This window comes from Oncorhynchus keta, chromosome 14 (assembly GCF_023373465.1).
Source record: "Oncorhynchus keta strain PuntledgeMale-10-30-2019 chromosome 14, Oket_V2, whole genome shotgun sequence".
Taxonomy (NCBI): Eukaryota; Metazoa; Chordata; class Actinopteri; order Salmoniformes; family Salmonidae; genus Oncorhynchus; species Oncorhynchus keta.
The window spans coordinates 4,492,975-4,565,063 of NC_068434.1; the positions used below are offsets into that span (position 1 = coordinate 4,492,975).

Here is a 72,089-nt window from a genome sequence, read left to right on the forward strand (position 1 = left end):
AGCGTAGTGGTTACTCATGACTTTAATGGAAAAAGTGACACATGAAATAACTATACAAAATACAAAACAACAAACGGAACGTGAAACCTAATAACAGCCTATCTGGTGAAACTACACAGAGACAGGAACAATCACCCACGAAATACAAAGCGAAACCCAGGCTACCTAAATACGGTTCCCAATCAGAGACAACGAGAATCACCTGACTCTGATTGAGAACCGCCTCAGGCAGCCAAGCCCATACAACACCCCTACTCAGCCGCAATCCCAATAATACAAAAACCCCAATATGAAATACAACAACATAAACCCATGTCACACCCTGGCCTGACCAAATTATTAACGAAAACACAAAATACTAAGACCAAGGCGTGACAAGAACGGAATGTTTTTAAATAACTTTCTTAGAATGTTCTTTGAACATTACTAATGTTTTCTTCCTTGTGCTTTTTATGGAAAGTTTTCTTAATGTTCTGAGAACGGAATAGATGTGTTTTTGCATAATATTTTTCTCTGAACGCTACAGAAGTTTTCTGAACATTTGTTTCATAACGTTCAATGAACAATTTGAGAAAATAACTATAAATACATGTAGAATCAAGAGAAATTCTGTAGAAGTACTGACATGGAGGGAGGGAGGGAGGGAGGGGGATGGAGGGGGGATGGAGGGAGGGATGGAGGGAAGGGAGGGAGGGAGGGGGAGGGAGGGAGGGAGGGAGGGAGGGAGGGAGGGATGGAGGGAGGGGAGGGGGAGGGAGGGAGGGGGAGGGAGGGAGGGAGGGATGGAGGAGGGAGGGAGGGAGGAGGGAGGGATGGAGGGAGGGAGGGAGGGAGGGAGGGAGGGGAGGGAGGGAGGGAGGGAGGGAGGGAGGGAGGGAGGGAGGGAGGGAGGGAGGGAGGGAGGGAGGGATGGATGGGGAGGGAGGGGGAGGGGGGGGAGGGAGGGAGGGAGGGAGGGAGGGAGGGAGGGAGGGAGGGAGGGAGGGATGGAGGGAGGGAGGGAGGGAGGGAGGGGAGGGAGGGAGGGGAGGGATGGATGGAGGGAGGGAGGGAGGGAGGGAGGGAGGAGGGAGGGGGGGGGGAGGGAGGGGGATGGATGGAGGGAGGGGAGGGAGGGAGGGAGGGAGGGGAGGGAGGGGGGATGGAGGGAGGGAGGGAGGGAGGGAGGGATGGGGAGGGATGGAGATGGAGGAGGAAGGGAGGGGGAGGGAGGGAGGGGAGGGAGGGGGGAGGGGAGGGAGGGAGGGAGGGAGGGAGGGAGGGGGGGAGGGATGGATGGAGGGAGGGAGGGAGGGATGGAGGGGGAGGGAGGGAGGGAGGGAGGGAGGGAGGGATGGGGAGGGAGGGAGGGAGGGAGGGAGGGAGGGAGGGATGGATGGAGGGAGGGAGGGAGGGAGGGGGATGGAGGGAAGGAGGGAGGGAGGGAGGGAGGGAGGGAGGGAGGGAGGGAGGGAGGGATGGAGGGAGGGAGGGGAGGGAGGGAGGGAGGGGGAGGGGGAGGGGGAGGGAGGGAGGGAGGGGGAGGGAGGGAGGGATGGAGGGAGGGGGAGGGAGGGAGGGAGGGAGGGAGGGAGGGAGGGAGGGATGGAGGGGGTGGAGGGATGGGAGGGATGGGGGAGGGAGGGGAGGGAGGGAGGGATGGAGGGAGGGGAGGGAGGGAGGGATGGAGGGAGGGAGGGAGGGAGGGAGGGATGGAGGGAGGGAGGGAGGGGAGGGAGGGAGGGAGGGAGGGAGGGAGGGAGGGGGAGGGAGGGAGGGAGGGATGGAGGGAGGGAGGGATGGAGGAGAGGGAGGGAGGGAGGGAGGGAGGGAGGGAGGGAGGGGGAGGGATGGAGGACTGATGGAGGGAGGAGGGAGGGGAGGGGATGGAGGGAGGGAGGGAGGGATGGAGGGAGGGAGGGGGAGGGAGGGAGGGAGGGAGGGAGGGGAGGGAGGGAGGGAGGGGGAGGGAGGGAGGGAGGGAGGGAGGGAGGGATGGAGGGAGGGATGGAGGGCTGAGGGAGGGAGGGAGTTATGTATCTTCCTATTGAACATAGGGAGGGAGGGATGGTCTTAAATATTATAGTTTATTTAGATATTAGTATAATTATATAATATTATATATATATTTAGATATTAGTATAATTATATAATATTATATATATATTTAGATATTAGTATAATTATATAGGGATATTATATATATATTTAGATATTAGTATAATTATATAATATTATATATATATTTAGATATTAGTATAATTATATAATATTATATATATATTTAGATATTAGTATAATTATATAATATTATATATATATTTAGATATTAGTATAATTATATAATATTATATATATATTTAGATATTAGTATAATTATATAATATTATATATATATTTAGATATTAGTATAATTATATAATATTATATATATATTTAGATATTAGTATAATTATATAATATTATATATATATTTAGATATTAGTATAATTATATAATATTATATATATATTTAGATATTAGTATAATTATATAATATTATATATATATTCAGATATTAGTATAATTATATAATATTATATATATATTTAGATATTAGTATAATTATATAATATTATATATATATTTAGATATTTGTATAATTATATCATATTATACATATATTTAGATATTAGTATAATTATATAATATTATATATATATTTAGATATTAGATCCTTATATATATATAATCCTTAGGATTAATTAAAAACATTGTTTGACTTGTTTGAACAAACTTTACCGGTAACTTTTTGGATTTGTTTATATGCATGTTGAACAAGTGGATTACTGAGATCGTTGGCACCAACTAAACAGACTTTTTTGGATATAAAGAAGGACATTATCAAACAAAACAACCATTCATTGTGTTCTGGGACCCTTGGGATTGCGAAAAGAGGAGCATCTTCAAAGGTAAGTGATTTATTTATTCACTATTTGTGATTTTGTGACGCCTGTGCTGGTTGAAAAAGTATTTTGATGTGGGGAGCTGTCCTCAGATAATCGCATGTTATGCTTTCGCCGTAAAGCCCATTTGAGATCTGACAACGCGGTTAGATTAACAAGAAGTTAAGCTTTTAAATTATGTCTGACACCTGTATAGTCATGAATGTTTAAAATTAGGATTTTTGTATTTTGAATTTCGCACTCTGCAATTTCACCAGATGATGTCGTAGGTTTCCCGCTAGCAGCCCAAACAGGTTTTAAACCAGTGGTTCTTAACCTGGGTTCGATCGAACCCCAGGGGTTCGGTGAGTCAGTCTCAGGGGTTCGGCGGAGGTCAAGACACACATCCGACTCATATGATTCATGATGACACGCCTCGCTTGGCCATCGTTGGCTGCAGGTGATCACGCTACATCGCTTGGCCTATCTGTGCTGCAGGGAATTTGGTACGCTCAGTAGTCGACTTGTGACTGTCGTGATGGTACGTCTTGTGATTTCTTTCTTAATATTTTAATCCCTTCATACTTACTATGTCGAGCAAAAAAAGAAAGTGGTCGGACGAATATGTACAATATGGATTCACATGTATAACGGAACGTGATGGGAGTCAGTGTCCTAACTGCATGATTTACAATGCTAAGTTGAGCAATTATAATCTAGCACCGGCAAAACTAAGAGAACACTTCCTTAAGCTGCGTGGAGATGGAAAATACAAGAACACAACGCTCGCTGAATTCAAGGTGAAGAGAGCCAGATTCGATGAAAAGGCTACTCTGCCTGTTCTCGGCTTTGTACCCATCAACAAACCGATCCTCACAGCATCGTACGAAGTTGCTTTACCTGATCGCAAAGCAGGGCAAACCACACACCATTGGTGAAACACTCATAAAACCAGCTGTGTTGAAGATGGCGAATATCATGCTGGGAAAAGAGGCTGAAGTTAAGTTATCACAAATTCCTCTTTCAAATTACACCATCAGCGACAGAATAAAGGACAAGACATCTTGGCTCAAGTAGCTGCAGATCTGGCAAAATTCAGCCTTCAACTCGACGAGACCAAATCAAATCAAATCAAATGTATTTATATAGCCCTTTGTACATCAGCTGATATCTCAAAGTGCTGTACAGAAACCCAGCTTAAAAGAGACCACAGACGTTTCCAATCTCAGCTTGCTGTATTCGTGCTCTATGTGAAAGACGAGGTGATAAAGGGAGATGTTTTATTTTGTAAGCATCTTACAACAACAACTAAGGCAGCCGATGTGAAGAAACTTGTGGATGACTTCTTCAAAGACAACAAATCTTTAGCCCAAGCTCTGGAGATTTTCATACCGTTTGTTACAACATATCTTTGCGAGCAATCCTTTTTGAGGTTGCTGGACATAAAAACTAAGAAAAGGAAGAGACTGTTGCGAAAATGACATGAGTGGCACTTGCCAAAGTGAAGCTGCGCATTTCTGAACTGGTCTCTGAAAGGAAACAGCAGAAGTCACACTGATTTGCAGTAAATATTAATTATTATGTTTTTGTTTTTGTGTGAAAATCATGTTTTGATTATTTTGTTCTTTGAACACAGTGATGTTGATGCACGGTTCATTTTGTGCACCAGTAAAATATATACCTATGTTTTGAATTTTAAAAAAAATCACATTTTATTTTTCCAATTAAGAAGGGTTCGGTGAATGCGCATATGAAACTGGTGGGGTTCAGTACCTCCAACAAGGTTAAGAACCACTGGTTTAAACCCTACTACTGTCAGCAGCAGCCCTAACTAACACATTAAACCCTACTACTGTCAGCAGCAGCCCTAACTAACACCTTAAACCCTACTACTGTCAGCAGCCCTAACTAACACCTTAAACCCTACTACTGTCAGCAGCCCTAACTAACACCTTAAACCCTACTACTGTCAGCAGCAGCCCTAACTAACACCTTAAACCCTACTACTGTCAGCAGCCCTAACTAACACCTTAAACCCTACTACTGTCAGCAGCCCTAACTAACACCTTAAACCCTACTACTGTCAGCAGCCCTAACTAACACCTTAAACCCTACTACTGTCAGCAGCAGCCCTAACTAACACCTTAAACCCTACTACTGTCAGCAGCAGCCCTAACTAACACCTTAAACCCTACTACTGTCAGCAGCCCTAACTAACACCTTAAACCCTACTACTGTCAGCAGCAGCCCTAACTAACACCTTAAACCCTACTACTGTCAGCAGCCCTAACTAACACCTTAAACCCTGTCAGTCAGCAGCCCTAACTAACACCTTAAACCCTACTACTGTCAGCAGCAGCCCTAACTAACACCTTAAACCCCCTACTACTGTCAGCAGCCCTAACTAACACATTAAACCCTACTACTGTCAGCAGCAGCCCAGCCCTAACTAACACCTTAAACCCTACTACTGTCAGCAGCAGCCCTAACTAACACCTTAAACCCTACTACTGTCAGCAGCAGCCCTAACTAACACCTTAAACCCTACTACTGTCAGCAGCCCTAACTAACACCTTAAACCCTACTACTGTCAGCAGCAGCCCTAACTAACACCTTAAACCCTACTACTGTCAGCAGCAGCCCTAACTAACACCTTAAACCCTACTACTGTCAGCAGCCCTAACTAACACCTTAAACCCTACTACTGTCAGCAGCAGCCCTAACTAACACCTTAAACCCTACTACTGTCAGCAGCAGCCCTAACTAACACCTTAAACCCTACTACTGTCAGCAGCAGCCCTAACTAACACCTTAAACTCTATTTCTGTCAGCAGCCCTAACTAACACCTTAAACTCTATTTCTGTCAGCAGCCCTAACTAACACCTTAAACTCTATTTCTGTCAGCAGCCCTAACTAACACCTTAAACTCTACTACTGTCAGCAGCACTAACTAACACCTTAAACCCTACTACTGTCAGCAGCCCTAACTAACAGCTTAAACTCTATTTCTAGCAGCAGCACTAACTAACACCTTAAACTCTATTTCTAGCAGCAGCCCTAACTAACACCTTAAACTCTATTTCTGTCAGCAACCCTAACTAACAGCTTAAACTCTATTTCTAGCAGCAGCACTAACTAACACCTTAAACTCTATTTCTAGCAGCAGCACTAACTAACACCTTAAACTCTATTTCTATCAGCAGCACTAACCAACACCTTAAACTCTATTTCTAGCAGCAGCACTAACTAACACCTTAAACTCTATTTCTAGCAGCAGCACTAACTAACTAACACCTTAAACTCTATTTCTAGCAGCAGCACTAACTAACACCTTAAACTCTATTTCTAGCAGCAGCACTAACTAACACCTTAAACTCTATTTCTATCAGCAGCACTAACTAACACCTTAAACTCTATTTCTAGCAGCAGCACTAACTAACACCTTAAACTCTATTTCTAGCAGCAGCCCTAACTAACACCTTAAACTCTATTTCTGTCAGCAGCCCTAACTAACACCTTAAACTCTATTTCTGTCAGCAGCCCTAAGGAACACCTTAAACTCTATTTCTGTCAGCAGCCCTAACTAACAGCTTAAACTCTACTTCTAGCAGCAGCACTAACTAACACCTTAAACCCTACTACTGTCAACAGCCCTAACTAACACCTTAAACCCTACTACTGTCAGCAGCCCTAACTAACAGCTTAAACTCTATTTCTAGCAGCAGCACTAACTTCTCTCTTTCTCTTTGACATTAAATGTTTTTTGATCAGAGCTCCTCAAGCTGCCATCAGAGATGTGTCGTCATCAGAGATGCTTGCCTCTGTAAACTGTTTGTTTTCCAAGAAGGGATCCACCTTCAGAGACTGGCTTTGAGCCGACACAGCAAACAGCAAACACAAATAACTCTGGTTTAGAGGGAGATTTAATGGGACAAATATATATTTACAGTCATAATTAACGATTGATTCATTATCTGTGGTTTGTTTCCTTGCGTACATTGCCACGCCACATTAGATCTAGAGATAGAGTTAGTTACTATGGAGAGAGATAGACAGAAGGACGGAGGGAGGGAGGGAGGGAGGGAGGGAGGGAGGGAGGGAGGGAGGGAGGGAGGGAGGGAGGGAGGGAGGGAGGGAGGGAGGGAGGGAGGGAGGGAGGGAGAGGAAGAGCCAGGACCTCCGTAACATAGTCTTATCCTGAAGTTATTTTGAAATTATACTGAACTTAAATATAAACACAACATGCAACAATTTCATTGATGTTGCTAGGAGACAGCTCATATGAGGAAATCAGTTCATTGCCATAAGTGCATCAAGCCGATCACATGACTGAGAATACAGATAAAGCATCTGTTGGTCACAGACCATTGGTCACGGTATTTTTGTGCCATCAAAATGCCAACGATAAAATGCAAATTTGTTCGTTGTCCGTAGCTTATGCCTTGCCCCATACTATAACCCCACCGCCACCACAGGGCACTCTGTTTACAACGCTGACATCAGCAAACCCGCTCGCCCACATGACGCAGTACACGTGGTCTGAGGTTGTAAGGCCGGTTGGACGTACTGACAAATTCTCTAAGACAACGTTTCAGATGGCTTATGGTAGAGAAATTATCATTAAATTATCTGGCAACAGCACAAGTGGTTATTCCAGCAGTCAGCATGCCAATTGCAAGCTCCCTCAAAACTTGAGATGGCTGTGGCATTGTGTGTAGTGTGACATATTTTAGGGTGGCCCTCATCATATCAAGTGCACCTTGTGCTGGGGACAATAAAGGGCCACCCTAAAATATGTCACACAACACACAATGCCACAGCCATCTCAAGTTTTCAGGGAGCTTGCAATTGGCATGCTGACTGCTGCAACCCTAAAATGTGCCACACCTGTCAAGTGGATGGATTATCTTGGCAAAGGAGAAATGCTCACTAACAGGGATGTAAACAGATTTGTGCGAAACATTTGAGAGAAATAAGTTTTTTTTTGTGTGTATAGAAACATTCTGGGATCTTATATTTCAGCTCATGAAATACGGGACCGACACTTTACACTTTACAGCGTTTAAATTAGATATAAATAGATAGTATGCCTCGCTGCCTTTTCACATTGCCACAGACTGTTACGTCTGGCTGTAACGAAACTCCTTTCTCAGAGACTGATCTGGCTTGCTGAGCCAGGCGGGGCTGGCTACCACGGGAACCCTTTCTCAAGGGGCTACAGAGAGCGGGGCTGGCTACCACGGGAACCCTTTCTCAAGGGGCTACAGAGAGCGGGGCTGGCTACCACGGGAACCCTTTCTCAAGGGGCTACAGAGAGCGGGGCTGGCTACCACGGGACCCCTTTCTCAAGGGGCCATAGAGAGCCGGGCTGGCTACCATGGGACCCCTTTCTCAAGGGGCTACAGAGAGCGGGGCTGGCTACCACGGGACCCCTTTCTCAAGGGGCCATAGAGAGCCGGGCTGGCTACCACGGGACCCCTTTCTCAAGGGGCCATAGAGAGCCGGGCTGGCTACCACGGGACCCCTTTCTCAAGGGGCCATAGAGAGCCGGGCTGGCTACCACGGGACCCCTTTCTTCCTTTAGATGATACAGGACAGACTTCCTTTAGATGATACAGGACAGACACAGACTTCCTTTAGATGATACAGGACAGACTTCCTTTAGATGATACAGGACAGACTTCCTTTAGATGATACAGGACAGACTTCCTTTAGATTATACAGGACAGACTTCCTTTAGATGATACAGGACAGACTTCCTTTAGATGATACAGACACTGACTTCCTTTAGATGATACAGGACAGACACTGACTTCCTTTAGATGATACAGGACAGACTTCCTTTAGATGATACAGGACAGACTTCCTTTAGATGATACAGGACAGACACTGACTTCCTTTAGATGATACAGGACAGACACTGACTTCCTTTAGATGATACAGGACAGACTTCCTTTAGATGATACAGGACAGACTTCCTTTAGATGATACAGGACAGACACTGACTTCCTTTAGATGATACAGGACAGACTTCCTTTAGATGATACAGGACAGACTTCCTTTAGATGATACAGGACAGACACTGACTTCCTTTAGATGATACAGGACAGAATTCCTTTAGATGATACAGGACAGACTTCCTTTAGATGATACAGGACAGACACTGACTTCCTTTAGATGATACAGGACAGACTTCCTTTAGATGATACAGGACAGACTTCCTTTAGATGATACAGGACAGACACTGACTTCCTTTAGATGATACAGGACAGACTTCCTTTAGATGATACAGGACAGACTTCCTTTAGATGATACAGGACAGACACTGACTTCCTTTAGATGATACAGGACAGACTTCCTTTAGATGATACAGGACAGACTTCCTTTAGATGATACAGGACAGACACTGACTTCCTTTAGATGATACAGGACAGACTTCCTTTAGATGATACAGGACAGACTTCCTTTAGATGTTACAGGACAGACACTGACTTCCTTTAGATGATACAGGACAGACACTGACTTCCTTTAGATGATACAGGACAGACTTCCTTTAGATGATACAGGACAGACTTCATTTAGATGATACAGGACAGACTTCCTTTAGATGATACAGGACAGACTTCCTTTAGATGATACAGGACAGACTTCCTTTAGATGTTACAGGACAGACACTGACTTCCTTTAGATGATACAGGACAGACACTGACTTCATTTAGATGATACAGGACAGACTTCCTTTAAATGATACAGGACAGACTTCCTTTAGATGATACAGGACAGACACTGACTTCCTTTAGATGATACAGGACAGACACTGACTTCCTTTAGATGATACAGGACAGACTTCCTTTAGATGATACAGGACAGACTTCATTTAGATGATACAGGACAGACTTCCTTTAGATGATACAGGACAGACTTCCTTTAGATGATACAGGACAGACTTCCTTTAGATGATACAGGACAGACACTGACTTCCTTTAGATGATACAGGACAGACTTCCTTTAGATGATACAGGACAGACTTCCTTTAGATGATACAGGACAGACACTGACTTCCTTTAGATGATACAGGACAGACTTCCTTTAGATGATACAGGACAGACTTCCTTTAGATGATACAGGACAGACACTGACTTCCTTTAGATGATACAGGACAGACTTCCTTTAGATGATACAGGACAGACTTCCTTTAGATGATACAGGACAGACACTGACTTCCTTTAGATGATACAGGACAGACTTCCTTTAGATGATACAGGACAGACTTCCTTTAGATGTTACAGGACAGACACTGACTTCCTTTAGATGATACAGGACAGACACTGACTTCCTTTAGATGATACAGGACAGACTTCCTTTAGATGATACAGGACAGACTTCCTTTAGATGATACAGGACAGACTTCCTTTAGATGATACAGGACAGACTTCCTATAGATGTTACAGGACAGACACTGACTTCCTTTAGATGATACAGGACAGACACTGACTTCATTTAGATGATACAGGACAGACTTCCTTTAAATGATACAGGACAGACTTCCTTTAGATGATACAGGACAGACTTCCTTTAGATGATACAGGACAGACTTCCTTTAGATGATACAGGACAGACTTCCTTTAGATGATACAGGACAGACTTCATTTAGATGATACAGGACAGACTTCCTTTAGATGATACAGGACAGACTTCCTTTAGATGATACAGGACAGACACTGACTTCCTTTAGATGTGTATTATGTCTATCTTTTTCTCCCTGCACAAATATTTTATTGAATTTGTTTTCTATGGGCTAAATAGCCATAAGGCCAAATTCAATGTTTCGTCAAATAATTGTTTTATATATTTGGTTTATACTTACAGGGATTCTAAAAATTCAGAATCAAATAACTAAACAATCCTTGGTTTAACCGTGTTAAAACAATTCCGCATGTTAGCTTGATAGAAACCCAAACCCCGGGCCCTCAGAATTCGATGTCTTGGTCTTGACTGACATGTTCTGTTGTCATTGCCATGGGACGGAGCAGCTGGATGGCGATAGGGAGAGGAGATTCCTTCCCCTAACCTCCCCCTGGGAAAACAAATACAGTGAGTGATGTTTGTCTGAAACAGAGATCTGGCTTCCTAGTGTTTTGATGAGTTGACGTCCTGGGGTGAGAGAGGGGGAGGGGCTTGGTGGGCGGTTGGGCGGGTAGGCGGGGCAGGTGGGCGGGTGGGCGGGTGACAAGTGGTATGTTGACAAACGTGGACATTAATATATACACTTTTGGTCCTCGGTCATTTTGAGATGCTTTGAAGAAGTGCTTTTTCCATTGTTATACACTCAATAGGCAAATAATGTACGTGCCTTCAGAACGTATTCAAGACCCCTTGACTTGATCCACATTTTGTTGTAAATTTAAAATAGGTTCAATTGAAGAAAAAAAATGTGTCACTGATCTAATACAAAATATCCAATAATGTCAAAGTGGAATTATGTTGTTCTACTTTTAAAAAAAAAAAAAATTTTTTTACAAACTAATTAAAAATGAAAAGCTGAAATGTCTTGACTCAGTAAGTATTCAACCCCTTTGTTATGGGACGCTTAAATAAAGGCAGGAGTAGAAATGTGCTTCACATAATAAGTTGCATGGACTCACTGTGTGCTATAATAGTGCTAAACATGATGGTTGAATGACTACCTCACCTCTGTGCCCCCACACATACAATTATCTGTAAGGTCCCTCATCTCTGTGCCCCCACACATACAATTATCTGTAAGGTCCCTCATCTCTGTGCCCCCACACATACAATTATCTGTAAGGTCCCTCATCTCTGTACCCCACACATACAATTATCTGTAAGGTCCCTCATCTCTGTGACCCCACACATACAATTATCTGTAAGGTCCCTCATCTCTGTGCCCCCACACATACAATTATCTGTAAGGTCCCTCATCTCTGTACCCCACACATACAATTATCTGTAAGGTCCCTCATCTCTGTGCCCCCACACATACAATTATCTGTAAGGTCCCTCATCTCTGTACCCCCACACATACAATTATCTGTAAGGTCCCTCATCTCTGTGCCCCACACATACAATTATCTGTAAGGTCCCTCATCTCTGTGCCCCCACACATACAATTATCTGTAAGGTCCCTCATCTCTGTACCCCCACACATACAATTATCTGTAAGGTCCCTCATCTCTGTACCCCCACACATACAATTATCTGTAAGGTCCCTCATCTCTGTGCCCCCACACATACAATTATCTGTAAGGTCCCTCTTCTCTGTACCCCCACACATACAATTATCTGTAAGGTCCCTCATCTCTGTACCCCACACATACAATTATCTGTAAGGTCCCTCACCTCTGTGCCCCCACATATACAATTATCTGTAAGGTCCCTCATCTCTGTGCCCCCACACATACAATTATCTGTAAGGTCCCTCATCTCTGTGCCCCCACACATACAATTATCTGTAAGGTCCCTCATCTCTGTACCCCCACACATACAATTATCTGTAAGGTCCCTCATCTCTGTACCCCACACATACAATTATCTGTAAGGTCCCTCATCTCTGTACCCCACACATACAATTATCTGTAAGGTCCCTCATCTCTGTACCCCCACACATACAATTATCTGTAAGGTCCCTCATCTCTGTACCCCACACATACAATTATCTGTAAGGTCCCTCATCTCTGTACCCCACACATACAATTATCTGTAAGGTCCCTCATCTCTGTACCCCACACATACAATTATCTGTAAGGTCCCTCATCTCTGTACCCCACACATACAATTATCTGTAAGGTCCCTCATCTCTGTACTCCACACATACAATTATCTGTAAGGTCCCTCATCTCTGTACCCCACACATACAATTATCTGTAAGGTCCCTCATCTCTGTACTCCACACATACAATTATCTGTAAGGTCCCTCATCTCTGTACCCCACACATACAATTATCTGTAAATTCCCTCAGTCGAGCAGTGAATTTAAACACAGAATCAACCATAAAGACCAGGAAGGTTTACCAACGCCTTGCAAAAAAGGTCACCTATTGCTAGATGGGTAAAACATTATGACAGCAGACATTGAATATCCCTTGGAGCATGATGAAGTTATTAATTACACTTCGGATAGTGCAAAAATACTACACCCAGTCACTACAAAGATTCAGGCATACTTAGGACTAGGACTTAACATTCGGCACAGTCTAAATTCATTAAGATAAAGTCAAGAATGAGCTGTTCTGGCTTCACACCTCTAACACAACTCCCTGCCACCTCTACCACAACTCCCTGCCACCTCTACCACAACTCCCTGCCACCTCTACCACAACTCCCTGCCACCTCTACCACAACTCCCTGCCACAGACACCTCTACCAGAACTCCCTGCCACCTCTACCACAACTCCCTGCCACAGACACCTCTACCAGAACTCCCTGCCACAGACACCTCTACCACAACTCCCTGCCACAGACACCTCTACCACAACTCCCTGCCACAGACACCTCTACCACAACTCCCTGCCACAGACACCTCTACCAGAACTCCCTGCCACAGACACCTCTACCACAACTCCCTGCCACAGACACCTCTACCACAACTCCCTGCCACCTCTACCACAACTCCCTGCCACAGACACCTCTACCACAACTCCCTGCCACCTCTACCACAACTCCCTGCCACAGACACCTCTACCACAACTCCTTGCCACAGACAGCTATGAAAGGCTCATGGAATCTCTCCATCATGAATCATCAGTCGGTCAGACATAAAGGGATCCCCGAGGGCAACTTTGTGTGCATGTGTGTGTGTGTGTGTGTGTGTGTGTGTGTGTGTGTGTGTGTGTGTGTGTGTGTGTGTGTGTGTGTGTGTGTGTGTGTGTGTGTGTGTGTGTGTGTGTGTGTGTGTGTGTGTGTGTGTGTGTGTGTGTGTTAGACAACGCAGTGCTGGCAGCGACAGCGTAAATAAATGATTCATTATAAATGTTTTGCTATGAAACAGGAACCACCTAATTCCTCATCCGCCACTGATCTGGTATTTAGGGACTCTCTAAACACTATTTTGTTACGTTTGGCCTCAGATCCTTCCTAACCGGGGGTAGAGCTAGGGATGGATACAGTATCAGGAGCATCACAACATCAATCTAAAAGTGTTATTTAGCTAAGCGATGTGGAGATGCTACGTGGAGAAGCTATGAGGAGATGCTACGTGGAGAAGCTACGTGGAGATGCTATGTGGAGAAGCTACGTGGAGATGCTACGTGGTGATGCTACGTGGAAATGCTATGTGGAGATGCTATGTGGAGATGCTACGTGGAGAAGCTACGTGGAGATGCTATGTGGAGATGCTACGTGGAAATGCTATGTGGAGATGCTATGTGGAGATACTATGTGGAGAAGCTATGTGGAGATGCTATGAGCAGAAGCTATGAGGAGATGCAATGTGGAGAAGCTATGTGGAGATGCTATGAGCAGAAGCTATGAGGAGATGCAATGTGGAGAAGCTATGTGGAGATGCTATGAGCAGAAGCTATGAGGAGATGCTATGTGGAGAAGCTACGTGGAGAAGCTACGTGGAGATGCTATGTGGAGATACTATGTGGAGATGCTACGTGGAGAAGCTATGTGGAGATGCTATGAGCAGAAGCTATGAGGAGATGCAATGTGGAGAAGCTATGTGGAGAAGCTATGTGGAGATGCTATGAGCAGAAGCTATGAGGAGATGCAATGTGGAGAAGCTATGTGGAGATGCTATGAGCAGAAGCTACGTGGAGATGCTATGTGGAGATACTATGTGGAGAAGCTATGTGGAGATGCTATGAGCAGAAGCTACGTGGAGATGCTATGTGGAGATACTATGTGGAGAAGCTATGTGGAGATGCTATGAGCAGAAGCTATGAGGAGATGCAATGTGGAGAAGCTATGTGGAGAAGCTATGTGGAGATGCTATGAGCAGAAGCTATGAGGAGATGCTATGTGGAGAAGCTATGTGGAGATGCAATGTGGTCCTTCTGTGGCTCAGTTGGTAGAGCATGGCGCTTGTAACGCCAGGGTAGTGGGTTCGATTCCCGGGACCACCCATACGTAGAATGTATGCACACATGACTGTAAGTCGCTTTGGATAAAAGCGTCAGCTAAATGGCATATATTAATGTGGAGATGCTACGTGGAGATGCTACGTGGAGATGCTATGTGGAGATGCTATGTGGAGATGCTACGTGGAGATGCTATGTGGAGATGCTATGTGGAGATGCTACGTGGAGATGCTATGTGGAGATGCTACGTGGAGATGCTACGTGGAGATGCTACGTGGAAATGCTAAGTGGAGATGCTATGTGGAGAAGCTACGTGGAGATGCTACGTGGTGATGCTACGTGGAAATGCTATGTGGAGATGCTACGTGGAGATGCTATGTGGAGATGCTACGTGGAAATGCTATGTGGAGATGCTATGTGGAGATGCTACGTGGAGAAGCTACGTGGAGATGCTATGTGGAGATGCTACGTGGAGAAGCTATGTGGAGATGCTATGTGGAGATACTATGTGGAGAAGCTATGTGGAGATACTATGTGGAGAAGCTATGTGGAGATGCTATGTGGAGAAGCTATGTGGAGATGCTATGAGCAGAAGCTATGAGCAGAAGCAATGTGGAGAATTTGTAAGTCGCTCTGGATAAGAGCGTCTGCTAAATGACTTAAATGTAAATGTAAATGAGAAGCTATGTGGAGATGCTACGTGGAGATGCTACGTGGAGATGCTACGTGGAGATGCTACGTGGAGATGCTATGTGGAGATGCTATGTGGAGATGCTATGTGGAGAAGCTACGTGGAGATGCTACGTGGAGATGCTACGTGGAGAAGCTACGTGGAGATGCTACGTGGAGATGCTACGTGGAGATGCTATGTGGAGATGCTATGAGCAGAAGCTACGTGAGAAGCTACGTGGAGATGCTATGTGGAGATGCTACGTGGAGAAGCTACGTGGAGATGCTATGTGGAGATACTATTTGGAGAAGCTATGTGGAGAAGCTATGTGGAGAAGCTATGAGCAGAAGCTATGAGGAGATGCTATGTGGAGATGCTATGTGGAGAAGCTATGTGGAGAAGCTATGTGGAGAAGCTATGTGGAGATGCTATGTGGAGATGCTATGTGGAGATGCTATGTGGAGATGCTACGTGGAGAAGCTACGTGGAGATGCTATGTGGAGATGCTATGAGCAGAAGCTATGAGGAGATGCTATGTGGAGATGCTATGTGGAGATGCTATGTGGAGATGCTATGTGGAGATGCTATGTGGAGATGCTACGTGGAGATGCTACGTGGAGATGCTATGTGGAGAAGCTATGTGGAGATGCTATGAGCAGAAGCTATGAGGAGATGCTATGTGGAGATGCAATGTGGTCCTTCTGTGGCTCAGTTGGTAGAGCATGGCGCTTGTAACGCCAGGGTAGTGGGTTCGATTCCCGGGACCACCCATACGTAGAATGTATGCACACATGACTGTAAGTCGCTTTGGATAAAAGCGTCAGCTAAATGGCATATATTAATGTGGAGATGCTACGTGGAGATGCTATGTGGAGATGCTATGTGGAGATGCTATGTGGAGATGCTACGTGGAGATGCTATGTGGAGATGCTATGTGGAGATGCTACGTGGAGATGCTACGTGGAGATGCTACGTGGAGATGCTACGTGGAGATGCTATGTGGAGATGCTACGTGGAGATGCTACGTGGTGATGCTACGTGGAAATGCTATGTGGAGATGCTACGTGGAGATGCTATGTGGAGATGCTACGTGGAAATGCTATGTGGAGATGCTATGTGGAGATGCTACGTGGAGAAGCTACGTGGAGATGCTATGTGGAGATGCTACGTGGAGAAGCTATGTGGAGATGCTATGTGGAGATACTATGTGGAGAAGCTATGTGGAGAAGCTATGTGGAGATGCTATGAGCAGAAGCTATGAGGAGAAGCTATGTGGAGATGCTATGAGCAGAAGCTACGTGGAGATACTATGTGGAGAAGCTATGTGGAGATGCTATGAGCAGAAGCAATGTGGAGAAGCTATGTGGAGATGCTATGTGGAGATGCTACGTGGAGATGCTACGTGGAGATGCTACGTGGAAATGCTAAGTGGAGATGCTATGTGGAGAAGCTATGTGGAGATGCTACGTGGAGATGCTACGTGGAGATGCTATGAGCAGAAGCTACGTGGAGATGCTACGTGGAGATGCTACGTGGAGATGCTACGTGGAGATGCTACGTGGAAATGCTATGTGGAGATGCTATGTGGAGAAGCTACGTGGAGATGCTATGTGGAGATGCTACGTGGAGATGCTACGTGGAGATGCTACGTGGAGATGCTATGTGGAGAAGCTATGTGGAGATGCTATGAGCAGAAGCTATGAGGAGATGCTATGTGGAGATGCTATGTGGAGAAGCTATGTGGAGAAGCTATGTGGAGATGCTATGTGGAGATGCTATGTGGAGATGCTATGTGGAGATGCTACGTGGAGAAGCTACGTGGAGATGCTACGTGGAGATGCTATGTGGAGATGCTATGAGCAGAAGCTACGTGGAGATGCTACGTGGAGATGCTACGTGGAGATGCTACGTGGAGATGCTATGTGGAGATGCTACGTGGAGATGCTACATGGAAATGCTATGTTGAGATACTATGTGGAGATGCTACGTGGAGAAGCTACGTGGAGATGCTATGTGGAGATACTATGTGGAGAAGCTACATGGAAATGCTATGTGGAGATACTATGTGGAGATGCTACGTGGAGATGCTACGTGGAGAAGCTACGTGGAGATGCTATGTGGAGATACTATGTGGAGATGCTACGTGGAGAAGCTACGTGGAGATGCTATGTGGAGATACTATGTGGAGATACTATGTGGAGAAGCTATGTGGAGATGCTACGTGGAGATGCTATGTGGAGATACTATGTGGAGAAGCTATGTGGAGATGCTATGAGCAGAAGCTATGAGGAGATGCAATGTGGAGAAGCTATGTGGAGAAGCTATGTGGAGATGCTATGTGGAGATGCTAAGTGGAGATGCTATGTGGAGATGCTATGTGGAGATGCTACGTGGAGAAGCTACGTGGAGATGCTACGTGGAGATGCTATGTGGAGAAGCTACGTGGAGATGCTACGTGGAGATGCTACATGGAAATGCTATGTTGAGATACTATGTGGAGATGCTACGTGGAGAAGCTACGTGGAGATGCTATGTGGAGATACTATGTGGAGAAGCTACATGGAAATGCTATGTGGAGATACTATGTGGAGATGCTACGTGGAGATCCTACGTGGAGATGCTATGTGGAGATGCTATGTGGAGAAGCTACGTGGAGATGCTACGTGGAGATGCTACATGGAAATGCTATGTGGAGATACTATGTGGAGAAGCTATGTGGAGATGCTATGAGCAGAAGCTACGTGGAGATGCTATGTGGAGATGCTACGTGGAGATGCTATGTGGAGATGCTATGTGGAGAAGCTACGTGGAGATGCTATGTGGAGATGCTACATGGAGATGCTATGTGGAGATGCTATGTGGAGATGCTATGTGGAGATGCTATGTGGAGATGCTATGTGGAGAAGCTACGTGGAGATGCTACATGGAAATGCTATGTGGAGATGCTATGTGGAGATGCTACGTGGAGAAGCTACGTGGAGATGCTATGTGGACATACTATGTGGAGAAGCTATGTGGAGATGCTATGAGCAGAAGCTACGTGGAGATGCTATGTGGAGATGCTATGTGGAGAAGCTACGTGGAGATGCTACATGGAGATGCTATGTGGAGATGCTATGTGGAGATGCTATGTGGAGATGCTATGTGGAGATGCTATGTGGAGAAGCTACATGGAGATGCTACATGGAAATGCTATGTGGAGATGCTATGTGGAGAAGCTATGTGGAGATGCTATGAGCAGAAGCTATGAGGAGATGCAATGTGGAGAAGCTATGTGGAGATGCTATGAGCAGAAGCTACGTGGAGATGCTATGTGGAGATGCTATGTGGAGAAGCTACATGGAGATGCTACATGGAGATGCTATGTGGAGATGCTATGTGGAGATGCTATGTGGAGATGCTATGTGGAGATGCTACGTGGAGATCCTACGTGGAGATGCTATGTGGAGATGCTATGTGGAGAAGCTACGTGGAGATGCTACGTGGAGATGCTACATGGAAATGCTATGTGGAGATACTATGTGGAGGAGCTATGTGGAGATGCTATGAGCAGAAGCTACGTGGAGATGCTACGTGGAGAAGCTACGTGGAGATGCTATGTGGAGAAGCTACGTGGAGATGCTACGTGGAGATGCTACATGGAAATGCTATGTGGAGATACTATGTGGAGATGCTACGCGGAGAAGCTACGTGGAGATGCTATGTGGAGATACTATGTGGAGAAGCTATGTGGAGATGCTATGTGGAGAAGCTACGTGGAGATGCTATGTGGAGATGCTACGTGGAGATGCTATGTGGAGATGCTATGTGGAAGACGTGGAGATGCTACGTGGAGATGCTACATGGAAATGCTATGTGGAGATACTATGTGGAGATGCTACGTGGAGAAGCTACGTGGAGATGCTATGTGGAGATACTATGTGGAGAAGCTATGTGGAGATGCTATGTGGAGAAGCTATGTGGAGATGCTATGTGGAGATGCTACGTGGAGATGCTATGTGGAGATGCTATGTGGAGATGCTACGTGGAGAAGCTACGTGGAGATGCTACGTGGAGATGCTATGTGGAGATGCTATGTGGAGATGCTACATGGAGATGCTATGTGGAGATGCTATGTGGAGATGCTATGTGGAGATGCTATGTGGAGATGCTATGTGGAGAAGCTACGTGGAGATGCTACGTGGAGATGCTACATGGAAATGCTATGTGGAGATACTATGTGGAGATGCTACGCGGAGAAGCTACGTGGAGATGCTATGTGGAGATACTATGTGAGAAGCTATGTGGAGATGCTATGTGGAGAAGCTATGTGGAGATGCTATGTGGAGATGCTATGTGGAGATACTATGTGGAGAAGCTATGTGGAGATGCTATGTGGAGAAGCTATGTGGAGATGCTATGTGGAGATGCTACGTGGAGATGCTATGTGGAGATGCTACATGGAGATGCTATGTGGAGATGCTATGTGGAGATGCTATGTGGAGATGCTATGTGGAGATGCTATGTGGAGAAGCTACGTGGAGATGCTACATGGAAATGCTATGTGGAGATGCTATGTGGAGATGCTACGTGGAGAAGCTACGTGGTGATGCTATGTGGAGATACTATGTGGAGATGCTACGTGGAGAAGCTACGTGGAGATGCTATGTGGAGATACTATGTGAGAAGCTATGTGGAGATGCTATGAGCAGAAGCTACGTGGAGATGCTATGTGGAGATACTATGTGGAGAAGCTATGTGGAGATGCTATGAGCAGAAGCTACGTGGAGATGCTATGTGGAGATGCTATGTGGAGAAGCTACGTGGAGATGCTATGTGGAGATGCTACGTGGAGATGCTATGTGGAGATGCTATGTGGAGATGCTACGTGGAGAAGCACGTGGAGATGCTACGTGGAGATGCTATGTGGAGATGCTATGTGGAGATGCTACATGGAGATGCTATGTGGAGATGCTATGTGGAGATGCTATGTGGAGATGCTATGTGGAGATGCTATGTGGAGAAGCTACGTGGAGATGCTACATGGAAATGCTATGTGGAGATGCTATGTGGAGATGCTACGTGGAGAAGCTACGTGGTGATGCTATGTGGAGATACTATGTGGAGATGCTACGTGGAGAAGCTACGTGGAGATGCTATGTGGAGATACTATGTGGAGAAGCTATGTGGAGATGCTATGAGCAGAAGCTACGTGGAGATGCTATGTGGAGATGCTATGTGGAGAAGCCACGTGGAGATGCTACGTGGAGATGCTACATGGAAATGCTATGTGGAGATGCTATGTGGAGATGCTACGTGGAGAAGCTACGTGGAGATTCTATGTGGAGATACTATGTGGAGATGCTACGTGGAGAAGCTAAGTGGAGATGCTATGTGGAGATACTATGTGGAGAAGCTATGTGGAGATGCTATGTGGAGAAGCTATGTGGAGATGCTATGTGGAGATGCTACGTGGAGATGCTATGTGGAGATGCTATGTGGAGATGCTACGTGGAGAAGACGTGGAGATGCTACGTGGAGATGCTATGTGGAGATGCTATGTGGAGATGCTACATGGAGATGCTATGTGGAGATGCTATGTGGAGATGCTATGTGGAGATGCTATGTGGAGATGCTATGTGGAGAAGCTACGTGGAGATGCTACGTGGAGATGCTACATGGAAATGCTATGTGGAGATACTATGTGGAGATGCTACGCGGAGAAGCTACGTGGAGATGCTATGTGGAGATACTATGTGGAGAAGCTATGTGGAGATGCTATGTGGAGAAGCTATGTGGAGATGCTATGTGGAGATGCTACGTGGAGATGCTATGTGGAGATGCTATGTGGAGATGCTACGTGGAGAAGCTACGTGGAGATGCTACGTGGAGATGCTACGTGGAGATGCTATGTGGAGATGCTACGTGGAGATGCTATGTGGAGATGCTATGTGGAGATGCTATGTGGAGATGCTATGTGGAGATGCTATGTGGAGATGCTATGTGGAGATACTATGTGGAGAAGCTATGTGGAGATGCTATGTGGAGAAGCTATGTGGAGATGCTATGTGGAGATGCTATGTGGAGATGCTATGTGGAGATGCTACGTGGAGATGCTACGTGGAGAAGCTACGTGGAGATGCTACGTGGAGATGCTATGTGGAGATGCTATGTGGAGATGCTACGTGGAGAAGCTACGTGGAGATGCTACGTGGAGATGCTATGTGGAGATGCTATGTGGAGATGCTATGTGGAGAAGCTACGTGGAGATGCTACGTGGAGATGCTACATGGAAATGCTACGTGGAGATGCTATGTGGAGATGCTACGTGGAGAAGCTACGTGGAGATGCTATGTGGAGATACTATGTGGAGAAGCTATGTGGAGATGCTATGTGGAGAAGCTATGTGGAGATGCTATGTGGAGATGCTACGTGGAGATGCTATGTGGAGATGCTATGTGGAGATGCTACGTGGAGAAGCTACGTGGAGATGCTACGTGGAGATGCTATGTGGAGATGCTACGTGGAGATGCTACATGGAGATGCTATGTGGAGATGCTATGTGGAGATGCTATGTGGAGATGCTATGTGGAGATGCTATGTGGAGAAGCTACGTGGAGATGCTACATGGAAATGCTATGTGGAGATGCTATGTGGAGATGCTACGTGGAGAAGCTACGTGGTGATGCTATGTGGAGATACTATGTGGAGATGCTACGTGGAGAAGCTACGTGGAGATGCTATGTGGAGATACTATGTGGAGAAGCTATGTGGAGATGCTATGAGCAGAAGCTACGTGGAGATGCTATGTGGAGATACTATGTGGAGAAGCTATGTGGAGATGCTATGAGCAGAAGCTACGTGGAGATGCTATGTGGAGATGCTATGTGGAGAAGCTACGTGGAGATGCTACGTGGAGATGCTACATGGAAATGCTATGTGGAGATGCTATGTGGAGATGCTACGTGGAGAAGCTACGTGGAGATGCTATGTGGAGATACTATGTGGAGATGCTACGTGGAGAAGCTAAGTGGAGATGCTATGTGGAGATACTATGTGGAGAAGCTATGTGGAGATGCTATGAGTAGAAGCTATGAGGAGATGCAATGTGGAGATGCTATGTGGAGAAGCTATGAGCAGAAGCTATGAGGAGATGCTATGTGGAGAAGCTATGAGCAGAAGCTATGAGGAGATGCTATGTGGAGAAGCTATGAGCAGAAGCTATGTGGAGATGCTACGTGGAGAAGCTATGAGCAGAAGCTATGTGGATATACTATGTGGAGAAGCTATGTGGAGATGCTATGAGTAGAAGCTATGAGGAGATGCAATGTGGAGATGCTATGTGGAGAAGCTATGAGCAGAAGCTATGAGGAGATGCTATGTGGAGAAGCTATGAGCAGAAGCTATGTGGAGAAGCTATGTGGAGAAGCTATGAGCAGAAGCTATGTGGAGAAGCTATGTGGAGAAGCTATGTGGAGATGCTATGTGGAGAAGCTACATGGAGATGCTATGTGGAGAAGCTACATGGAGAAGCTATGTAGAGAAGTGCTTGGACAATCATTTGGTTAATGATTTGGTCTGTTTACATTTTTCTCAAGCTTTCAACATTGTGTTTGTTTTACAAAGGGGTGTGTGTGTTTGCGTGGGAAGGTGGTGCTGGGTTTTGACATGCGTAGAGAGGAAACTCCTCTGTTTTAACCCCGGGTCTCTTTTTGGTTTCCCGGTATATCAACCCGACAACCCGACACCACGTCACCCGAGACAACAACAACAGAACAGCTGTGGCTAATAGCTGTGATACGGTGGTCTGTCGGCCGGCCGGCTAGTGTTTACGTTGTGATGCCTCACCTCAGTGTGTTGGGGTTTGGTGTTTGTAGAGAGTCACCTCAGTGTGTTGGGGTTGGTGTGTGTAGAGAGTCACCTCAGTGTGTTGGGGTTGGTGTTTGTAGAGAGTCACCTCAGTGTGTTGGGGTTGGTGTGTGTAGAGAGTCACCTCAGTGTGTTGGGGTTGGTGTGTGTAGAGAGTCACCTCAGTGTGTTGGGGTTGGTGTTTGTAGAGAGTCACCTCAGTGTGTTGGGGTTGGTGTGTGTAGAGAGTCACCTCAGTGTGTTGGGGTTGGTGTGTGTAGAGTCACCTCAGTGTGTTGGGGTTGGTGTTTGTAGAGAGTCACCTCAGTGTGTTGGGGTTGGTGTGTGTAGAGAGTCACCTCAGTGTGTTGGGGTTGGTGTGTGTAGAGAGTCACCTCAGTGTGTTGGGGTTGGTGTGTGTAGAGAGTCACCTCAGTGTGTTGGGGTTGGTGTGTGTAGAGAGTCACCTCAGTGTGTTGGGGTTGGTGTTTGTAGAGAGTCACCTCAGTGTGTTGGGGTTGGTGTGTGTAGAGAGTCACCTCAGTGTGTTGGGGGTGGTGTATGTAGAGAGTCACCTCAGTGTGTTGGGGTTGGTGTTTGTAGAGAGTCACCTCAGTGTGTTGGGGTTGGTGTGTGTAGAGAGTCACCTCAGTGTGTTGGGGTTGGTGTGTGTAGAGAGTCACCTCAGTGTGTTGGGGTTGGTGTTTGTAGAGTCACCTCAGTGTGTTGGGGGTGGTGTGTGTAGAGAGTCACCTCAGTGTGTTGGGGTTGGTGTGTGTAGAGAGTCACCTCAGTGTGTTGGGGTTGGTGTGTGTAGAGAGTCACCTCAGTGTGTTGGGGTTGGTGTGTGTAGAGTCACCTCAGTGTGTTGGGGTTGGTGTGTGTAGAGAGTCACCTCAGTGTGTTGGGGTGGTGTTTGTAGAGTCACCTCAGTGTGTTGGGGTTGGTGTGTGTAGAGAGTCACCTCAGTGTGTTGGGGTTGGTGTTTGTAGAGAGTCACCTCAGTGTGTTGGGGTTGGTGTGTGTAGAGAGTCACCTCAGTGTGTTGGGGTTGGTGTGTGTAGAGAGTCACCTCAGTGTGTTGGGGTTGGTGTGTGTAGAGAGTCACCTCAGTGTGTTGGGGTTGGTGTTTGTAGAGTCACCTCAGTGTGTTGGGGTTGGTGTGTGTAGAGAGTCACCTCAGTGTGTTGGGGTTGGTGTTTGTAGAGTCACCTCAGTGTGTTGGGGTTGGTGTGTGTAGAGTCACCTCAGTGTGTTGGGGTTGGTGTGTGTAGAGAGTCACCTCAGTGTGTTGGGGTTGGTGTGTGTAGAGAGTCACCTCAGTGTGTTGGGGGTGGTGTTTGTAGAGTCACCTCAGTGTGTTGGGGTTGGTGTTTGTAGAGAGTCACCTCAGTGTGTTGGGGTTGGTGTATGTAGAGAGTCACCTCAGTGTGTTGGGGTTGGTGTGTGTAGAGAGTCACCTCAGTGTGTTGGGGTTGGTGTGTGTAGAGAGTCACCTCAGTGTGTTGGGGTTGGTGTGTGTAGAGAGTCACCTCAGTGTGTTGGGGTTGGTGTGTGTAGAGAGTCACCTCAGTGTGTTGGGGTTGGTGTGTGTAGAGAGTCACCTCAGTGTGTTGGGGTTGGTGTGTGTAGAGAGTCACCTCAGTGTGTTGGGGTTGGTGTTTGTATGTAGAGAGTCACCTCAGTGTGTTGGGGTTGGTGTTTGTAGAGAGTCACCTCAGTGTGTTGGGGTGGTGTGTGTAGAGAGTCACCTCAGTGTGTTGGGGTTGGTGTGTGTAGAGAGTCACCTCAGTGTGTTGGGGTGGTGTTTGTAGAGAGTCACCTCAGTGTGTTGGGGTTGGTGTGTGTAGAAAGTCACCTCAGTGTGTTGGGGTTGGTGTTTGTAGAGTGTCACTTGAGCAGCAGGTTCCACTTGGGGAGCCAGGTCGCTCTGTTTATCTTTAATCTCGTGCATGCCGAAATCAAGGCCGGGAAAAGCTCTATTATCAGTGGATGGAAAGGAGTCTGTAGGGGGGCTGCCTCACTCTGGGGGGGTGGGAATTTGTGGAATTGAAGGAGTTAGAGGCGTTACAGTGTAGCCTCCCCAGGGTAGATCAGGAAGGACAGTAACCTAAAGTGCACTCTCGACAACCACGTGATTATTATTATTTGACCATGCTGGTCATCTATGAACATTTGAACATCTTGGCCATGTTCTGTTATAATCTCCACCTGGCAGAGCCAGAAGAGGACTGGCCAACCCTCATAGCCTGGTTCCTCACTAGGTTTCTTCCTAGGTTTTGGCCTTTCTAGGGAGTTTTTCCTAGCTACTGTGCTTCTACACCTGCATTGCTTGCTGTTTCGGGTTTTAGGCTGGGTTTCTGTACAGCACTTTGTGACATCAGCTGATGTAAGAAGGGCTTTATAAATACATTTGATTAATTAGAGCATCCCATGCCCCTGGGCAGTTCAGGAAGGGGTCGCAGGACCACATGGATGTCCAGTGAAATATGGGTTGCAAATGTATTAAACTTTTATCAAAACTTTTTATTTTATTTTTTACTTTCACCCAGCCTATCAATCAGCCAGAGTATGTGGTAGGTTGAGGGGTCAGGAGTACGGTGGGGGTAGGTTGGGGGTCCTGGGGATCCTGGGTTGTCAGACAGGGAGGGGTCTTCACAGACAGACAGTTGGAAGGCATTAGGCTGGCGTGCAGGACAGAACCGTGTCAGACGCAGCTGTCGCCCACAGTGATTGATAGAGTTTTTATAAATCCCACCCCACCACGTTGTCTGTCGGACTGCCATCCATGATTCATATTTTGACCCTGGCTAAAGACTCAAGCTCAAAGTACTTTATCTGAAAGAAAGAAAGAAAGAAAGAAAGAAAGAAAGAAAGAAAGAAAGAAAAAAAGAAAGAAAGAAAGAAAGAACATCAAAAATAAAGGGAGGACTGGAGGTTTTTGTCATGGCAACTTGTGTGTTTGCAAATTGGGTAGTTCTGACTAACAAGTGTGTACATTTGAGTGTTATGTGTTGATAGATTTGGCAGGGAGATTCCTGTTTAGATGGTCTGTTGATGCATCAGGAAGGGCAGTAGCCTAAAGGAGGCAGAGGCGGTAACCCCCACATGCAAAGACACCACATCAATTAGTTTTCCATGCACGATAGTAACTAATCTTCACAAAATAGCTGAGAAAGCCAAGAGGACCCTCCTTTAAACTCAAATCAACTCCAACAGTTTAAAATCCTGCCTGAGAGCTCAGCAGCCACAAAGCAACAATCCTCCCCAAGAATATTATTTTTTCAGATGTCCGGGGACAACGAGTAATACGGATTGTTGGCGTGGGCCTGGCTGTTTGTATGTGTTGATTATCAGGATCCTATATTCACTGGCTGTCTGTATGTGTTGATTATCAGGATCCTATATTCACTGGCTGTCTGTATGTGTTGATTATCAGGATCCTATGTCTGATTGGCTGTTTGTATGTATTGATTATCAGGATCCTATGTCTGATTGGCTGTTTGTATGTGTTGATTATCAGGATCCTATATTCACTGGCTGTTTGTATGTGTTGATTATCAGGATCCTATGTCTGATTGGCTGTTTGTATGTATTGATTATCAGGATCCTATGTCTGATTGGCTGTTTGTATGTGTTGATTATCAGGATCCTATGTCTGATTGGCTGTTTGTATGTATTGATTATCAGGATCCTATATTCACTGGCTGTTTGTATGTGTTGATTATCAGGATCCTATGTCTGATTGGCTGTTTGTATGTGTTGATTATCAGGATCCTATATTCACTGGCTGTTTGTATGTGTTGATTATCAGGATCCTATGTCTGATTGGCTGTTTGTATGTGTTGATTATCAGGATCCTATATTCACTGGCTGTTTGTATGTGTTGATTATCAGGATCCTATATTCACTGGCTGTTTGTATGTGTTGATTATCAGGATCCTATGTCCGATTGGCATTCATATGTTGGCTTTCGTATTCACTCTCCGATTGGCATTCATATATTCGCATTTCATGAATATGGGATATCGACAACAAGAAACAGCTGTTATGATAAAAACACATCAGAGAGGGGGGGCGTGTGCGTGTGCGTGTGCGTGTGCGTGCATGTCTGTGTGTGTTAGATAACAAATGCTTGGACTTCCTCTGAAAATTAAGTCAGTTTAGAAAAAAACTATCATTTTCAATAACGGCCTGGGAATAGTGGGTTAACTGGTCTAGGAAGAGTGGGTTAACTGGCCTGGGAACAGTGGGTTAACTGGCCTGGGAACAGTGGGTTAACTGCCTTTTTCAGGGGCAGAACAACAGATTTGTACCTTGTCAGCTCGGGGGATTCAATCTTGCAACCTCTCAGTTACTAGTCCAACACTCTGACCACTATGCCACCCTGACGTCGTGCAATTATGGTAGTGATTTCTATTATACCGACTGGAATGTCGTTCAGCTACCGAGATCCCTCATCTGCCTTACCAAGACAGAATGGACTTTTGGCTCTTATTTATGTGAGACAATGACCTGCGGTGGCGCGCGCTAATAGCGTTTTTTTAATCGGTGACATCAGTCGCTAGGAGACCTTGGAGTAGTTGTCCCCCCTTTTGCTCTGCAAGGGCCGTGGTATTTGTGGCGCGATGGGTAACGATGCTTCGGGGGTGACAGTTGTTGATGTGTGCAGAGGGTCCCTGGTTCGAGCCAAGTTTGGGGAGAGGAGAGGGATGGAAACTATACTGTTACACTATCTTAAACAGGCCTTTCTTACAAAATAGATGTTTCATTTCAATATGAGTAACTTGTATAAATGAAGGTTATGTAAAATATTATTTGATAATATAATATAATACATAATATAACATTATATTATTATATATATATTATATTATTATATATATATATTATATATTATATTATATTATTATATATATATTATATTATTATATATATATTATAGTATAATATATTATTATATATATATATATTATACATTATATTATATTAGTATATATATATATTATATTGTATATATATATATATTATACATTATATTATATTAGTATATATATATATATATATATATATATATATATAAAATATAATATAATATTAATAATATACTTCCACTCTTCTTTTTTTCTTGTGTATTTGCTAAAACAAACAGCTGCGATATCTGTGTTTCGTTGGAGGGGCTTCCTCCTGATTTTCATAATAGACCAGAGGGTTTTGTTTAGCAGCACTTACAGCTGGCTGGCCTGGGGGCCTGGGTGGAAAGCAGAGTGGACCCAAACACTGGGAACAAATCCGTCTGGGGTAACCTGAGCTGGCCTGGGCCAGTCTCTCCAGACTCCCAGCCCTCCCAGCTCTAATCCCCCTACCAGCCCTGGCTCAGCCCTCTCAGTACTAACCTCCAGCCCATACCAGCCCTGGCTCAGCCCTCTCAGTACTAACCTCCAGCCCATACCAGCCCTGGCTCAGCCCTCTCAGTACTAACCTCCAGCCCATACCAGCCCTGGCTCAGCCCTCTCAGTACTAACCTCCAGCCCATACCAGCCCTGGCCCAGCCCTCTCAGTACTAACCTCCAGCCCATACCAGCCCTGGCTCAGCCCTCTCAGTACTAACCTCCAGCCCATACCAGCCCTGGCTCAGCCCTCTCAGTACTAACCTCCAGCCCATACCAGCCCTGGCTCAGCCCTCTCAGTACTAACCTCCAGCCCATACCAGCCCTGGCTCAGCCCTCTCAGTACTAACCTCCAGCCCATACCAGCCCTGGCTCAGCCCTCTCAGTACTAATCTCCAGCCCATACCAGCCCTGGCTCAGCCCTCTCAGTACTGTTAGGTCTCCCCTCCAGACCTCCCCACTGTTAGATCTCCCATCCAGACCTCCCCACTGTTATGTCTCCTCTCCAGACCTCCAGACCTCCCCACTGTTAGGTCTCCCCTCCAGACCTCCTCATTGTTAGGTCTCCCCTCCAGACCTCCCCATTGTTAGGTCTCCTCTCCAGACCTCCAGACCTCCCCATTGTTAGGTCTCCCCTCCAGACCTCCAGACCTCCCCACTGTTAGGTCTCCCCTCCAGACCTCCCCATTGTTAGGTCTCCCCTCCAGACCTCCAGACCTCCCCACTGTTAGGTCTCCCCTCCAGACCTCCCCACTGTTAGGTCTCCCCTCCAGACCTCCCCATTGTTAGGTCTCCCTCCAGACCTCCCCACTGTTAGGTCTCCCCCAGACCTCCAGACCTCCCCACTGTTAGGTCTCCTCCAGACCTCCCCACTGTTAGGTCTCCCCTCCAGACCTCCCCACTGTTAGGTCTCCCCTCCAGACCTCCCCACTGTTAGGTCTCCCCTCCAGACCTCCCCACTGTTAGGTCTCCCCTCCAGACCTCCCCACTGTTAGGTCTCCCCTCCAGACCTCCAGACCTCCCCACTGTTAGGTCTCCCCTCCAGACCTCCCCACTGTTAGGTCTCCCCTCCAGACTTCCCCATTGTTAGGTCTCCCCTCCAGACTTCCCCATTGTTACCTCCAGACCTCCCCACTGTTAGGTCTCCCCTCCAGACTTCCCCATTGTTAGGTCTCCCCTCCAGACCTCCCCACTGTTAGGTCTCCCCTCCAGACCTCCAGACCTTTCCACTGTTAGGTCTCCCCTCCAGACCTCCAGACCTCCCCACTGTTGGGTCTCCCCTCCAGACCTCCCCACTGTTAGGTCTCCCCTCCAGACCTCCCCATTGTTAGGTCTCCCCTCCAGACCTCCCCACTGTCAGGTCTCCCCTCCAGACCTCCCCACTGTTAGCTCTCCCCTCCAGACCTCCCCACTGTTAGGTCTCCTCTCCAGACCTCCAGACCTCCAGACCTCCAGACTTCCCCACTGTTAGGTCTCCCCTCCAGACCTCCAGACTTCCCCACTGTTAGGTCTCCTCTCCAGACCTCCAGACTTCCCCACTGTTAGGTCTCCCCTCCAGACCTCCCCACTGTTAGGTCTCCCCTCCAGACTTCCCCACTGTTAGGTCTCCCCTCCAGACCTCCCCACTGTTAGCTCTCCCCCGTTAGCTCTCCCCTCCAGACCTTCCCACTGTTAGGTCTCCCCTCCAGACCTCCAGACCTCCCCACTGTTAGGTCTCCCCTCCAGACCTCCCCATTGTTAGGTCTCCCCTCCAGACCTCCCCACTGTTAGGTCTCCCCTCCAGACCTCCCCACTGTTAGGTCTCCCCTCCAGACCTCCCCTCTGTTAGGTCTCCCTCCAGACCTCCCCATTGTTAGGTCTCCCTCCAGACCTCCCCACTGTCCAGACCTCCAGACCTCCCCACTGTTAGGTCTCCCCTCCAGACCTCCCCACTGTTAGGTCTCCCCTCCAGACCTCCCCACTGTTAGGTCTCCCCTCCAGACCTCCCCACTGTTAGGTCTCCCCTCCAGACCTCCCCACTGTTAGGTCTCCCCTCCAGACCTCCCCACTGTTAGGTCTCCCCTCCAGACCTCCCCACTGTTAGGTCTCCCCTCCAGACCTCCCCACTGTTAGGTCTCCCCTCCAGACCTCCCCACTGTTAGGTCTCCCCTCCAGACCTCCCCACTGTTAGGTCTCCCCTCCAGACCTCCAGACCTCCCCACTGTTAGGTCTCCCCTCCAGACCTCCCCACTGTTAGGTCTCCTCTCCAGACCTCCAGACCTCCCCACTGTTAGGTCTCCCCTCCAGACCTCCCCATTGTTAGGTCTCCCCTCCAGACCTCCCCATTGTTAGGTCTCCCCTCCAGACCTCCCCATTGTTAGGTCTCCCCTCCAGACCTCCCCACTGTTAGGTCTCCCCTCCAGACCTCCCCACTGTTAGGTCTCCCCTCCAGACCTCCCCATTGTTAGGTCTCCCCTCCAGACCTCCCCACTGTTAGGTCTCCCCTCCAGACCTCCCCACTGTTAGGTCTCCCCTCCAGACCTCCCCACTGTTAGGTCTCCCCTCCAGACCTCCAGACCTCCCCACTGTTAGGTCTCCCTCCAGACCTCCCCATTGTTAGGTCTCCCTCCAGACCTCCCCACTGTTAGGTCTCCCTCCAGACCTCTCCACTGTTAGGTCTCCCTCCAGACCTCCCCACTGTTAGGTCTCCCCTCCAGACCTCCCCACTGTTAGGTCTCCCCTCCAGACCTCCCCATTGTTAGGTCTCTCCAGACCTCCAGACCTCCCCACTGTTAGGTCTCCCTCCAGACCTCCCCACTGTTAGGTCTCCCTCCAGACCTCCCCACTGTTAGGTCTCCTCTCCAGACCTCCAGACCTCCCCACTGTTAGGTCTCCCCTCCAGACCTCCCCATTGTTAGGTCTCCCCTCCAGACCTCCCCACTGTTAGGTCTCCCCTCCAGACCTCCAGACCTCCCCACTGTTAGGTCTCCCCTCCAGACCTCCCCACTGTTAGGTCTCCCCTCCAGACCTCCAGACCTCCAGACCTCCCCACTGTTAGGTCTCCCCTCCAGACCTCCCCACTGTTAGGTCTCCCTCCAGACCTCCCCACTGTTAGGTCTCCCCTCCAGACCTCCCCACTGTTAGGTCTCCCCTCCAGACCTCCCCACTGTTAGGTCTCCCCTCCAGACCTCCAGACCTCCCCACTGTTAGGTCTCCTCTCCAGACCTCCAGACCTCCCCACTGTTAGGTCTCCCCTCCAGACCTCCCCATTGTTAGGTCTCCCCTCCAGACCTCCAGACCTCCCCACTGTTAGGTCTCCCCTCCAGACCTCCCCACTGTTAGGTCTCCCCTCCAGACCTCCCCACTGTTAGGTCTCCCCTCCAGACCTCCAGACCTCCCCACTGTTAGGTCTCCCTCCAGACCTCCCCACTGTTATGTCTCCTCTCCAGACCTCCCCACTGTTAGGTCTCCCCTCCAGACCTCCCCACTGTTATGTCTCCCTCCAGACCTCCCCACTGTTAGGTCTCCTCCTGTCTCCTCTCCAGACTTCCCCACTGTTAGGTCTCCCTCCAGACCTCCCCATTGAGGTCTCCTCCAGACCTCCCCACTGTTAGGTCTCCCCTCCAGACCTCCCCACTGTTAGGTCTCCCTCCAGACCTCCCCATTGTTAGGTCTCCCTCCAGACCTCCCCACTGTTAGGTCTCCCTCCAGACCTCCCCATTGTTAGGTCTCCCCTCCAGACCTCCCCACTGTTAGGTCTCCCCTCCAGACCTCCCCACTGTTAGGTCTCCCCTCCAGACTTCCCCACTGTTACGTCTCCCCTCCAGACCTCCAGACCTCCCCACTGTTAGGTCTCCCCTCCAGACCTCCAGACCTCCAGACCTCCCCACTGTTAGGTCTCCCCTCCAGACCTCCAGACCTCCCCACTCGCTGTTAGAGAAAACCATTCATGCACCATCAAACGACCAACGCTGGTGTAGGATCCTAATTTGACCCGATTCTTCGCAGCAGGAGTGTTTGATTATTATTTTTGAAAGTGATAATTCCCCATATGGGAAATGAGTTTTCCTAGACTACCATAGGCTATAGTTTAGGTGTGAGATCTATTGAACAACAACTGCCGGTTGTTCAGTGTATTGACGTGAATCGTACATTTGAATTTCCTGCATTCCTATGAGCCTGGAAAACTGAAGTGAGGGGGTTATGTGGAGGACAAGCACATCGGCCCATTGCCAGAACACTGAGAAGACGCAGCAGAACCATCAGACCTGGCTGTCTTTAATTTACTCTTCTTCAGCCGCCAGCCTTCAGCCGGTCCAGTCTGAGGCAACTAAATTATGTGTGTTACAATTTATTTGGATAGTCCATCTACAGATTATCTACAGATTATCTACAGATTATCTACAGATTATCTACATATTATCTACAGACTATCTACAGATTATCTACAGATTATCTACAGATTATCTACATATTATCTACAGACTATCTACAGATTATCTACATATTATCTACATATTATCTACATATTATCTACATATTATCTACAGACTATCTACATATTATCTACATATTATCTACAGATTATCTACATATTAACTATAGATTATCTACATATTATCTACAGATTATCTACATATTATCTACACACTATCTACATATTATCTACATATTATCTACAGATTATCTACAGACTATCTACATATTATCTATATATTATCTACATATTATCTACATATTATCTACACACTATCTACATATTATCTACATATTATCTACATATTATCTACATATTATCTACATACTATCTACATATTATCTACATATTATCTACAGACTATCTACATATTATCTACATATTATCTACACGCTATCTACATATTATCTACATATTATCTACACACTATCTACATATTATCTACATATTATCTACACACTATCTACATATTATCTACATATTATCTACAGATTATCTACAGACTATCTACATAGTATCTACATATTATCTACACACTATCTACATATTATCTACATATTATCTACATATTATCTACATATTATCTACATATTATCTACATATTATCTACATATTATCTACACACTATCTACATATTATCTACATATTATCTACATATTATCTACATATTATCTACATATTATCTACATATTATCTACATATTATCTACACACTATCTACATATTATCTACATATTATCTACACACTATCTACACACTATCTACATATTATCTACATATTATCTACACACTATCTACATATTATCTACAGATTATCTACATATTATCTACATATTATCTACAGATTATCTACATATTATCTACATATTATCTACAGACTATCTACATATTATCTACATATTATCTACACGCTATCTACATATTATCTACATATTATCTACAGATTATCTACAGACTATCTACACACTATCTACATATTATCTACAGATGATCTACATATTATCTACATATTATCTACAGATTATCTACAGATTATCTACAGACTATCTACAGATTATCTACACACTATCTACACACTATCTACATATTATCTACATGTTATCTACATATTATCTACATGTTATCTACATATTATCTACAGATTATCTACAGATTATCTACAGATTATCTACATATTATCTACAGACTATCTACAGATTATCTACAGATTATCTACATATTATCTACAGATTATCTACATATTATCTACAGATTATCTACATATTATCTACATATTATCTACATATTATCTACAGATTATCTACAGATTATCTACATATTATCTACAGACTATCTACAGATTATCTACAGATTATCTACATATTATCTACAGATTATCTACATATTATCTACAGATTATCTACATATTATCTACACACTATCTACATATTATCTACAGATTATCTACATATTATCTATATATTATCTACATATTATCTACATATTATCTACACACTATCTACATATTATCTACAGATTATCTACATATTATCTACATATTATCTACAGATTATCTACAGATTATCTACAGACTATCTACATATTATCTATATATTATCTACATATTATCTACATATTATATACACGCTATCTACATATTATCTACATATTATCTACATATTATCTACACACTATCTACATATTATCTACATATTATCTACAGATTATCTACATATTATCTACATACTATCTACAGATTATCTACATATTATCTACATATTATCTACACACTATCTACAGATTATCTACATATTATCTACATATTATCTACACACTATCTACAGATTATCTACAGATTATCTACATATTATCTACATATTATCTACAGATCATCTACAGATTATCTACAGACTATCTACACACTATCTACATATTATCTACAGACTATCTACATATTATCTACAGATTATCTACATATTATCTACATGCCCAGACCTCTTAACTGAAAGTCACAGGGAGAGCCTGTGTGGTGTGTGTGTGTGCGTGCGTGTGTGTATGTATGTGTGCGTGTGTGTGTGTACGTGTGTGTACGTGTGTGTGTGTGTACGTGTGTGTGTGTGTGTGTGTGTGTGTGTCTTGCGAATCTGGGCTGCATCCCGACACTGAGGTGCACAGATAACAGGCATGCGATGATGATGATGATGATGATGATGATGAATGTTGATTACATCATTGGAACTTACGAATGTGCTTAACAGGTGGCCTCCAGCGAGTTTTAAAACGGGACTCAATCAACCAGGAAGTCAGCAGTAGAGACAGAAGAGAAGACTAACGTTGCCAATATCAGATATGTTCCTGTGGCATATCACTGTCCTGCAGAAACAGATTCAGATCACTGTCCTGGAGAAACAGATTCAGATCACTGTCCTGGAGAAACAGATTCAGATAACTGTCCTGCAGAAACAGATTCAGGTCACTGTCCTGGAGAAACAGATTCAGATCACTGTCCTGCAGAAACAGATTCAGATCACTGTCCTGGAGAAACAGATTCAGATCACTGTCCTGGAGAAACAGATTCAGATTACTGTCCTGCAGAAACAGATTCAGATCACTGTCCTGGAGAAACAGATTCAGATCACTGTCCTGCAGAAACAGATTCAGATCACTGTCCTGCAGAAACAGATTCAGATCACTGTCCTGGAGAAACAGATTCAGATCACTGTCCTGCAGAAACAGATTCAGATCACTGTCCTGCAGAAACAGATTCAGATCACTGTCCTGCAGAAACAGATTCAGATTACTGTCCTGCAGAAACAGATTCAGATCACTGTCCTGGAGAAACAGATTCAGATCACTGGTCTAAAGTAGTACCACTATATAGGGAATAGGGCTCTGGTCTAAAGTAGTACCACTATATAGGGAATAGGGCTCTGGTCTAAAGTAGTACACTATATAGGGAATAGGGCTCTGGTCTAAAGTAGTGCACTATATAGGGAATATGTGGACATTTGGGACTCATTCAAGATGTAAATGTTGTAAAAGTCGTGGAAACTTGAGAAGATTCTTCCTCACAGACATCAGAAGACAAAACACAAAGAATCAGAAAACGCAGACTCAGTTAGCCTCTACTACTAACACATTACATTACATTTAAGTCATTTAGCAGACGATCTTATCCAGAGCGACTTACAAATTGGTGCATTCACCTTATGACATCCAGTGGAACAGCCACTTTACAATAGTGCATCTAAATCTTTTCAGGGGGGGTACCACACACACACACACACACACACACACACACACACACACACACACACACACACACACACACACACACACACACACACACACACACACACACACACACACACACACACACACACAAAGCCCCAGGTGTAAAGTGGTCCACACATAGCCCCCAGGTGTACAGTGGTCCACACATAGCCCCAGGTGTACAGTGGTCCACACATAGACCCAGGTGTAAAGTGGCCCAGACATAGCCCCCAGGTGTAAAGTGGCCCACACATAGCCCCAGGTGTAAAGTGGCCCACACATAGCCCCAGGTGTAAAGTGGCCCAGACATAGTCCCCAGGTGTAAAGTGAACCAGACATAGCCCCAGGTGTAAAATGGCCCACACATAGTCCCAGGTGTAAAGTGGCCCACACATAGCCCCCAGGTGTAAAGTGAACCAGACATAGCCCCAGGTGTAAAGTGAACCAGACATAGCCCCAGGTGTAAAGTGGCCCAGACATAGCCCCCAGGATTAAAGTGGCCCACACATAGTCCCAGGTGTAAAGTGGCCCACACATAGTCCCCAGGTGTAAAGTGAACCAGACATAGCCCCAGGTGTAAAGTGGCCCAGACATAGCCCCAGGTGTACAGTGGTCCACACATAGCCCCAGGTGTAAAGTGGCCCAGACATAGCCCCCAGGTGTAAAGTGGCCCACACATAGCCCCAGGTGTAAAGTGGCCCACACATAGCCCCAGGTGTAAAGTGGCCCAGACATAGCCCCCAGGTGTAAAGTGGCCCACACATAGTCCCCAGGTGTAAAGTGAACCAGACATAGCCCCAGGTGTAAAATGGCCCACACATAGTCCCAGGTGTAAAGTGGCCCACACATAGCCCCCAGGTGTAAAGTGAACCAGACATAGCCCCAGGTGTAAAGTGAACCAGACATAGCCCCAGGTGTAAAGTGGCCCAGACATAGCCCCCAGGATTAAAGTGGCCCACACATAGTCCCAGGTGTAAAGTGGCCCACACATAGTCCCCAGGTGTAAAGTGAACCAGACATAGCCCCAGGTGTAAAGTGGCCCAGACATAGCCCCAGGTGTAAAGTGGCCCAGACATAGCCCCAGGTGTAAAGTGGCCCACACATAGCCCCAGGTGTAAAGTGGCCCACACATAGTCCCAGGTGTAAAGTGGCCCACACATAGTCCCAGGTGTAAAGTGGCCCACACATAGCCCCAGGTGTAAAGTGGCCCAGACATAGCCCCAGGTGTAAAGTGGCCCACACATAGCCCCAGGTGTAAAGTGGCCCACACATAGTCCCAGGTGTAAAGTGGCCCACACATAGTCCCAGGTGTAAAGTGGCCCACACATAGCCCCCAGGTGTAAAGTGAACCAGACATAGCCCCAGGTGTAAAGTGGCCCAGACATAGCCCCAGGTGTAAAATGGCCCAGACATAGCCCCAGGTGTAAAATGGCCCACACATAGCCCCAGGTATAAAATGGCCCACACATAGCCCCAGGTGTAAAGTGGCCCACACATAGCCCCAGGTATAAAATGGCCCACACATAGCCCCAGGTGTAAAGTGAACCAGACATAGCCCCAGGTGTAAAGTGGCCCACACATAGCCCCAGGTATAAAATGGCCCACACATAGCCCCAGGTGTAAAGTGAACCAGACATAGCCCCAGGTGTAAAGTGGCCCACACATAGCCCCAGGTATAAAATGGCCCACACATAGCCCCCAGGTGTAAAGTGAACCAGACATAGCCCCAGGTATAACATGTCCCACACATAGCCCCAGGTGTAAAGTGGCCCAGACATAGCCCCAGGTGTAAAGTGGCCCACACATAGCCCCAGGTATAAAATGACCCAGACATAGCCCCAGGTATAAAATGGCCCAGACATGGCCCCAGGTATAACATGGCCCAGACATAGCCCCAGGTGTAAAGTGGCCCACACATAGCCCCCAGGTGTAAAGTGGCCCACACATAGCCCCCAGGTGTAAAGTGGCCCATACATAGCCCCCAGGTGTAAAGTGGCCCACACATAGCCCCCAGGTGTAAAGTGAACCAGACATAGCCCCAGGTGTAAAGTGAACCAGACATAGCCCCAGGTGTAAAGTGGCCCAGACATAGCCCCCAGGATTAAAGTGGCCCACACATAGTCCCAGGTGTAAAGTGGCCCACACATAGTCCCCAGGTGTAAAGTGAACCAGACATAGCCCCAGGTGTAAAGTGGCCCAGACATAGCCCCAGGTGTAAAGTGGCCCAGACATAGCCCCAGGTGTAAAGTGGCCCACACATAGCCCCAGGTGTAAAGTGGCCCACACATAGTCCCAGGTGTAAAGTGGCCCACACATAGTCCCAGGTGTAAAGTGGCCCACACATAGCCCCAGGTGTAAAGTGGCCCAGACATAGCCCCAGGTGTAAAGTGGCCCACACATAGCCCCAGGTGTAAAGTGGCCCACACATAGTCCCAGGTGTAAAGTGGCCCACACATAGTCCCAGGTGTAAAGTGGCCCACACATAGCCCCCAGGTGTAAAGTGAACCAGACATAGCCCCAGGTGTAAAGTGGCCCAGACATAGCCCCAGGTGTAAAATGGCCCAGACATAGCCCCAGGTGTAAAATGGCCCACACATAGCCCCAGGTATAAAATGGCCCACACATAGCCCCAGGTGTAAAGTGGCCCACACATAGCCCCAGGTATAAAATGGCCCACACATAGCCCCAGGTGTAAAGTGAACCAGACATAGCCCCAGGTGTAAAGTGGCCCACACATAGCCCCAGGTATAAAATGGCCCACACATAGCCCCAGGTGTAAAGTGAACCAGACATAGCCCCAGGTGTAAAGTGGCCCACACATAGCCCCAGGTATAAAATGGCCCACACATAGCCCCCAGGTGTAAAGTGAACCAGACATAGCCCCAGGTATAACATGTCCCACACATAGCCCCAGGTGTAAAGTGGCCCACACATAGCCCCAGGTGTAAAGTGGCCCACACATAGCCCCAGGTGTAAAGTGGCCCACACATAGCCCCAGGTGTAAAGTGGCCCACACATAGCCCCAGGTGTAAAGTGGCCCACACATGGCCCCAGGTATAACATGGCCCAGACATAGCCCCAGGTATAAAATGGCCCAGACATAGCCCCAGGTATAAAATGGCCCACACATAGCCCCAGGAGTACAGTGGCCCACACATAGCCCCAGGTATAAAATGGCCCACACATAGCCCCAGGTATAAAATGGCCCACACATAGCCCCAGGTATAAAATGGCCCAGACATGGCCCCAGGTATAAAATGGCCCAGACATAGCCCCAGGTATAAAATGGCCCACACATAGCCCCAGGTATAAAATGGCCCAGACATGGCCCCAGGTATAACATGGCCCAGACATAGCCCCAGGTGTAAAGTGGCCCACACATAGCCCCCAGGTGTAAAGTGGCCCATACATAGCCCCCAGGTGTAAAGTGGCCCAGACATAGCCCCAGGTGTAAAATGGCACAGACATAGCCCCAGGTGTAAAATGGCCCAGACATAGCCCCAGGTATAAAATGGCCCAGACATAGCCCCAGGTGTAAAGTGGCCCAGACATAGCCCCAGGTGTAAAATGGCCCAGACATAGCCCCAGGTGTAAAATGGCCCAGACATAGTCCCCAGGTGTAAAGTGGCCCACACATAGTCCCAGGTGTAAAGTGGCCCACACATAGTCCCAGGTGTAAAGTGGCCCACACATAGCCCCCAGGTGTAAAGTGAACCAGACATAGCCCCAGGTATAAAATGGCCCACACATAGCCCCAGGTGTAAAGTGGCCCAGACATAGCCCCAGGTGTAAAGTGGCCCACACATAGCCCCAGGTGTAAAGTGGCCCATACATAGTCCCAGGTGTAAAGTGGCCCACACATGGCCCCAGGTATAAAATGGCCCAGACATAGTCCCAGGAGTACAGTGGCCCACACATAGCCCCCAGGTGTAAAGTGGCCCATACATAGTCCCAGGTATAACATGCCCCACACATAGCCCCCAGGTGTAAAGTGGCCCATACATAGTCCCATGTATAACATGGCCCAGACATAGTCCCAGGTATAACATGGCCCAGACATAGTCCCAGGTACAACATGCCCCACACATAGTCCCAGGTATAACATGGCCCAGACATAGTCCCAGGTATAACATGGCCCACACATAGCCCCAGGTGTAAAGTGGCCCACACATAGCCCCAGGTGTAAAGTGGCCCACACATAGCCCCAGGTATAAAATGGCCCAGACATAGCCCCAGGTATAAAATGGCCCACACATAGCCCCAGGTATAAAATGGCCCAGACATGGCCCCAGGTATAAAATGGCCCAGACATAGCCCCAGGTATAAAATGGCCCAGACATAGCCCCAGGTATAAAATGGCCCAGACATAGCCCCAGGTATAAAATGGCCCAGACATAGCCCCAGGTATAAAATGGCCCAGACATAGCCCCAGGTATAAAATGGCCCAGACATGGCCCCAGGTATAACATGGCCCAGACATAGCCCCAGGTGTAAAGTGGCCCACACATAGCCCCCAGGTGTAAAGTGGCCCACACATAGCCCCCAGGTGTAAAGTGGCCCATACATAGCCCCCAGGTGTAAAGTGGCCCAGACATAGCCCCAGGTGTAAAATGGCACAGACATAGCCCCAGGTGTAAAATGGCCCAGACATAGCCCCAGGTATAAAATGGCCCAGACATAGCCCCAGGTGTAAAGTGGCCCAGACATAGCCCCAGGTGTAAAATGGCCCAGACATAGCCCCAGGTGTAAAATGGCCCAGACATAGCCCCAGGTATAACATGGTCCAGACATAGCCCCAGGTGTAAAGTGGCCCACACATAGCCCCCGGTATAAAATGGCCCAGACATAGCCCCAGGTATAAAATGGCCCACACATAGCCCCAGGTGTAAAGTGGCCCACACATAGCCCCAGGTGTAAAGTGGCCCACACATAGCCCCAGGTGTAAAGTGGCCCAGACATAGCCCCAGTATTATAATATTCACCTGATAAAGGTTACCACCACCTGATAAAGGATACCACCACCTGATAAATGATACCACCACCTGATCAAGGATACCACCTCCTGATAAAGGATACCACCACCTGATAAATGATACCACCACCTGCTAAAGGATACCACCACCTGAAAAATGATACCACCACCTGCTAAATGATACCACCACCTGCTAAATGATACCACCACCTGATAAAGGATACCACCACCTGATAAAGGATACCACCACCTGATAAAGGATACCACCACCTGATAAAGGATACCACCACCTGCTAAATCATACCCCCACCTGATAAAGGATACCACCACCTGCTAAAGGATACCACCACCTGATAAAGGATACCACCACCTGATAAAGGATACCACCTGCTAAAGGACACCACCACCTGCTAAAGGATACCACCACATGCTAATGGATACCACCACCTGATAAATGATACCACCACCTGCTAAAGGATACCACCACCACCTGATAAAGGATACCACCTGCTAAAGGATACCACCACCTGCTAAATGATACCACCACCTGCTAAAGGATACCACCTGCTAAATGATACCACCTGCTAAAGGATACCACCACCTGCTAAATGATACCACCACCTGCTAAAGGATACCACCACCTGATAAAGGATACCACCACCTGCTAAAGGATACCCCCACCTGATAAAGGATACCACCACCTGCTAAAGGATACCACCACCTGCTAAAGGATACCACCACCTGCTAAATGATACCACCACCACCTGCTAAAGGATACCACCACCTGATAAAGGATACCACCACCTGATAAAGGATACCACCTGCTAAAGGATACCACCACCTGCTAAATGATACCACCACCTGCTAAAGGATACCACCACCTGATAAAGGATACCACCACCTGCTAAAGGATACCCCCACCTGATAAAGGATACCACCACCTGCTAAAGGATACCACCACCTGCTAAAGGATACCACCACCTGCTAAATGATACCACCACCACCTGCTAAAGGATACCACCACCTGATAAAGGATACCACCACCTGATAAAGGATACCACCTGCTAAAGGATACCACCACCTGCTAAATGATACCACCACCTGATAAATGATACCACCACCTGCTAAAGGATACCACCACCACCTGATAAAGGATACCACCTGCTAAAGGATACCACCACCTGCTAAATGATACCACCACCTGCTAAAGGATACCACCACCTGATAAAGGATACCACCTGCTAAATTATACCACCTGCTAAAGGATACCACCACCTGCTAAATGATACCACCACCTGCTAAATGATACCACCACCTGCTAAATGATATCACCACCTGCTAAATGATATCACCACCTGCTAAAGGATACCACCACCTGCTAAATGATATCACCACCTGCTAAAGGATACCACCACCTGCTAAAGGATACCAGGAGAGGAGAGGAGAGGAGAGGAGAGGAGAGGAGAGGAGAGGAGAGGAGAGGAGAGGAGAGAAACTGGAGAAAGCTAAGGGACAACATAGGACACAGAGATCCAAGGAGAGACGGATGGAGAGATCTGGATGGGTTTTCAGGTGGGTCTCACAGCTCCCTGTTTCTTTTTCTGTTTCCCTCTGTCTCTTTCTCTTTGTCTCCCTGCCTCATTATCTTTCTGTTTCTCTATGTGCATCGTCCAATATCAATAACCCCTGGAGTCGAGCCAGAGCCAAGGCCGAAGTCCAGCTCAAAGCCGAACCTGGTCCGGCCAACAAAATTAAGACTTCAGAGCCACCCCACCTCCCGGTCCCTCCCTCTGCGCAAACCTCAGATCTCAAACCATCGCCTCTGCCTGTAGACCTCAGATTTACTGCTCAGCTTCAGATGGGAGAAGAGAGTGAGAGGAATGAGAGGGGAACGAGGAGTTCTCCAAGCCCCATGTGGTGCGACAGTTCAAAGAGTTGTTTGCTCGGTACACTCCACTCTCCTCCACTCCTCAAAGCTAGCCGACAGAGCGCAGATCAGAGGCCGGTCTCCACAGCGTCATAAATTGCTAGCAGACAGCACAGGGACACCAGTGCTCAGCGATAGTTTTGGCTTGGAACAATGCTATAGCATTGCTTTGTTCATGGACTTTCCATATATGTAAAGGCAGAGAGAGGGAGAGGGATAGAGAGAGAGGGAGAGAGAGGGAGGGAGAGAGAGAGAGAGAGAGAGAGAGAAAGAGGTGGAGGGAAAGAGAGAGAGAAAGAGGTGGAGGGAGAGAGAGAGAGAGAGAGAGAGAGAGAGAGAGAGAGAGAGAGAGAGAGAGAGAGAGAGAGAGAGAGAGAGAGAGAGAGAGAGAGAGAGAGAGAGAGAGAGAGAAGGCTGCCTCTCCATGCCTCTTGGTCCCAGGCTGGGGACATAATAACTAAAGGCTGTCTCTCCATGCCTCCTGGTCCCAGGCTGGGGGCATAATAACTAAAGGCTGTCTCTCCATGCCTCTTGGTCCCAGGCTGGGGACATAATAACTAAAGGCTGTCTCTCCATGCCTCCTGGTCCCAGGCTGGGGGCATAATAACTAAAGGCTGTCTCTCCATGCCTCTTGGTCCCAGGCTGGGGACATAATAACTAAAGGCTGTCTCTCCATGTCTCTTGGTCCCAGGCTGGGGGCATAATAACTAAAGGCTGTCTCTCCATGTCTCTTGGTCCCAGACTGGGGGCATAATAACTAAAGGCTGTCTCTCCATGCCTCTTGGTCCCAGGCTGGGGGCATAATAACTAAAGGCTGTCTCTCCATGCCTCCTGGTCCCAGGCTGGGGACATAATAACTAAAGGCTGCCTCTCCATGCCTCTTGGTCCCAGACTGGGGACATAATAACTAAAGGCTGTCTCTCCATGCCTCTTGGTCCCAGACTGGGGGCATAATAACTAAAGGCTGCCTCTCCATGCCTCTTGGTCCCAGACTGGGGACATAATAACTAAAGGCTGTCTCTCCATGCCTCTTGGTCCCAGGCTGGGGACATAATAACTAAAGGCTGTCTCTCCATGCCTCCTGGTCCCAGGCTGGGGACATAATAACTAAAGGCTGCCTCTCCATGCCTCTTGGTCCCAGACTGGGGACATAATAACTAAAGGCTGTCTCTCCATGCCTCCTGGTCCCAGGCTGGGGGCATAATAACTAAAGGCTGTCTCTCCATGCTTCCTGGTCCCAGGCTGGGGGCATAATAACTAAAGGCTGGGGGCATAATAACTAAAGGCTGCCTCTCCATGCCTCCTGGTCCCAGACTGGGGGCATAATAACTAAAGGCTGGGGGCATAATAACTAAAGGCTGCCTCTCCATGTCTCTTGGTCCCAGACTGGGGGCATAATAACTAAAGGCTGGGGGCATAATAACTAAAGGCTGCCTCTCCATGCCTCTTGGTCCCAGGCTGGGGACATAATATCTAAAGGCTGTCTCTCCATGCCTCTCGGTCCCAGGCTGGGGACATAATAACTAAAGGCTGTCTCTCCATGCCTCTTGGTCCCAGGCTGGGGGCATAATAACTAAAGGCTGGGGGCATAATAACTAAAGGCTGGGGGCATAATAACTAAAGGCTGTCTCTCCATGCCTCTTGGTCCCAGGCTGGGGACATAATATCTAAAGGCTGTCTCTCCATGCCTCTCGGTCCCAGGCTGGGGACATAATAACTAAAGGCTGTCTCTCCATGCCTCTTGGTCCCAGGCTGGGGGCATAATAACTAAAGGCTGGGGGCATAATAACTAAAGGCTGGGGGCATAATAACTAAAGGCTGTCTCTCCATGCCTCTTGGTCCCAGGCTGGGGGCATAATAACTAAAGGCTGTCTCTCCATGCCTCTTGGTCCCAGGCTGGGGGCATAATAACTAAAGGCTGTCTCTCCATGCCTCTTGGTCCCAGGCTGAGGGCATAATAACTAAAGGCTGTCTCTCCATGCCTCCTGGTCCCAGGCTGGGGGCATAATAACTAAAGGCTGTCTCTCCATGCCTCTTGGTCCCAGGCTGGGGACATAATAACTAAAGGCTGTCTCTCCATGCCTCCTGGTCCCAGGCTGGGGGCATAATAACTAAAGGCTGTCTCTCCATGCCTCTTGGTCCCAGGCTGGGGACATAATAACTAAAGGCTGTCTCTCCATGCCTCTTGGTCCCAGGCTGGGGGCATAATAACTAAAGGCTGTCTCTCCATGCCTCTTGGTCCCAGGCTGGGGGCATAATAACTAAAGGCTGTCTCTCCATGTCTCTTGGTCCCAGGCTGGGGGCATAATAACTAAAGGCTGTCTCTCCATGTCTCTTGGTCCCAGACTGGGGGCATAATAACTAAAGGCTGTCTCTCCATGCCTCTTGGTCCCAGGCTGGGGGCATAATAACTAAAGGCTGTCTCTCCATGTCTCTTGGTCCCAGGCTGGGGGCATAATAACTAAAGGCTGTCTCTCCATGCCTCTTGGTCCCAGACTGGGGGCATAATAACTAAAGGCTGTCTCTCCATGCCTCTTGGTCCCAGACTGGGGACATAATAACTAAAGGCTGCCTCTCCATGCCTCTTGGTCCCAGACTGGGGGCATAATAACTAAAGGCTGTCTCTCCATGCCTCTTGGTCCCAGGCTGGGGGCATAATATCTAAAGGCTGTCTCTCCATGCCTCTTGGTCCCAGGCTGGGGGCATAATAACTAAAGGCTGTCTCTCCATGTCTCTTGGTCCCAGACTGGGGGCATAATAACTAAAGGCTGTCTCTCCATGCCTCTTGGTCCCAGGCTGGGGGCATAATAACTAAAGGCTGTCTCTCCATGCCTCTTGGTCCCAGACTGGGGGCATAATAACTAAAGGCTGGGGGCATAATAACCAAAGGCTGCCTCTCCATGTCTCTTGGTCCCAGACTGGGGGCATAATAACTAAAGGCTGGGGGCATAATAACTAAAGGCTGCCTCTCCATGTCTCTTGGTCCCAGACTGGGGGCATAATAACTAAAGGCTGGGGGCATAATAACTAAAGGCTGCCTCTCCATGCCTCTTGGTCCCAGGCTGGGGACATAATATCTAAAGGCTGTCTCTCCATGCCTCTCGGTCCCAGGCTGGGGACATAATAACTAAAGGCTGTCTCTCCATGCCTCTTGGTCCCAGGCTGGGGGCATAATAACTAAAGGCTGGGGGCATAATAACTAAAGGCTGGGGGCATAATAACTAAAGGCTGTCTCTCCATGCCTCTTGGTCCCAGGCTGGGGACATAATATCTAAAGGCTGTCTCTCCATGCCTCTCGGTCCCAGGCTGGGGACATAATAACTAAAGGCTGTCTCTCCATGCCTCTTGGTCCCAGGCTGGGGGCATAATAACTAAAGGCTGGGGGCATAATAACTAAAGGCTGGGGGCATAATAACTAAAGGCTGTCTCTCCATGCCTCTTGGTCCCAGGCTGGGGGCATAATAACTAAAGGCTGTCTCTCCATGCCTCTTGGTCCCAGGCTGGGGGCATAATAACTAAAGGCTGTCTCTCCATGCCTCTTGGTCCCAGGCTGGGGGCATAATAACTAAAGGCTGTCTCTCCATGCCTCCTGGTCCCAGGCTGGGGGCATAATAACTAAAGGCTGTCTCTCCATGCCTCTTGGTCCCAGGCTGGGGACATAATAACTAAAGGCTGTCTCTCCATGCCTCTTGGTCCCAGGCTGGGGGCATAATAACTAAAGGCTGGGGGCATAATAACTAAAGGCTGCCTCTCCATGTCTCTTGGTCCCAGACTGGGGACATAATAACTAAAGGCTGTCTCTCCATGTCTCTTGGTCCCAGGCTTCAGGATAGTTAAAAGGTCATTGCCAGAGGACCTGAGGGACATACTGGGTACATCACTTAAAAACATCTCTGATATGTATTGGGGTGCACAATTGTGGATTGATTTAATTAAAAACCAATAGAAGAATCTTAAAATGAATTTTAAAACTCACAGGCAGCCAGCGCAGAGACATTATAGCCGGTGTAATGTGTGTTCTCTGTCTGTTCTTGGTTAGAACCTGTGCTGCATCATTCTGTATGTTTTGCAGCTTTCTTGGGTAGACCAGATAGGAGAGCGTTACAGTAGTCAGGCCTGCTTGTGACAAAAGCATGGATGAGTTTCTCTGTATCATCCTGAGATTTTTTATTTTTTTATTTAACTAGGCAAGTCAGTTAAGAACAAATTCTCATTTTCAATGACGGCCTGTTAACTGCCTGTTCAAGGGCAGAACAACAGATTTGTACCTTGTCAGCTCTGGGATTTGAACTTGCAACCTTCCGGTTACTAGTCCACTAGGCTACCCTGCCGCCCCGAAGATAGATAGCTTGAAACGGCCGTGTTGTGGCAATGTTCCTCGTGTAGTAAAAAGTTATTTTGGGAACATTCCTAATGTGTGATTAGAAGTTTTGTTCAGAATCTGAAATGACACCTTGGTTTTGTTCACCCAGTCTGAAAACATCCATGTTTTAGTGAGAAACATCCAATCAATTTTGCGCTCAGCAATGAGGTCATTCAGGAGAAAAGGTTTTACGAGTGATTTCTCAAACCGATAAAAAAAGGACCATATTCAACGAGTCGCATCCGCGAGCAGCAACAACATTATTAACAACTTTCTGACTGTCTCTAATCTATCAAAATGGTAAAAGATTGTTTAAACTCACTAGAAGGCGGAGTTAATTTAAAAAAAAAAAGAGAGAGAAATTAGGTCACTCACTCACGTCATCTGTTGGTTATTCCGACAAAACATGTATTTGATTTATGATGGAAATTGAATGACCGTTCCTACAACACCGTCTGCTGTTTGCAGAGAGCGGAGCTGAGCTGAGGTGGCTGGCTGGCTCCTCAAGCCTCAGTCAGAGCCACATATTCAGAGAGACATTGAGGTTTCTGCAACCCAATTGAGGTCACTACAACCTTCTATGGCAGCCATGTTAGATCTCCATCAACAACAGCACATGGGGGAATATTTAAACAACGCTATGTAACGATGTTCAGAATTAGAACGATATTCAACATTCTAAGGAACTTGGCCCGGTAATGGCTGGAGCCCAATCAACTGGAATGGTATGAAACACATCAAACACAATGCGTTTTCCAATAACAGTCCATTTCCTCCAATCCAGACGTTATTTTGACCCGTCCTCCCTTCAACAGCCTCCTGTGGCAGCGCCAACCAGCGGAGAGAAGAGAACAGAGCGGGAAGCTCAAATCATAACGGAATACCGATAGTCAACCTTGCAGACCTAATAAAGTAAAACTCTGTTAGGCGCTCGGACGTTCCTCTCAGATCTGATCCAGCTCCATGATTCTGCTTACAGAAGGACTCAGAGATTTAGGGCCCAAACTCTGGTCTTTAAAAAAAAAGGAGAGAGGAGCGGGAGGAGGAGAGAGGAGGAGGAGGAGGGGCGAGAAGTGGTAGGAGAGAGGAGCGGGAGGAGGAGAGAGGAGGAGGAGGAGGGGCGAGGAAAGGGAGGGAGGTGGGAAGACAGACCGCTTTGTAGAATTGAGAATAATTGGCAGGGTCAATGGCTGAGACCATGACCCCATCACCGAGGGCAACTGAAGATAGGCGACAAGGGCGGGAAAAAGAGGAACAGCTTTATTACAGATATACAGCAGTAAGTGTTTATTAGAGAGAGAGAGTGAGTTAGAGAGAGAGAGGGAGAGGGAGAGGGAGAGAGAGAGAGAGAGAGGAGAGGGAGAGGAGAGAGAGAGAGATGGAGAGAGGGAGGGAGAGGGAGAGAGAGAGAGAGTTAGAGAGAGAGAGAGAGAGAGAGAGAGAGAGAGAGAGAGAGAGAGAGAGAGAATTAAGGGAGAGAGAGAGAGAGAGAGAGAGAGAGAGAGAGAGAGAGAGAGAGAGAGAGAGAGAGAGAGAGAGAGAGGGAGAGGGAGAGGGAGAGGGAGAGGAGAGGGAGAGAGAGAGAGGGAGAGAGTTAAAGAGAGAGAGAGAGAGAGAGTTAAAGAGAGAGAGAGAGAGAGAGAGAGAGAGAGAGAGAGAGAGAGAGAGAGAGAGAGAGAGAGAGAGAGAGAGGGGGAGAGAGAGAGAGAGTTAGAGAGAGAGAGAGAGAGAGAGAGAGAGAGAGAGAGAGAGAGAGTTAGAGAGAGAGAGAGAGAGAGAGAGAGAGAGAGAGAGAGAGAGGGAGAGGGAGAGGGAGAGAGAGAGGGAGAGGGAGAGGGGAGGGAGAGAGAGAGAGAGAGTTAGAGAGAGAGAGGGAGAGAGAGAGAGAGAGAGAGAGAGAGAGAGAGAGAGATTTTGAATTTTGAAAAACTCCCATATCTACTGGGTGAAATTCCACAGTGTGCCATCACAGCAGCAAGATTTGTGACCCGTTGCCACGAGAAAAGGGCAACCAGTGAAGAACAAACACCATTGTAAATACAACCCATATTTATGCTTATTTATTCTATGTCCTTTAACTATGTGTACATTGTATATATATGTATATATATATAATATGACATTTGTAATGTCTTTACTGTTTTGAAACTTCTGTATGTGTAATGTTTACTGTTCATTTTTGTTGTTTTTCACTTTATATGTTGTCTACCTCACTTGCTTTGGCAATGTTAACACATGTTTCCCATGCCAATAAAGCCCTTGAATTGAATTGAATTGAGAGAGAGGGAGAGGGACCGCCGTAGGCAGATGTGGCTCTCAAGAGAAGACAGGCTATCTGCTCAAATGAGGTGGAAACTGAGCTGCACTTCCTAACCTCCTGCACAATTTATGTCCATATTAGAGAGACATATTTCCCTCAGGTAACACAGATCCACAGAGACAAATCCAATTTTGATTTTTATTTATTTTACCTTTATTTAACCAGGCAAGTCAGTTAAGAACAAATTCTTATTTTCAATGACGGCCTGGGAACAGTGGGTTAACTGCCTGTTCAGGGGCAGAACGACAGATTTGTCAGCTCGGGGGTTTGAACTCGCAACCTTCCGGTTACAACACTCTAACCACTAGGCTACCCTGCCACTCCCATATCTACTGGGTGAAATACCACAGTGTAACATCACAGCTGCAATATTTGTGAACAAACACCATTGTAAATACAACCCATTTTTATGCTTATTTATTTTACCTTGTGTTCTTTAACCATTCATGGTTATTTTGACCCTTGATTATTGTTATTACTGTTTATAATATTTATGATTATTATGAATTATGTTAATATTTTAAATCTCCAAAGTAAGCTTTGGCAATATGTACTTTGTTACATCATGCCAATAAAGAAACGTGAATTTAATTTAATTTAATTGAGTTTAAATGAATTGAGAGATTGAGACAGAGAGTGAGAGAAAGAGAGAGAAAGACAGACAGACAGTGAGAGAGAGAGAAAGATAGACTGACAGAGAGACAGAGAGAGAGAGTGAGAAAGAGCGAGAGAGAGAGAGAGAGAGAGAGAGAGAGAGAGAGAGACAGAGAGAGACAGAGAGAGAGAGAGAGAGAGAGAGAGAGAGAGACAGAGAGACAGAGAGACAGAGAGACAGAGAGAGACAGAGAGACAGAGAGAGAGAGAGAGAGAGAGAGAGAGAGAGAGAGAGAGAGAGAGAGAGAGAGAGAGAGACAGAGAGAGAGAGAGAGAGAAAGAGAGAGAGAGAGAGAGAGAGAGAGAGAGAGAGAGTAAAGAGAGAGAGAGAGAGAGAGAGAGAGAGAGAGAGAGAGAGAGAGAGAGACAGAGAGAGAGAGAGAGAGAGAGAGAGAGAGAGAGAGAGAGAGAGAGACAGAGAGAGAGAGAGAGAGAGAGAGAGAGAGAGAGGGAGAGAGAGAGAGAGAGAGAGAGAGAGAGAGACAGAGAGAGAGAGAGAGAGAGAGAGAGGAGAGAGAGAGAGAGAGAGAGAGAGAGAGAGAGAGAGAGAGAGAGAGAGAGAGAGAATGTAGACAGCTGATAATGTAATAAGTGAACGTCTATCTTTTTAAACCAAAATGTTAACTGCCCCTTCCCCTGGAGCCCCTTCCCCTAGTGCCCCTTCCCCTAGAGCCCCTTCCCCTGGAGCCCCTTCCCCTAGTTCCCCTTCCCTGGAGCCCCTTCCCCTAGTGCCCCTTCCCCTAGAGCCCCTTCCCTAGAGCCCCTTCCCTGGAGCCCCTTCCCCTAGTGCCCCTTCCCTGGAGCCCCTTCCTCTAGAGCCCCTTCCCTGGAGCCCTTCCCCTGGAGCCCCTTCCTCTAGAGCCCCGTCCCCTGGAGCCCCTTCCCCTAGTGCCCCTTCCCCTGGAGCCCCTTCCTCTAGAGCCCCTTCCCCTGGAGCCCCTTCCCCTGGAGCCCCTTCCTCTAGAGCCCCTTCCCCTGGAGCCCCTTCCCTGGAGCCCCTTCCCCTAGAGCCCCTTCCCCTGGAGCCCCTTCCCCTGGAGCCCCTTCCTCTAGAGCCCCTTCCCCTGGAGCCCCTTCCCCTGGAGCCCCTTCCTCTAGAGCCCCTTCCCCTGGAGCCCCTTCCCCTGGAGCCCCTTCCCCTAGAGCCCCTTCCCCTGGAGCCCCTTCCTCTAGAGCCCCTTCCCCTAGAGCCCCTTCCCCTAGAGCCCCTTCCCCTGGAGCCCCTTCCTCTAGAGCCCCTTCCTCTAGAGCCCCTTCCCCTGGAGCCCCTTCCCCTGGAGCCCCTTCCTCTAGAGCCCCTTCCCCTGGAGCCCCTTCCCCTGGAGCCCCTTCCTCTAGAGCCCCTTCCTCTAGAGCCCCTTCCCCTGGAGCCCCTTCCCCTGGAGCCCCTTCCCCTGGAGCCCCTTCCCCTGGAGCCCCTTCCCCTGGAGCCCCTTCCCCTGGAGCCCCTTCCTCTAGAGCCCCTTCCCCTGGAGCCCCTTCCTCTAGAGCCCCTTCCCCTGGAGCCCCTTCCTCTAGAGCCCCTTCCCCTGGAGCCCCTTCCCCTGGAGCCCCTTCACCTGGAGCCCCTTCACCTGGAGCCCCTTCACCTGGAGCCCCTTCCTCTAGAGCCCCTTCCCCTGGAGCCCCTTCCCCTGGAGCCCCTTCCTCTAGAGCCCCTTCCCCTGGAGCCCCTTCCCCTGGAGCCCCTTCCTCTAGAGCCCCTTCCCTGGAGCCCCTTCCCCTGGAGCCCCTTCCTCTAGAGCCCCTTCCCCTGGAGCCCCTTCCCCTGGAGCCCCTTCCCCTGGAGCCCCTTCCCCTAGAGCCCCTTCCCCTAGAGCCCCTTCCCCTGGAGCCCCTTCCCCTGGAGCCCCTTCCCCTAGAGCCCCTTCCTCTAGAGCCCCTTCCCCTGGAGCCCCTTCCCCTAGAGCTCCTTCCTCTAGAGCCCCTTCCCCTGGAGCCCCTTCTCCTGGAGCCCCTTCCTCTGGAGCCCATTCCCCTGGAGCCCATTACCGTAGTGCCCCTTCCCTGGAGCCCCTTCCCTGGAGCCCTTCCCTGGAGCCCCTTCTCCTGGAGCCCTTCCTCTAGAGCCCCTTCCCCTGGAGCCCCTTCCCCTGGAGCCCCTTCCCTGGAGCCCCTTCCCCTGGAGCCCCTTCCCTGGAGCCCCTTCCCCTGTAGCCCCTTCCTCTAGAGCCCCTTCCCTGGAGCCCCTTCCTCTAGAGCCCCTTCCCCTGGAGCCCCTTCCTCTAGAGCCCCTTCCCCTGGAGCCCCTTCCCCTGGAGCCCCTTCACCTGGAGCCCCTTCCCCTGGAGCCCCTTCACCTGGAGCCCCTTCACCTGGAGCCCCTTCCTCTAGAGCCCCTTCCCCTGGAGCCCCTTCCCCTGGAGCCCCTTCCTCTAGAGCCCCTTCCCCTGGAGCCCCTTCCCCTGGAGCCCCTTCCTCTAGAGCCCCTTCCCCTGGAGCCCCTTCCCCTGGAGCCCCTTCCTCTAGAGCCCCTTCCCCTGGAGCCCCTTCCCCTGGAGCCCCTTCCCCTGGAGCCCCTTCCCCTAGAGCCCCTTCCCCTAGAGCCCCTTCCCCTGGAGCCCCTTCCCCTGGAGCCCCTTCCCCTAGAGCCCCTTCCTCTAGAGCCCCTTCCCCTGGAGCCCCTTCTCCTGGAGCCCCTTCCTCTGGAGCCCATTCCCCTGGAGCCCATTACCGTAGTGCCCCTTCCCCTGGAGCCCCTTCCCCTGGAGCCCCTTCCCCTGGAGCCCCTTCTCCTGGAGCCCCTTCCTCTGGAGCCCCTTCCCCTGGAGCCCCTTCCCCTGGAGCCCATTACCGTAGAGCCCCTTCCCTAGAGCCCCTTCCCCTGGAGCCCCTTCCCTGGAGCCCCTTCCTTGGAGCCCCTTCCCCTGGAACCCCTTCCCCTGGAGCCCCTTCTCCTGGAGCCCTTCCTCTGGAGCCCCTTCCCCTGGAGCCCCTTCCCCTGGAGCCCATTACCGTAGAGCCCCTTCCCCTAGAGCCCCTTCGCCTGGAGCCCCTTCCCCTGGAGCCCCTTCCCTTGGAGCCCCTTCCCCTGGAACCCCTTCCCCTGGAGCCCCTTCCCCTGGAGCCCCTTCCCCTGGAGCCCCTTCCCCTGGAGCCCCTTCCCCTGGAGCCCCTTCCCCTGGAGCCCCTTCCCCTGGAGCCCCTTCCCCTGAAGCCCCTTCCCCTGGAGCCCCTTCCCCTGGAACCCCTTCCGCTGGAGCCCCTTCCCCTGGAGCCCCTTCCTCTGGAGCCCCTTCCCCTGGAGCCCCTTCCCCTGGAGCCCCTTCCTCTGGAGCCCCTTCCCCGGGAGCCCCTTCAACTGTAGACTCTTCCCCTGGAGCCCCTTCCCTTGGAGCCCCTTCCCCTGGAACCCCTTCCTCTGGAGCCCCTTCCTCTGGAGCCCCTTCCCCGGGAGCCCCTTCAGCTGTAGACCCTTCCCCTGGAGCCCCTTCCCTTGGAGCCCCTTCCCCTGGAACCCCTTCCTCTGGAGCCCCTTCCCCCTTGAGCCCTTTCACCTGGAGCCCCTTACATAGGCTCTGACGCCCACCACATGGGGCAGCGACGACAGTCCGTTACGGATTACAGAGGAAGACCCAGCCGTGATCTGCCCAATGATGTCTCTCTACCAGACAAACTCAATGCATGTTATGCTTTTGACAACAACAACATCATCGACAAATTGCTCTCCACACTACTGGGTGTGAGGGGCCGTCACCGACCCAGCGGATTGGTGATCTTGCTCTCCGAATCCGACGCGAGAAAGGTATTTAAATGGGTTCAACACAGGCAAGGCCGCAGTAGAGCTCTTTCCATGGCGTGTCCTCAGAGCATTCGTAGAACAGCTGGCAGCAATATTTATGGTATTTTTCATCCTCTCCTTGCCCCAGTCTGTAATCCCCACATTTTAAACATGACCACCTTCATTCCCGTTTCTCAAGAACTCTAAGGCTTCATGACACAATGACTACCACCCTGTAGTACTCACATCTGTTATCATGAAGTGCTTTGAGATGATGGTTTAATGCGAACATTAATCATCCCACCCACTCCACCCTAACAGATCCATAGATGAAACCAATCGCAATTGCTCTCCACACTGCCCTCGTCCACCTAGATAAGAGGACTACCTATGTGAGAATGCTGTTCATTGACTACAGCTCAGCGTTCAACACCATTGTCCCCTCTAAGCTCCTCACCAAGCTAAGGACTCTGGGTCCTAACACCTCCCTCTCCAACTGGATCCTGGACTTCCTGACGGGCCGCCCCAGGTGTTGAGGGTAGGCAACATCACCTCTGCCACTCTGACCCTCAACACAGGGGCCCCACAGGGGTGTGTGCTTCGTCCCCTCCCATACTCCCAGTTCACCCAGGCGTGGCCACGCCCAACTCCAACACCATCATCAAGTTTTCCGACAACACAATAGTGGTAGGCCTAATCACCGATGACGATGAGTCAGGATACAGGGAGGAGGTCAGTGACCTGGCAGTGTGGTGCCAAAACAACATCCTCTCCCTCAACGTCAGTAGGTCTAAGGAGCTGATCGTGGACAACAGGAAACAGGATGTGGGAGCACGCCCCCAACCACATCAACAAGGCTGCAGTGGAGTAGGTAGAGAGCTTCAATTTCCTTGGTCTCCAAATCACTAAAGACTTTAAATAGCCCAAACACACACTCACAGTCATGAAGAAGGAGCGACAGAGCCTCTTCCCACTCAGGAGACTGAAAAAGTTGGGCATGGATCTTCAAATCCTCCAAAAAGTTATACAGCTGTCCCACTGAGAGCATTTTGACCGTCTGCATCACTGCTTGGTATGGAAATAGCACCGCCCTGGATCACATGGCGCTACAGAGGGTAGTGCAGACAACCCAGCACATCACTGGAAATAGCACCGCCCTGGATCACATGGCACTACAGAGGGTAGTGCAGACGACCCAGCACATCACTGGAAATAGCACCACCCTGGATCACATGGATCACATGGCTCTACAGAGGGTAGTGCAGACAACCCAGCACATCACTGGAAATAGCACCACCCTGGATCACATGGATCACATGGTGCTACAGAGGGTAGTGCAGACAACCAAGCACATCACTGGAAATAGCACCGCCCTGGATCACATGGCGCTACAGAGGGTAGTGCAGACAACCCAGCACATCACTGGAAATAGCACCGCCCTGGATCACATGGCGCTACAGAGGGTAGTGCAGACAACCCAGCACATCACTGGAAATAGCACCGCCCTGGATCACATGGCGCTACAGAGGGTAGTGCAGACAACCCAGCACATCACTGGAAATAGCACCACCCTGGATCACATGGCGCTACAGAGGGTAGTGCAGACAACCCAGCACATCACTGGAAATAGCACCGCCCTGGATCACATGGCGCTACAGAGGGTAGTGCAGACAACCCAGCACATCACTGGAAATAGCACCGCCCTGGATCACATGGCGCTACAGAGGGTAGTGCAGACAACCCAGCACATCACTGGAAATAGCACCGCCCTGGATCACATGGCGCTACAGAGGGTAGTGCAGACAACCCAGCACATCACTGGAAATAGCACCACCCTGGATCACATGGCGCTACAGAGGGTAGTGCAGACAACCCAGCACATCACTGGAAATAGCACCGCCCTGGATCACATGGCGCTACAGAGGGTAGTGCAGACAACCCAGCACATCACTGGAAATAGCACCGCCCTGGATCACATGGTGCTACAGAGGGTAGTGCAGACAACCCAGCACATCACTGGAAATAGCACCACCCTGGATCACATGGTGCTACAGAGGTTGGTGAGGACATCACTGGGGACCGAGCTCCCTGCCATCCAACACATCTATGTCAGGAGGGTAAAAGACCACCCAAGCCACAGACTGTTCTCTCTGCTTCCGCACGGCAAGCGGTACCGGTGCATCAAGTCTGACAACAAACAGGCTCTTGAACAGCTTCTATCCCCCAAAAGCAACAAGACTGAAAAACATCTACACAGGCTACTACTAAAAACCTCTTAAGCAAACTACAAGGCACATTGTCTTGTTGTTTTTTAATGTATGGTTAGCCAGGGCCAGGGGAACTGTCACGCCCTGGTTGAAGTATTTAGTGTTTATCTTCATGTATTGGGTCAGGCCAGGGTGTGGCATGGGGTTTTTGTATTGTGGTGTGTTTTGTCTTGTCTTGGGGTTTTGGTGTTGGTATTGGGATTGTAGCTTAGTGGGGTATCTAGCAAAGTCTATGGCTGTCTGGAGTGGTTCTCAATCAGAGTCAGGTGTTTATCGTTGTCTCTGATTGGGAACCATATTTAGGCAGCCATATTCTTTGAATTTGTCGTGGGTGATTGTCCTTAGTGTCTTTGTTCCTGTCGCTGTGTTAGTTGACAAGTATAGGCCGTTTCGGTTTTCGTAACTTTTATTGTTTTGTAGTGTTTGTGTTTATTCGTGTTTATGTTGTTTATTAAACATGGATAGCAATCTACACACTGCGTTTTGGTCCGACTCTCCTTCACCACACCTAGAAAACCGTTACAGGAACACTCCGACACTCAGACATAATTTAATTTCATTTAAAAAGTACATTATTTTATTTAGGAATGTAGTGGAGTAAAATAAAAATATATAAATATATATATAAATAGTAAAGTACAGAAAAAAAACTACTTAAATATATATAAATAGTAAAGTACAGATACCCTAAAAAAACTACTTAAATATATATAAGTAGTAAAGTACAGATACCCTAAAAAAACTACTTACGTAGTACTTTACATCACTGATCACATTGTATCATAGTCAACATACAAATACATTTATTTTATTTTTTATTAATATTTATTCATATAATATAGAATATAATTAAATATAATATAATACTATAGAATCAAATATAAAATAATATAACAGGAAACTATAGAATATAATAGGATACAAAAGAAAATAATAGAATATATAATTTTTATTTTTTATTTTTTTTATTTCACCTTATTTAACCAGGTAGGCCAACTGCTTTATCTTGACCAGGTCGCATCTGCATGGAGGAATGGGCCAAAATAACAGCAACAGTGTGTGAAAACCTTGTGAAGACTTACAGAAAACATTTGACCTCTGTCATTGCCAACAAAGGGTATATAACAAAGTATTGAGATACTTTTGTCATTGACCAAATACTTATTTTCCACCATAATTTGCAAATACATTCATTAAAAATCCTACATTGTGATTTTCTGGATTTTTGTTTCTCATTTTGTCTGTCATAGTTGAAGTGTACCTATGATGAACATTAATGGCCTCTCTCATCTTTTTAAGTGGAGAACTTGCACAATTGGTGGCTGACCAAATACTTATTTTCCAGCATAATTTGCAAATAAATTCATTAAAAATCCTACAATGTGATTTTCTGGATTTTTTTTTTCATTTTGTCTGTCATAGTTGAAGTGTACCTATGATGAACATTACAGGCCTCTCTCATCTTTTTAAGTGGGAGAACTTGCACAATTGGTGGCTGACTAAATACTTTTTTGCCCCACTGTATATACAGTGTTGTAAGGATGTGCAAATAGTTAAAGTGAAAAAAAATGGAAATTAAATAAACATAAATATGGGTTGTATTTACAATGTTGTTTGTTCTTCACTGGTGGCAATAGGTCACACATCTTGCTGCTGTGATGTCTCTCTCTCTGTGTGTGTGTGTGTGTGTGTGTGTGTGTGTGTGTGTGTGTGTGTGTGTGTGTGTGTGTGTGTGTGTGTGTGTGTGTGTGTGTGTGTGTGTGTGTGTGTGTGTGTATGATCACGGGCTCAGTAATTACCATTGATAGCTAAATCAGACTGAGATATTTCAAGCACAAAGGACACAGAGGATTTCTTTCCCCAGTCAAACCCGGAGAAATGCTAAAAATACCTATTATCCAGGTTTGGGTTGTATTGAAAAAACACATTTGCAAATGCATTGCAGATCGGCGGCCCGTTTAAAAGAAAAATAATTAGTCATTCAGATTTTTTTAGAGGGGGTGAATGACCCCCTCCTCTCTCCAGAGGTTCCCAGGCAACGTTTGATCTTATGACTCAACATAGGAGGGGGGGGGGGGGTGGAAGTGCGGGGGTCAGAGTGGGGGTGAATAGGCTTTCGGAAGTCCTCAAGTCTCGCCGTGGCCTGTGGAGTCCGACCCTGCTTGACCGCTAGACAATAGGGAGGCCACAGCCTACACCTTCATCTCTCATCCTATTAGAGATGAGAGAGAGAGAGAGAGAGACAGAGAGAGACAGAGAGAGACAGAGACAGAGAGAGAGAGAGAGAGAGAGAGAGAGAGAGAGAGAGAGAGAGAGAGATCATGAGAAAACAAAAAGATAATTACTTAACACATTGGAAAGAATTAACAAAAAAACAGAGCAAACTAGAATGCTATTTGGCCCTACACAGAGAGTACACAGCGGCAGAATACCTGACCACTGTGACTGACCCAAAATTAAGGAAAGCTTTGACTATGTACAGACTCAGTGAGCATAGCCTTGCTATTGAGAAAGGCCGCCGTAGGCAGACATGGCTCTCAAGAGAAGACAGGCTATGTGCTCACTGCCCACAAAATGAGGTGGAAACTGAGCTGCACTTCCTAACCTCCTGCCCAATGTATGACCATATTAGAGATACATATTTCCCCCAGATCACACAGATCCACAAAGAATTCGAAAACAAATCCAATTTTGAAAAACTCCCATATCTACTGGGTGGAATTCCACAGTGTGCAATCACAGCAGCAAGATTTGTGACCCGTTGCCACGAGAAAAGGGCAACCAGTGAAGAACAAACACCATTGTAAATATAACCCATATTTATGCTTATTTATTTTATCTTGTGTCCTTTAACTATTTGTACATTGTATATATATATATATATATATATATATAATATGACATTTGTAATGTCTTTACTGTTTTGAAACTTCTGTATGTGTAATGTTTACTGTTCATTTTTGTTGTTTTTCACTTTATATATTCACTTTGTATGTTGTCTACCTCACTTGCTTTGGCAATGTTAACACATGTTTCCCATGCCAATAAAGCCCTTGAATTGAATTGAATTGAATTGAGAGAGTGTGAGAGAGAGAGACAGAAACAGAGAGAGACAGAGAGAGAGAGAGACAGAGAGACAGAGAGAGAGAGAGCGAGAGACAGAGAGACAGAGAGAGAGAGAGAGAGAGAGAGAGAGAGAGAGGCAGAGAGAGAGAGAGAGAGAGAGAGAGAGAGAGAGAGAGAGAGAGAGAGAGAGAGAGAGAGACAGAGAGAGAAAGAGAGAGAGACAGAGAGAGAGAGAGACAGAGAGACAGAGAGAGAGAGAGAGAGAGAGAGAAAGAGAGAGAGACAGAGAGAGAGAGAGACAGAGAGACAGAGAGAGAGAGAGAGAGCGAGAGACAGAGAGACAGAGAGAGAGAGAGCGAGAGACAGAGAGACAGAGAGAGAGAGAACTGACCATAGCCTACTCCTCCATCTCTCCCTTCTCTGCTCTCTATGAGGGAGAGATGACTAGCCACAGGGAGGGGGGATTTCACTTCCCAATGGAGGACGGGAGGTGAAAAGGGTCTGGCAGGACTGAATTGTGTCTCGTCCGAGGTCAGAGTTCAGCCATATTTGACAGCAGGCCTTGTAGGAAAAGACAGGCTGGGATCAGTGCCAACACAAGCTGACAATACCACGCACACCCACACACAAGCTGACACAACAAAGAGCTGCCCCCCCCAGGGCCCCTACCAACCCCCTAGGGACGGATGGACCACCAGCCAGGGAGCAGAGGAGAAGAGGAGGAGGGTTGGGGATAGAGGTGGAGGGGGAGGCTGAGGTATTGGAGGGAAGACACACCATCAGCCCAATATAAAAAGGAAACAAAGGAAGACAAAAGCTTCTAAGTGACTTCACATATTACTATTGAAGGTCTTACCACACATCTCGAGGGGGTAATCAATAGGTGACGCTAGACCGGTTTTCTGCCCTCTGCCCCTCCCTTCTCTCCTTCCTCTAATCTCCCTCCCTCTCTAATCTCCCTCCCTCTCCGACCCACCAAGATGGACAGACCAAGCAACCGAGAGAGTACCAGACAAAGTGTTTCAATCTCCCCTCCTCTCAACTCTCTTGCCCTCCTCTATCTTGCGCTCCCCTCTCTTGCCCTCTTCTCTCTTGCCCTCCTCTCCTCTCTCTTGCCCTCTTCTCTCTTGCCCTCCTCTATCTTGGCCTCCTCTCCCCTCCTCTCTCTTGCCCTCCCCTCCTCTCTCTTGCCCTCCCCTCCTCTCTCTTGCCCTCCTCTCCCCCCTCTTGCCCTCCTCTCTCTTGCCCTCCTCTCCTCAGCTCTCTCTTGCCCTCCCCTCTCTTGCTGTAGCAAAAGTCGCTACTGTATTTTCTAATGACCAAGATCAAGGTGCTACTCCCTCCATAGCCAACTACTTGGTCAAAATAGGACCCTGGTCACACAAGCACCCTGGTCATAATAGGACCCTAGTCATAATAGGACCCTGGTCATAATAGAACCCTGGTCATAATAGGACCCTAGTCATAATAGAACCCAGGTCATAATAGGACCCTAGTCATAATAGGGCCCTGGTCATAATAGAACCCAGGTCATAATAGGACCCTAGTCATAATAGGGCCCTGGTCACAATAGGACCCTGGTCATAATAGAACCCTGGTCATAATAGGGCCCTGGTCATAATAGGGCCCTGGTCATAATAGGGCCCTGGTCATAATAGCACCATGGTCATAATAGGGCCCTGGTCATAATAGGACCCTGGTCATAATAGGGGCCTGGTCATAATAGAACCCTGGTCATAATAGAACCCTGGTCATAATAGGACCCTGGTCATAATAGAACCCTGGTCATAATAGGGCCATGGTCATAATATAACCCAGGTCATAATAGGACCCTGGCCATAATAGGACCCTGGTCAAAATAGGGGCCTGGTCATAATAGGGCCCTGGTCATAATAGAACCATGGTCATAATAGGACCCTGGTCATAATAGGACACTGGTCATAATAGGACCCTAGTCATAATAGGGCCCTGGTCACAATAGGACCCTGGTCATAATATAACCCTGGTCATAATAGGGCCCTGGTCATAATAGGGCCCTGGTCATAATAGGGCCCTGGTCATAATAGCACCCTGGTCATAATAGGGCCCTGGTCATAATAGGACCCTGGTCATAATAGGGGCCTGGTCATAATAGAACCCTGGTCATAATAGAACCCTGGTCATAATAGGACCCTGGTCATAATAGAACCCTGGTCATAATAGGGCCATGGTCATAATATAACCCAGGTCATAATAGGACCCTGGCCATAATAGGACCCTGGTCATAATAGGGGCCTGGTCATAATAGGGCCCTGGTCATAATAGAACCATGGTCATAATAGGACCCTGGTCATAATAGGACACTGGTCATAATAGGGCCCTGGTCATTATAATAGGGCCCTGGTCATAATAGGGCCCTGGTCATAATAGGACCCTGGTCATAATAGAACCCAGGTCATAATAGAACCCTGGTCATAATAGGGCCCTGGTCATAATATAACCCAGGTCATAATAGGGCCCTAGTCATAATAGAACCCAGGTCATAATAGGACCCTGGTTATAATAGAACCCTGGTCATAATAGGACCCTGGTCATAATAGAACCCTGGTCATAATAGGGCCCTGGTTATAATAGGGCCCTGGTCATAATAGGGCCCTGGTCATAATAGAACCCAGGTCATAATAGGACCCTGGTCATAATAGGGCCCTGGTCATAATAGGACCCTGGTCATAATAGAACCCTGGTCATAATAGAACCCAGGTCATAATAGGACCCTGGTCATAATAGGACCCTGGTCATAATAGGGCCCTGGTCATAATAGAACCCAGGTCATAATAGGACCCTGGTCATAATAGGACCCTGGTCATAATAGGACTCTGGTCATAATAGGACCCTGGTCATAATAGGGCCCTGGTCATAATAGGACCCTGGTCATAATAGGGCCCTGGTCATAATAGGACCCTGGTCATAATAGAACCCTGGTCATAATAGGGCCCTGGTCATAATAGGGCCCTGGTCATAATAGGACCCTTTCCATAATAGAACCCTGGTCATAATAGGGCCCTGGTCATAATAGGGCCCTGGTCATAATAGGACCCTGGTCATAATAGAACCCTGGTCATAATAGGACCCTGGTCATAATAGAACCCTGGTCATAATAGGGCCCTGGTCATAATAGGACCCTGGTCATAATAGAACCCAGGTCATAATAGAACCCTGGTCATAATAGGGCCCTGGTCATAATATAACCCAGGTCATAATAGAACCCAGGTCATAATAGAACCCTGGTCATAATAGGACCCTGGTCATAATAGAACCCTGGTCATAATAGGGCCCTGGTCATAATAGGACCCTGGTCATAATAGAACCCAGGTCATAATAGAACCCTGGTCATAATAGGGCCCTGGTCATAATAGGGCCCTGGTCATAATAGGGCCCTGGTCATAATAGGACCCTTTCCATAATAGAACCCTGGTCATAATAGGGCCCTGGTCATAATAGGGCCCTGGTCATAATAGGACCCTGGTCATAATAGGGCCCTGGTCATAATAGGACACTGGTCATAATAGGGGCCTGGTCATAATAGGGCCCTGGTCATAATAAAACCCTGGTCATAATAGAACCCTGGTCATAATAGGGCCCTAGTCATAATAGGGCCCTGGTCATAATAGAACCCAGGTCATAATAGGACCCTGGTCATAATAGGACCCTGGTCATAATAGAACCCTGGTCATAATAGGGCCCTGGTCATAATAGGGCCCTGGTCATAATAGGACCCTGGTCATAATAGGGCCCTGGTCATAATAGGACCCTGGTCATAATAGAACCCCGGTCATAATAGGGCCCTGGTCATAATAGGGCCCTGGTCATAATAGGACCCTTTCCATAATAGAACCCTGGTCATAATAGGGCCCTGGTCATAATAGGGCCCTGGTCATAATAGGACCCTGGTCATAATAGAACCCTGGTCATAATAGGGCCCTGGTCATAATAGGGCCCTGGTCATAATAGGACCAAAGTCATAATAGGGGCCTGGTCATAATAGGGCCCTGGTCATAATAAAACCCTGGTCATAACAGAACCCTGGTCATAATAGGACACTGGTCATAATAGGGCCCTGGTCATAATAGGGCCCTGGTCATAATAGGCCCCTGGTCATAATAGGGCCCTAGTCATAATAGGACTCTGGTCATAATAGGACCCTGGTCATAATAGAACCCTGGTCATAATAGGGCCCTGGTCATAATAGAACCCTGGTCATAATAGAACCCAGGTCATAATAGAACCCTGGTCATAATAGGACCCTGGTCATAATAGAACCCTGGTCATAATAGGGCCCTGGTCATAATAGGACCCTGGTCATAATAGAACCCAGGTCATAATAGAACCCTGGTCATAATAGGGCCCTGGTCATAATATAACCCAGGTCATAATAGAACCCAGGTCATAATAGAACCCTGGTCATAATAGGACCCTGGTCATAATAGAACCCTGGTCATAATAGGGCCCTGGTCATAATAGGACCCTGGTCATAATAGAACCCAGGTCATAATAGAACCCTGGTCATAATAGGGCCCTGGTCATAATAGGGCCCTGGTCATAATAGGGCCCTGGTCATAATAGGACCCTTTCCATAATAGAACCCTGGTCATAATAGGGCCCTGGTCATAATAGGGCCCTGGTCATAATAGGACCCTGGTCATAATAGGGCCCTGGTCATAATAGGACACTGGTCATAATAGGGGCCTGGTCATAATAGGGCCCTGGTCATAATAAAACCCTGGTCATAATAGCACCCTGGTCATAATAGGCCCTAGTCATAATAGGGCCCTGGTCATAATAGAACCCAGGTCATAATAGGACCCTGGTCATAATAGGACCCTGGTCATAATAGAACCCTGGTCATAATAGGGCCCTGGTCATAATAGGGCCCTGGTCATAATAGGACCCTGGTCATAATAGGGCCCTGGTCATAATAGGACCCTGGTCATAATAGAACCCCGGTCATAATAGGGCCCTGGTCATAATAGGGCCCTGGTCATAATAGGACCCTTTCCATAATAGAACCCTGGTCATAATAGGGCCCTGGTCATAATAGGGCCCTGGTCATAATAGGACCCTGGTCATAATAGAACCCTGGTCATAATAGGGCCCTGGTCATAATAGGGCCCTGGTCATAATAGGACCAAAGTCATAATAGGGGCCTGGTCATAATAGGGCCCTGGTCATAATAAAACCCTGGTCATAACAGAACCCTGGTCATAATAGGGCACTGGTCATAATAGGGCCCTGGTCATAATAGAACCCAGGTCATAATAGGACCCTGGTCATAATAGGGCCCTGGTCATAATAGGACACTGGTCATAATAGGGCCCTGGTCATAATAGGGCCCTGGTCATAATAGGCCCCTGGTCATAATAGGGCCCTAGTCATAATAGGACTCTGGTCATAATAGGACCCTGGTCATAATAGAACCCTGGTCATAATAGGGCCCTGGTCATAATAGGACCCTGGTCATAATAGAACCCAGGTCATAATAGAACCCTGGTCATAATAGGACCCTGGTCATAATAGAACCCTGGTCATAATAGGGCCCTGGTCATAATAGGACCCTGGTCATAATAGAACCCAGGTCATAATAGAACCCTGGTCATAATAGGGCCCTGGTCATAATATAACCCAGGTCATAATAGAACCCAGGTCATAATAGAACCCTGGTCATAATAGGACCCTGGTCATAATAGAACCCTGGTCATAATAGGGCCCTGGTCATAATAGGACCCTGGTCATAATAGAACCCAGGTCATAATAGAACCCTGGTCATAATAGGGCCCTGGTCATAATAGGGCCCTGGTCATAATAGGGCCCTGGTCATAATAGGACCCTTTCCATAATAGAACCCTGGTCATAATAGGGCCCTGGTCATAATAGGGCCCTGGTCATAATAGGACCAAGGTCATAATAGGACCCTGGTCATAATAGGGCCCTGGTCATAATAGGACACTGGTCATAATAGGGGCCTGGTCATAATAGGGCCCTGGTCATAATAAAACCCTGGTCATAATAGAACCCTGGTCATAATAGGGCCCTAGTCATAATAGGGCCCTGGTCATAATAGAACCCAGGTCATAATAGGACCCTGGTCATAATAGAACCCTGGTCATAATAGGGCCCTGGTCATAATAGGACCCTGGTCATAATAGAACCCAGGTCATAATAGAACCCTGGTCATAATAGGACCCTGGTCATAATAGAACCCTGGTCATAATAGGGCCCTGGTCATAATAGGACCCTGGTCATAATAGAACCCAGGTCATAATAGAACCCTGGTCATAATAGGGCCCTGGTCATAATATAACCCAGGTCATAATAGAACCCAGGTCATAATAGAACCCTGGTCATAATAGGACCCTGGTCATAATAGAACCCTGGTCATAATAGGGCCCTGGTCATAATAGGACCCTGGTCATAATAGAACCCAGGTCATAATAGAACCCTGGTCATAATAGGGCCCTGGTCATAATAGGGCCCTGGTCATAATAGGGCCCTGGTCATAATAGGACCCTTTCCATAATAGAACCCTGGTCATAATAGGGCCCTGGTCATAATAGGGCCCTGGTCATAATAGGACCAAGGTCATAATAGGACCCTGGTCATAATAGGGCCCTGGTCATAATAGGACACTGGTCATAATAGGGGCCTGGTCATAATAGGGCCCTGGTCATAATAAAACCCTGGTCATAATAGAACCCTGGTCATAATAGGGCCCTAGTCATAATAGGGCCCTGGTCATAATAGAACCCAGGTCATAATAGGACCCTGGTCATAATAGGACCCTGGTCATAATAGAACCCTGGTCATAATAGGGCCCTGGTCATAATAGGGCCCTGGTCATAATAGGACCCTGGTCATAATAGGGCCCTGGTCATAATAGGACCCTGGTCATAATAGAACCCTGGTCATAATAGGGGCCTTGGCAAAATAGGGGCCTGGTCAAAATAGGGGCCTCGTCTTAGTAGGACTCTGGTCACTCTAGGACCCTGGTCATAACAGGACCCTCTTCATAATAGAACCCTGGTCATAATAGAACCCTGGTCATAGTAGAATCCTGGTCATAATAGGACCCTGGTCACACTAGGACCAAAGTCATAATATAACCCTGGTCATAATAGAACCCTGGTCATAATAGGTCTCTGGTCATAATAGGACCCTGGTCATAATAGAATCCTGGTCATAATAGGACCCTGGTCACACTAGGACCCTGGTCATAATATAACCCTGGTCATAATAGGGCCCTGGTCATAATAGGACTCTGGTCATAATAGGGGCCTGGTCATAATAGGACCGTGGTCATAATAGGGGCCTTGACAAAATATGGGCCGAGTCAAAATAGGGGCCTGGTCGTCATAATAGGGCCCTGGTCATAATAGGACCCTGGACATAATAGAACCTAGGTCATAATAGAACCCAGGTCATAATAGAACCCTGGTCATAATAGGGCCCTGGTCATAATATAACCCAGGTCATAATAGGGCCCTGGTCATAATAGGGCCCTGGTCATAATAGGGCCCTGGTCATAATAGGACCCTGGTCATAATAGAACCCTGGTCATAGTATAATCCTGGTCATAATAGGACCCTGGTCACACTAGGACCCTGGTCATAATATAACCCTGGTCATAATAAAACCCTGGTCATAATAGGACTCTGGTCATAATAGGACCCTGGTCATAATATAATCCTGGTCATAATAGGACCCTGGTCACACTAGGACCCTGGTCATAATAGGACCCTGGTCACACTAGGACCCTGGTCATAATATAACCCTGGTCATAATAGGGCCCTGGTCATAATATAACCCAGGTCATAAAAGGGCCCTGGTCATAATAGGGCCCTGGTCATAATAGGGCCCTGGTCATAATAGGACCCTGGTCATAATAGAACCCTGGTCATAATAGGGCCCTGGTCATAATAGGGCCCTGGTCATAATAGGACCAAAGTCATAATAGGGGCCTGGTCATAATAGGGCCCTGGTCATAATAAAACCCTGGTCATAATAGAACCCTGGTCATAATAGGGCACTGGTCATAATAGGGCCCTGGTCATAATAGAACCCAGGTCGTAATAGGACCCTGGTCATAATAGGGCCCTGCTCATAATAGGACACTGGTCATAATAGGGCCCTGGTCATAATAGGGCCCTGGTCATAATAGGCCCCTGGTCATAATAGGGCCCTAGTCATAATAGGACTCTGGTCATAATAGGACCCTGGTCATAATAGAACCCTGGTCATAATAGGGCCCTGGTCATAATAGGACCCTGGTCATAATAGAACCCAGGTCATAATAGAACCCTGGTCATAATAGGACCCTGGTCATAATAGAACCCTGGTCATAATAGGGCCCTGGTCATAATAGGACCCTGGTCATAATAGAACCCAGGTCATAATAGAACCCTGGTCATAATAGGGCCCTGGTCATAATAGGGCCCTGGTCATAATAGGACCCTTTCCATAATAGAACCCTGGTCATAATAGGGCCCTGGTCATAATAGGGCCCTGGTCATAATAGGACTCTGGTCATAATAGGACCCTGGTCATAATAGAACCCTGGTCATAATAGGGCCCTGGTCATAATAGGACCCTGGTCATAATAGAACCCAGGTCATAATAGAACCCTGGTCATAATAGGACCCTGGTCATAATAGAACCCTGGTCATAATAGGGCCCTGGTCATAATAGGACCCTGGTCATAATAGAACCCAGGTCATAATAGAACCCTGGTCATAATAGGGCCCTGGTCATAATATAACCCAGGTCATAACAGAACCCAGGTCATAATAGAACCCTGGTCATAATAGGACCCTGGTCATAATAGAACCCTGGTCATAATAGGGCCCTGGTCATAATAGGACCCTGGTCATAATAGAACCCAGGTCATAATAGAACCCTGGTCATAATAGGGCCCTGGTCATAATAGGGCCCTGGTCATAATAGGGCCCTGGTCATAATAGGACCCTTTCCATAATAGAACCCTGGTCATAATAGGGCCCTGGTCATAATAGGGCCCTGGTCATAATAGGACCAAGGTCATAATAGGACCCTGGTCATAATAGGGCCCTGGTCATAATAGGACCCTGGTCATAATAGAACCCTGGTCATAATAGGGCCCTGGTCATAATAGGGCCCTGGTCATAATAGGACCAAAGTCATAATAGGGGCCTGGTCATAATAGGGCCCTGGTCATAATAAAACCCTGGTCATAACAGAACCCTGGTCATAATAGGGCACTGGTCATAATAGGGCCCTGGTCATAATAGAACCCAGGTCATAATAGGACCCTGGTCATAATAGGGCCCTGGTCATAATAGGACACTGGTCATAATAGGGCCCTGGTCATAATAGGGCCCTGGTCATAATAGGCCCCTGGTCATAATAGGGCCCTAGTCATAATAGGACTCTGGTCATAATAGGACCCTGGTCATAATAGAACCCTGGTCATAATAGGGCCCTGGTCATAATAGGACCCTGGTCATAATAGAACCCAGGTCATAATAGAACCCTGGTCATAATAGGACCCTGGTCATAATAGAACCCTGGTCATAATAGGGCCCTGGTCATAATAGGACCCTGGTCATAATAGAACCCAGGTCATAATAGAACCCTGGTCATAATAGGGCCCTGGTCATAATATAACCCAGGTCATAATAGAACCCAGGTCATAATAGAACCCTGGTCATAATAGGACCCTGGTCATAATAGAACCCTGGTCATAATAGGGCCCTGGTCATAATAGGACCCTGGTCATAATAGAACCCAGGTCATAATAGAACCCTGGTCATAATAGGGCCCTGGTCATAATAGGGCCCTGGTCATAATAGGGCCCTGGTCATAATAGGACCCTTTCCATAATAGAACCCTGGTCATAATAGGGCCCTGGTCATAATAGGGCCCTGGTCATAATAGGACCAAGGTCATAATAGGACCCTGGTCATAATAGGGCCCTGGTCATAATAGGACACTGGTCATAATAGGGGCCTGGTCATAATAGGGCCCTGGTCATAATAAAACCCTGGTCATAATAGAACCCTGGTCATAATAGGGCCCTAGTCATAATAGGGCCCTGGTCATAATAGAACCCAGGTCATAATAGGACCCTGGTCATAATAGGACCCTGGTCATAATAGAACCCTGGTCATAATAGGGCCCTGGTCATAATAGGGCCCTGGTCATAATAGGACCCTGGTCATAATAGGGCCCTGGTCATAATAGGACCCTGGTCATAATAGAACCCTGGTCATAATAGGGGCCTTGGCAAAATAGGGGCCTGGTCAAAATAGGGGCCTCGTCTTAGTAGGACTCTGGTCACTCTAGGACCCTGGTCATAACAGGACCCTCTTCATAATAGAACCCTGGTCATAATAGAACCCTGGTTATAGTAGAATCCTGGTCATAATAGGACCCTGGTCACACTAGGACCAAAGTCATAATATAACCCTGGTCATAATAGAACCCTGGTCATAATAGGTCTCTGGTCATAATAGGACCCTGGTCATAATAGAATCCTGGTCATAATAGGACCCTGGTCACACTAGGACCCTGGTCATAATATAACCCTGGTCATAATAGGGCCCTGGTCATAATAGGACTCTGGTCATAATAGGGGCCTGGTCATAATAGGACCGTGGTCATAATAGGGGCCTTGACAAAATATGGGCCGAGTCAAAATAGGGGCCTGGTCGTCATAATAGGGCCCTGGTCATAATAGGACCCTGGACATAATAGAACCTAGGTCATAATAGAACCCAGGTCATAATAGAACCCTGGTCATAATAGGGCCCTGGTCATAATATAACCCAGGTCATAATAGGGCCCTGGTCATAATAGGGCCCTGGTCATAATAGGGCCCTGGTCATAATAGGACCCTGGTCATAATAGAACCCTGGTCATAGTATAATCCTGGTCATAATAGGACCCTGGTCACACTAGGACCCTGGTCATAATATAACCCTGGTCATAATAAAACCCTGGTCATAATAGGACTCTGGTCATAATAGGACCCTGGTCATAATATAATCCTGGTCATAATAGGACCCTGGTCACACTAGGACCCTGGTCATAATAGGACCCTGGTCACACTAGGACCCTGGTCATAATATAACCCTGGTCATAATAGGGCCCTGGTCATAATATAACCCAGGTCATAAAAGGGCCCTGGTCATAATAGGGCCCTGGTCATAATAGGGCCCTGGTCATAATAGGACCCTGGTCATAATAGAACCCTGGTCATAATAGGGCCCTGGTCATAATAGGGCCCTGGTCATAATAGGACCAAAGTCATAATAGGGGCCTGGTCATAATAGGGCCCTGGTCATAATAAAACCCTGGTCATAATAGAACCCTGGTCATAATAGGGCACTGGTCATAATAGGGCCCTGGTCATAATAGAACCCAGGTCGTAATAGGACCCTGGTCATAATAGGGCCCTGGTCATAATAGGACTCTGGTCATAATAGGACCCTGGTCATAATAGAACCCTGGTCATAATAGGGCCCTGGTCATAATAGGACCCTGGTCATAATAGAACCCAGGTCATAATAGGGCCCTGGTCATAATAGGACCCTGGTCATAATAGAACCCAGGTCATAATAGGACTCTGGTCATAATAGGACCCTGGTCATAATAGAACCCTGGTCATAATAGGACTCTGGTCATAATAGGACCCTGGTCATAATAGAACCCTGGTCATAATAGGGCCCTGGTCATAATAGGACCCTGGTCATAATAGAACCCAGGTCATAATAGAACCCTGGTCATAATAGGACCCTGGTCATAATAGAACCCTGGTCATAATAGGGCCCTGGTCATAATAGGACCCTGGTCATAATAGAACCCAGGTCATAATAGAACCCTGGTCATAATAGGCCCTGGTCATAATAGAACCCAGGTCATAATAGAACCCTGGTCATAATAGAACCCTGGTCATAATAGGGCCCTGGTCATAATAGGGCCCTGGTCATAATAGGACCCTTTCCATAATAGAACCCTGGTCATAATAGGGCCCTGGTCATAATAGGGCCCTGGTCATAATAGGACCAAGGTCATAATAGGACCCTGGTCATAATAGGGCCCTGGTCATAATAGGACACTGGTCATAATAGGGGCCTGGTCATAATAGGGCCCTGGTCATAATAAAACCCTGGTCATAATAGAACCCTGGTCATAATAGGGCCCTAGTCATAATAGGGCCCTGGTCATAATAGAACCCAGGTCATAATAGGACC

The 72,089-nt window shown here is 47.6% G+C and overlaps 1 protein-coding gene and 1 long non-coding RNA gene across 5 annotated transcripts; both read left to right on the forward strand.

The window, feature by feature from the left end:
- The first annotated feature begins 11,772 nt into the window (after positions 1-11,772).
- LOC127907396 (uncharacterized) lies at positions 11,773-12,866 on the forward strand. Of its 4 annotated transcripts, none has more exons than XR_008064333.1 (4): positions 11,773-11,879; positions 12,382-12,505; positions 12,548-12,752; positions 12,794-12,864. It is a non-coding gene; the product is annotated as an uncharacterized LOC127907396 (long non-coding RNA). The 4 variants fall into 4 exon arrangements; XR_008064334.1 differs by lacking the exon at positions 11,773-11,879 and adding an exon at positions 12,021-12,088 and having other exon boundaries at positions 12,548-12,711; positions 12,753-12,866; XR_008064331.1 differs by lacking the exon at positions 11,773-11,879 and adding an exon at positions 12,021-12,088.
- A 22,749-nt stretch (positions 12,867-35,615) lies between these two features.
- LOC127907411 (uncharacterized) lies at positions 35,616-53,588 on the forward strand. The gene is made up of 3 exons (XM_052462661.1): positions 35,616-36,130; positions 51,563-52,503; positions 52,789-53,588. Exons 1-3 carry the CDS (start codon positions 35,616-35,618, stop codon positions 53,586-53,588), a joined length of 2,256 nt encoding a protein of 751 aa, XP_052318621.1.
- Positions 53,589-72,089: the final 18,501 nt, after the last annotated feature.

Bases quoted from the DNA above. Each gene is read 5' to 3' on its own strand.
- LOC127907411 (XM_052462661.1), top strand. From the start codon at position 35,616: ATGTTCCTGTGGCATATCACTGTCCTGCAGAAACAGATTCAGATCACT. The intron at 36,131-51,562 runs GTAGTACCACTA...CCCTTCCCCTAG, and splicing joins ATTCAGATCACTGGTCTAAA to TGCCCCTTCCCTGGAGCCCC. The intron at 52,504-52,788 runs GCCCCTTCCTCT...CCTTCCCTGGAG, and splicing joins CTGGAGCCCCTTCCCCTGGA to CCCCTTCCCTGGAGCCCTTC.